This window comes from Parambassis ranga, chromosome 17, assembly GCF_900634625.1.
Source record: "Parambassis ranga chromosome 17, fParRan2.1, whole genome shotgun sequence".
NCBI classification, from domain to species: Eukaryota; Metazoa; Chordata; class Actinopteri; family Ambassidae; genus Parambassis; species Parambassis ranga.
Genome location: NC_041037.1, coordinates 1,591,525 through 1,650,029, shown reverse-complemented (window position 1 = coordinate 1,650,029; position 58,505 = coordinate 1,591,525). Strand labels below are relative to the sequence as shown.

The 58,505-nt window shown below is 44.7% G+C and overlaps 6 protein-coding genes and 4 non-coding genes across 10 annotated transcripts; 4 read left to right on the top strand and 6 right to left on the bottom strand.

Moving 5' to 3' along the window:
• The first annotated feature begins 3,158 nt into the window (after positions 1–3,158).
• On the top strand, positions 3,159–3,230 carry trnad-guc (transfer RNA aspartic acid (anticodon GUC)). The gene has a single exon. It is a non-coding gene; the product is annotated as a tRNA-Asp (tRNA).
• Positions 3,231–3,494: 264 nt separating this feature from the next.
• Positions 3,495–3,567, bottom strand: trnav-cac (transfer RNA valine (anticodon CAC)). Its single transcript has one exon. It is a non-coding gene; the product is annotated as a tRNA-Val (tRNA).
• A 2,374-nt stretch (positions 3,568–5,941) lies between these two features.
• trnav-aac (transfer RNA valine (anticodon AAC)) lies at positions 5,942–6,014 on the bottom strand. Its single transcript has one exon. It is a non-coding gene; the product is annotated as a tRNA-Val (tRNA).
• A 3,423-nt stretch (positions 6,015–9,437) lies between these two features.
• On the bottom strand, positions 9,438–23,862 carry pip4p1a (phosphatidylinositol-4,5-bisphosphate 4-phosphatase 1a). Its single transcript, XM_028427697.1, has 7 exons — positions 23,652–23,862; positions 22,463–22,656; positions 19,233–19,339; positions 16,771–16,876; positions 14,447–14,499; positions 13,280–13,370; positions 9,438–11,078 (listed from the first exon to the last, which is right to left on the bottom strand). The coding sequence occupies exons 1-7, from the start codon at positions 23,764–23,766 to the stop codon at positions 10,935–10,937; spliced, it is 810 nt and encodes a 269-aa protein (XP_028283498.1). The 5' UTR covers positions 23,767–23,862; the 3' UTR covers positions 9,438–10,934.
• Positions 23,863–25,164: 1,302 nt separating this feature from the next.
• dnaaf6 (dynein axonemal assembly factor 6) lies at positions 25,165–27,423 on the bottom strand. Its single transcript, XM_028427111.1, has 6 exons — positions 26,833–27,423; positions 26,676–26,742; positions 26,490–26,595; positions 26,313–26,409; positions 26,102–26,187; positions 25,165–25,914 (listed from the first exon to the last, which is right to left on the bottom strand). The coding sequence occupies exons 1-6, from the start codon at positions 26,926–26,928 to the stop codon at positions 25,785–25,787; spliced, it is 582 nt and encodes a 193-aa protein (XP_028282912.1). The 5' UTR covers positions 26,929–27,423; the 3' UTR covers positions 25,165–25,784.
• Positions 27,418–28,285, top strand: LOC114449433 (MICOS complex subunit MIC26-like). Its single transcript, XM_028427110.1, has one exon. It carries the CDS (start codon positions 27,452–27,454, stop codon positions 28,043–28,045), a length of 594 nt encoding a protein of 197 aa, XP_028282911.1. The 5' UTR covers positions 27,418–27,451; the 3' UTR covers positions 28,046–28,285.
• A 204-nt stretch (positions 28,286–28,489) lies between these two features.
• On the bottom strand, positions 28,490–30,767 carry eif3f (eukaryotic translation initiation factor 3, subunit F). The gene is made up of 8 exons (XM_028427109.1): positions 30,627–30,767; positions 30,131–30,201; positions 29,644–29,723; positions 29,412–29,549; positions 29,242–29,333; positions 29,023–29,159; positions 28,760–28,873; positions 28,490–28,649 (listed from the first exon to the last, which is right to left on the bottom strand). Exons 1-8 carry the CDS (start codon positions 30,736–30,738, stop codon positions 28,572–28,574), a joined length of 822 nt encoding a protein of 273 aa, XP_028282910.1. The 5' UTR covers positions 30,739–30,767; the 3' UTR covers positions 28,490–28,571.
• Positions 30,768–31,929: 1,162 nt separating this feature from the next.
• On the top strand, positions 31,930–41,422 carry kcnj9 (potassium inwardly rectifying channel subfamily J member 9). Its single transcript, XM_028427108.1, has 8 exons — positions 31,930–32,294; positions 33,009–33,440; positions 34,961–35,174; positions 36,343–36,544; positions 37,774–37,966; positions 38,070–38,267; positions 40,028–40,158; positions 40,537–41,422. Exons 2-8 carry the CDS (start codon positions 33,143–33,145, stop codon positions 40,801–40,803), a joined length of 1,503 nt encoding a protein of 500 aa, XP_028282909.1. The 5' UTR covers positions 31,930–32,294; positions 33,009–33,142; the 3' UTR covers positions 40,804–41,422.
• A 7,466-nt stretch (positions 41,423–48,888) lies between these two features.
• On the bottom strand, positions 48,889–48,999 carry trnal-caa (transfer RNA leucine (anticodon CAA)). The gene is made up of 2 exons: positions 48,962–48,999; positions 48,889–48,934 (listed from the first exon to the last, which is right to left on the bottom strand). It is a non-coding gene; the product is annotated as a tRNA-Leu (tRNA).
• A 1,580-nt stretch (positions 49,000–50,579) lies between these two features.
• On the top strand, positions 50,580–56,897 carry jcadb (junctional cadherin 5 associated b). The gene is made up of 5 exons (XM_028427429.1): positions 50,580–50,899; positions 52,642–54,864; positions 55,234–56,528; positions 56,684–56,715; positions 56,832–56,897. The coding sequence occupies exons 1-5, from the start codon at positions 50,580–50,582 to the stop codon at positions 56,895–56,897; spliced, it is 3,936 nt and encodes a 1,311-aa protein (XP_028283230.1).
• The last annotated feature ends 1,608 nt before the right edge of the window (positions 56,898–58,505 follow it).

The window sequence follows — 58,505 nt, the reverse complement described above, 5'->3', positions numbered from 1 at the left end:
ACAGTCACCAACCCACACACATGTAAATAACTGAGGTGAACACACACACACACACACAGGCTTACTTCTGCTCCAATAAGGTGATGAAAGGTGTCCGACTGAGGAACTACAGCTGCACTGCATCTGCCACAGAATGCAAACACATAACACTACTTAGCATCTTCGTCACTGTCTTCATCATCATCATCATCATCATCAGGGAGGAGAAAACTTCAACAAATGTCATTTCTGCTCTCATTATCACTTAAAAAAATTAATTCATCCTCATTCCGCCAGTTCATAATGTGCCTGAAATGTCACCTTAATTACACCAAATCAAAGTGAAAGCATCATTTTTTCCTGCACTGACTGTTACTGCGATATCTTCCTATAATTTCATCCTATAAACACACACACACACACACACAATGACCTTCCTGGGTGATTCGCAGCGGCAGATACACCCACCATCTCCCCTGGAAGGCTGGAAACTCATCTCTTTAAGAAATACTTCACATAACACTTCTCCCTCCGCTGAATGATGCCGCCTCTCATACGCCCTCCTCCACCAGCTGTAATATCCTCTTATCTTAGAGCAACAACAACAACAAAAATGTCTGCCCTTATACCTCTTATTTTATTTCCTTTCCCATGCAGCCCAGCCCTCACATACACACACATGTATTTTACTTTTAAATGTAAAAAGAAGCAGCCGAAAAAAAAAGATCTGCTTTCTAAAAACAAATAAACACGGGAGAAAGGCTGCAAACAAATCACAGTAATTTACTTTTCTCTGCAATTTCATCCAAACTTCGCCTCTTACATTTGTGTTCCTCCTTTTGTATTGGTGGCTAGCTGCTAATTAAAGCTTATTATTTTGAATAAGAGCATCAGCTAAGTGCCTGAACATGCAAATCTAATTTCACCATCAATCTGAGAGGAGGCAGAATTACAGAGACAGACAGACAGCAGCAAAGAAAAAAACTTCAATTAATCCCGTTCTTTACAAAGAACATGTTTTGAAATAATAATGCTAAATAATACCACAAGTCACCTTCTCGTTACCTTGGATGGGGCAGGACTGGAAAACTCTTTGTCACACGGTGCTCGCTTTCTGTCGTCTGCCGGCCCACTTGAGATCTGCCAGGACTGAAGGATGGATGGACCGAATCTTAAACCCTCTATCTCATCTCACCACCACCACCAGCCACACACACAAAACCAAACTCCCACCTCCCTCCTTACTCGTCTCCCTCCCCCATCACAGATTTAGGAGGACTAGGTCAAATCTAGAGGATTTTTTTCTGATTACAAAGGAAAGAAATGAAGCTTTCAATATGTCATTTAAACAAAAATACAACGAAATGTTTAGGCCCAAAATAGAAGCTTTAATTTCTTTAATCTGACTGCACTATATATATATATACACACACACACACACACATGTGTAATAATGTTTTACTTTTTCAACATTTTGTCTAACAAGTGAAAATGTAATTGAGAGATTTTGAGGTTAGAGTCCTCACTTCACAACCAGAGTGTAAAAGGGCAACAATAAAATGGGCTTAGATGACCGTCATTACTGGAGTGTGAGGGTCAGAGCTGAAGAGAAGCACCAGGAAAAGGAAAATAAGCTGAGAGGAAATAGGTCAAGGTACTTTTCTGCCAGGTAAGAGGAGAGACGACTGAGCCGAGTGAAGGTGACAGCGGGTTTTCTCTCCTCACTGAATCAAAGAGGTGAAGAACTCCACACCAGAGCCGCTCCGTACTCCACCCTGCAGCAGCTTTTCACTTGACATGGGCTGACTTTAGTCAAGGTCAACAGGCTGTTCAATACTCTGGAGGTGGAGGTGGAGGCAGCAGCGACATGCCTCTGCTCAGAGCTAAATGTCCTGCTAATGGTCCATCCCTTTACCCGAGCCTGGAGCTCCTCTCAGAAAGGTGAGGATGGATTCCTGCAAACACGCATACAGTTATCAACAGTTATCAATCAAACAATTCTTAAAAAATCCACTTTTAATGGTGATTTTATTGAACATTGTCTGAGATGATCTTTAAAATAATATTCATATAACTGATCATTTAATTTGAGTCCTTGTGTTTTTCTTTGTCCTGCTGTTTTAAAAGCTGCAGTACCTTTCACAGCCTCTAGGGGCTGACTGCAAAAGACAGTTAATCTCCGCAGACCTCCATTTTACAATGTCCAACCATAAAGTTCCATAAACCACAACCATAAAATTCACTTCCCTGTTGTCACCAAACGGAAAGTGAATTTTGACTCGGCCACCCTCAAGCGGCCATATGTGGAACTGCAGCTTGTGACATGCTAGCTTAGGTTTTCAGCCCTTCTTTGTTTTGGTAAAAATGACTTTTTTTGTAGTTTTATGTGCAGGATTAGTTGTCTGGAGGGCTGTGACTTCCTGGTACTTTGTCAGCTTGTTGTAGCCTCACCGTGACAAACTATGTCAGCTTTTTCAGTGTTACAGGTTATTGTACATGTTCCCACTTCTATTTAAACCGATAATATACATGTTAGGGTAATAAAACTCAGAGCAGTTTCAGTGAGAACTGGGTTACAACTTAATCCGTCTCTACTTAACCTAAACAAAGTGTTGTGCTGCTGTGTTTGTAGGTGGATTAGCTGCGATTTAGTTTTCTCTGCAGCAGAAAGGAGACATAAAGAGAAGCTCCCAGCAGCAATCCACTTAGTCTCATGATGAACACACATCCCATACACCCCACCCCTCACACACACACACACACACACTTGCCATCCCTCAGATGTGATAGGTGACACCGGAGGCTTTTAATTCCAGTGTAAATACAAATACTCTCCCAGACAGCTATCAATTATGCATGCCGCTAATTGAGTTGAATGTTGTGCTTTTAGCAGCCTGGGGACCATGGATCACACATGCAGAGAGCCTGAAACCAAACACACACACAGATTATTGCACATAGAAGCCTACAAGGACTCTTATCCACATGGATACATGGCCTCTTTAGAGTCAAGACACCATAGTAGTGACATATTTATTAGTGACATATAATTTAAAAACATGACCCCTTAAACCTGTACCTGATCTCACGCACACGGTAATCACATGATAAATTTACACGCATTATTTCTCTATCTAAAGCCACCCTCTGTCTACGTCACACCCCTCCCATACACACAGTCCTCGTTAGTATAGTGGACAGTATCTCCGCCTGTCACGCGGAAGACCGGGGTTCGATTCCCCGACGGGGAGTTCTTTTTCACACTTTTTAAGTAATTATTAGTATGATTAATTAAGTAATTAAAGTAATGATTTGATGATCTGATTTTTTTTTTTACATCAACATTTGATCATTTTACTCAACATCATAAAATAACAAATACAAAAATTATTTATTAGAGTTAAAAATCTTTCTTACAGAGTTGTTTCTTCGTGTTTGTTTAATTAATTATTTGCGTTGTTTGTACAGATTAGACTGATTGACTTTTTTAGTCTAATTAAAAAGTTCACTAACATTGTTTCTGCCCGGTTTCGAACCGGGGACCTTTCGCGTGTGAGGCGAACGTGATAACCACTACACTACAGAAACCGTTACGTCATCGTTTTACGTCACACCTCCTGGGCCGATAAAACACGTGAAACGTGTGTGTGTGTGTGTGTGTGGCCTTGTGTGGAAATAATATTTTCTTCTCTAGTGTTTCTACCCTTCAACAAAGACAGAACAACCAGAGGATGCACTGCTGCTCCTGTATTTTACAGTATATTTGTACACACACACACACACACAGCTAACAAAGGAAGAGGTCTCACAGTGAGTATAAAAGCTGACAGTTTGGAAATTGAGCCTTCAGACTGATGGAGCCGTCCAGGCAGCTTCCAGAACGGGCGGAATATGAAGGCGAGCGGCGGCGGCGTCAGGGGAATGTTACAGTAAAGATGGAATATAAACACAGAACTGTATGAAGCAAACCTACTCCTCTGCCTCTCTGCGCCAGATATTAACCCATTCTATCATCAATGGGAGTTATGTAGGGGGTGGGGGGTCCTTCAAATATAATGAAGGACTGTGTATAATAGGACTTCTTATTCCCTGAGGGGCAGTTGAGGGAGCAGCGCACAAAAAAAAAATGGGCCCTGAGACGGGAACTAGCTTTCCACTGAGATTCTCCTCGACTTGAGTGAGCAGCATTATCTCCTCTGTGATGATGCGTGTTTGTGTGTGGACAGAGGATGAGGAGGATGAGGAGGATGAGGGATGAGGAGGATGAGGGATGAGGGATGGGAGGAGGTTAAGTCTGGATTTTGATCCCCACTAAAAGGACTGTTTGTTTTACAGCTGACGACCCCGGAGTTTAATCTGGTGCTTAGCTGCCTGCTCAATCTCTCCTCTCCTTCATCCACCCTGCCTCTCTCTCTCCCTTCTTCTTCTTCTTCCTCTTCTTCTTTTTCTCACTCATTCAATCGTATCATCCTCTCACAGTGAGTTTACCCCCCCTCTCTCCATCCTCCTCCTCTCTCCATCCTCTTCATCTCCTTACTCCTCTTCTCATTCTCTGCACCGCCAGCAGCGCTTGTTTGCAATTTACATTTAACTGGATCCACCAGGTTGTGCATAGAATTAAGCAGAGTTGCATCAGTGTGTGTGTGTGTGTGTCTGCTGAAATGTGTGTCTCCATTCTGTGGCCTCTATGTGTGTGTGTGTGTGAGACAGTAGGACAATAGAGAGAGTGTATGTTAAACAGGATGATGGTATTGCAGCAGATGAGGGTCATGCTCCGAGTCTTAAGGGTCAAATCCTGTTAGAAGTAAGCGGGATCAGAGCTTTAGCGAGGGCCTCTTCTTTTTCTTTTTTTTTTGACTGCTGCAATATTCACAGACAGTGTGCAAGTGGAGCTGTGAGTGAGACATCCAGGGAGAGAGAGCGTCTGTCTGTAGAATACATTATGATTCAGGCTGATTTGGATGAGTTACACATCATAAATAAACTAGACGAACAAACATCAGCAGGTAAAGACTACACAGCTGTTTCCTCTTAATAGATATATCCTGTGTTTCCTGTACCTTTCCTGTTGCTTTATATAAAGATTCTGATTCTGATTGTGTGCAGAATTAAAATGTGGCGAAAAAAGCTATAATATAAAAGTCCCAATAATAAAGCAACAGCAGCAATAAAAGGTTGCTCATTGTGTATGAAATATCAGACAATGGTATTAAACCGGCTGCTGAAACGACTTCTACAGATAGCTATGAAGTTCCCCTCGTGTTAAGGAAGCTAACTGTGTTAGCAGCAAGTCCCTAGGCCCCGTTCACACTGGAGAAAGTCATTCCAGCTAGAGTAGGATTGAGCCCAGACAGCCTTTAAGCTGGATGCGTTCAGACCTATTTTTAAATCTAGCTAGCACACACTTGTGTCCGGCTTCATCCAGCGTGTTTTCTGTCCTCCAAACCACTAGGTGGCGCCTCGTAATATACAGAGTCCATTCAAGCCTGTGCGCATGCATCATGTTTTTTTTTGTCCCGTGTCATGCCCCGTGAACCGGAAGTAGCATGTCGATTGAAATCAAACTGGATACAGCCGGATTCGAGGTGTTCACACTCAGAAAAAAACACATCTGGATTGATCAGCCACATTTTTCCCCCAGTGTATGTTTAGCTTGGAGGCCGGCCGGTTGTGTAGGTAGCCGACAGGTAGAACAATGACGTCACCCCCCCCTCCATATCCGCCCCTCGCTGCGTCCCAGCTCCGCCCTCTAGTTCCAAATATGGTCACTTCTGGTTTCAAAATTTCAAGATGGCGACCAGGAAGTAAGAAAATCCAGGCAGGAGTTCACAAACCAAATGGGTGACGTCGTGATGAAAGCTAGCTAGCTTAAGGTAATACAACACACATACATATAAAAGTTATATACAAAATACTTCTATAATGTGCGCTCATGTGATCAGCTGATATGAAAAAATAACACTGTTTCTGCCCGGTCTCGAACCGGGGACCTTTCGCGTGTTAGGCGAACGTGATAACCACTACACTACAGAAACCTGCAGCACAGTTATTGTTAGTGGAAAAACACCGACGACAGGTAAGATTGAGTATATTTAGCATCAATAAGTATTCTAATAATCCAAACATTGCTCAGCTACGTGCATGAACAGATTTTATAGAGTGATGGTTGAAGCTAGCGAGCTAGCTAGAATCCGTACAGCTAGCTTAAAGTAAGCTAATAGCTTGGCTACATAAAGTAGCAGATATTTAGGATTAATTTGAGGAAATCTGCACTGAAATGTCTGCAAAATGCCAACAAGTATTTAAAGATTTGACGGCCTGAGCAGGGTTAATGTGGAGTCTGGAGTTTCGCAGTGTAATGAAGCAGTGAGCAAAGATTCTGTTTGATCTGCCATTGCAACCCAGCAGCTGTTAAGCTGTGTGATGAAATTTTACTTCTGATATATGTAAACTCTATTTGCACGGATCACTCCTCACTCATTCCTGACATGTTTAATTCAGGCAAATGTGATGGGGTAGTTCTGCTGTGTGACTGATCCCTGCATATAACTAACAATGGTGATGAGACCAAATGTTTGTGAGGAGGTTTCTTTCTCTTCACGTCTGAATTCTGGCCTGATTATCACACACAGCATCCAGCATTAAAGCGCCTGGTTTAAATGTGCACGATGCAAAAATCATTAGCACTAAAGCCGTGATATGATTCTGTTGGATCATGTCATGCTGTTAGAAAAATACCGTAAACATGCAAATGTTCTAATCATTCGATTTGCCAGACAGCACTGTCAGCAATAACAGAACATTTACAGTAGGTGCATTGGCTGTAGCATGAGACAGACTGAATGCATTGACAGTGACGAGCCTCATGATCCAACAGAGGAACAAATAAGAAGACAGTGATTTACATCATAACAGATTTCCTCTGTCTTTCCTGCCTTATGAGTCCCACATCAGCTGAATATTCCCTGGAGCTTCTCACAGGTTCTGGCAACAAAAGTGCAGAGACGGCAACGCTGTATAATTTTATGAATGAAAAACCAAGTCAATACATTTACAATAAGTCAGCCCTGAAGCATCGTGCATTCATGAGCTGTTGTGCTACAGGATGACAGTCGCCTAATGGCCTCTCTCCTCCCCAGAAGGTGAAGGTTGTCTTCTTCACCGCTGTTTTCCCCTTTCCCCCCTCTTTTTCTTTTTCCTCCCACTCTCTGCTCTCTCAGCCTCCTGGTCGGTGCCGCTCTCCGGGGAGCTGTGGTTTCTGAAAGGTTTCTCAGTGTCCTTAATCCCTCCATCTCTTTGTGTCCAGGCAAAAAATATATCCGCATGAAACTCAAGAGGCCGACAGGGGCCAAGTTGTGTGAGAAAAAGATTCTTCACAGCGTTTTGTGAGAGTATTAAAAAAAGAAAAGAAAAGAAAGGAGGTGATTAAAACTAACACAGGACAGCACAAAGCTCTATATGAGTGGATCTTTAAAAAAAAAAGTGACGGCTTTAATCACAGGTTTAAACCATCTCTAATCCCATTAACATTTCAAATAACATAAGGGTCTTTGCAAAGGTGGACAGTGAGTGTACATCTGTGATGGAAGATCATTTACATATTTCCATTATTCATGAATTACACAGGAAGCCAGTAAAAGAAGGTGGAAGTAACTATTGCTAATCTGTAGTGTTTACAGCACATGCAGCAGAATGATACCTGATTATACAGAGAGACACAAGAATAACATCAGGTCAAAGAGAAGAGGAACGATCATTAGCACGAGTCGTATCAGATGAGTAGCTAAGACAGTGGCTCAGTGCTAAACCAAAGAACAAATGCCTCAAACCATCGGCTAAGATAAATTATACTAAACAAGCTATACCTGTTAAATCGGCTAAAATGTTTGGATAAACCATGACACTAATAATGTTTAAATAGCTAGTTAAAGGTCGGGTAGGAGATTTCATTCTGATGCACTTTTTGTTAAATTAGTGTAACTTCTCTTTACAATCCGATAGCAACCAATTAGTTCGGCAGTTTCACGTTAAAACGAAGAATATGAATCATCTGAAGCTATAAAACACTAAAAACATCATCAATCCTCCGGGTGGACCCTGCACGGAGTATTGGCTGGTTGTCACTCTCTTCCTGCTCTGTGCACCAGAGAGGTACGTGCATGATGGCCGAAGTCACAGACCGCAGCTCGTCTTCAGGTGATGCGTCCATGTGATTGGGAGGCGTGGCTTCGGGGTGAGCTCCGAGAGAAAGGGGCGTGCGTTTACTTTCCAAATCTGGCTGACTCTCACTGAGTTTTCAAAATCTCCTACCCTACCAAAACGTCTTCAAGAAAACTCTACAAGTCCAGACGCCTTGCTTCAATCTTCTCTACATATGATGACCTGGGTGACTGAGAATCTTCATCAACACCTCCTCCCCTACCTTTAATTTACTAACCACAAAGGTTAAACTAGCTAGAACATAAATTGATGATCTATCATCGGAACCCGGTTTGTCCTGCTGCGCAGGATCACAAGTAAAAGCATAAATATTTAATAATAAACTTCTTAACAGTTGGTATACTTGGCTAAAAGCAACAGATAAGCAGCCAAGATGACTTTTTTAAATGAAATCAGAACGTGGTGCTGCTGGCACACAGAAAGAACTCAGGTGCTCTGTTTGTACATCATCATGTCTTTATTTGTGTAAACAAACTCTGAAAAGAGCATCAGCCAGGTTCTGGATTATTGGCGTTAACATGATTCATTTGTTTTGCAGTCATGGAGAAAACATGGTCACTTCACTGCAAAAAGGCTCCTCTGAAACAAGTCAGGGTCATCTCAAGCCTCATGTCCGATACAGCCATGAAAAAAAAAAAAAACATACACTGACCATAACCTGAAACTGGCAGATCATTGTAGGGGGAAATGCCCTTCCAGTGAGAAAATGAAATCATATTGATCTGTAACAGACTGCTCACATAATAAATAAAACTATAAAAACTGAATTGTTTCGATGATCCAGTTTTGCAGTGTGTAAAATAAATAACATCCACATGAACTGTCTGCGACCTCAGTCCAGTCTAGCAGTCATCTCCTCTCACTTGGTGTATACTCACTACTGTATAAGGTGCTGGGTGTGTGTGTGTGTGTGTGTGTGTGTGTGTGTGGGAATGCGAGTAATGTTTCTGTGTGTGTGTTTCAGGTTCAGACACGGCCGCGTGTCCAGAGGCTTGTTAGGTTAGTAGTTAATTAAATCATTAAATATGTAACAGGTGAAGAGTTGCAAAAATAACCTTCTTCTTAAAAACAACAACAAAACGACCTGCGGCCATCGCAGCAGTAGTGTTAGATCAGAGCGTAGCATCGTTTTAGTCACTTCCATTTAAACAACAAATGTATTTACAAAAAAAAAACAAACACATAAAATCATCAACAAAAAGAAATGCTACCACAGTCGGAACCACAGACGTAATGGGACTTACACTGAATGAATGAATGAACGAGTGTGTGTGTGTTACTGATATTAGCCTTCCTACTCATCCAGCCTCCATCTTCAGTGACAATGGAACCGACAGAACTTCAGCATAATGGTCCCAAACTGAAGCGACATGGAGCTTTGAGGGGTGCAGCGGTGTAACTCTTCTAAAACTCTCTCTCTATATATATATATATACATATACATATAGAGGGGGGGGGGGGTTCTGTGTGTATATATATAGGCAGATGTGTTTTGTGTTGCAGAGCCAGGCAGAACAAACAGCACAGTGGGCATCCCACAGAGCAGCGTGGCGAGATTTGCTGTTTTGCGATATGTTGACGGGAGATATGTGACAGAAGTCGGCACTTAGATATAGTGTGTGTGTGTGTGTGTGTGTCAGAGCGGGGGGGTGTTAATAAAAAGCATCTAAACCTGTTGGCTTCACTTGGGGTCAGAAGAAAGCAGCTATAGATGTGGTTCACGCGCTTATCGGACCACAACAAAGATCGGGCTTTCATGCAAAGTGGCGTGCACGTCACGTCTTCACTTGAGTGGAACGAGGACAACAGCGGGGGGGGGGGGGGGCGTGGGGGGGGGGCGGGGGATCTGTCTGCAGGTCTGTCTTTGAAGAGGGAGGCTGGGAAGCTGTTGCAACACTAAAAAAGCATCTTGCTTTTGTGTGTGTGACATTCATGTGGCTGTGTAAGTATGTATGTCTCTGTGGTTGTGTGTGTGTGTGTGTGTGTGTGTATTGAATCCTTCCATCACACCTCCTTTTTTTTAAGGCTTTCAAGCTGCTTTGGATCAAAGTCAGTCCCAGGGGATAATTCAGCATAAACACCCGGTTCAGAGACATCACAGCCTGCCGTCGCTTTCTGCTGAATTCAATTTCAGACACATTTCAACACCTACTTGATCTTTTGATTCACAAATAAAGGAGGCCGATGTCCCTCCAGCCGCTCATCATCATCTTCTGCTGCCATTGATTTATTTTTTTTTAGCTTCTTCTGACTTCTGTTTCTCCGTTTAAAGAAGCTAAAAGCCTGAAAGACTAAGCCTAATGTCAAATCAGGACTAGGAAGTCCCTCAAACGGAAACAGGGACAGGAGTCGCTCTTTTCAGACTGAACCTGAAGCCCTCGTCACGGATGTGCCACAGACTAAAGCCAGAATTCATAAACAGCGCAGGGGTGAAGGAAAGAGGGAAAGAAAGTGTTAAAAATGTTAAAATGAACCCCACACTGGCCACGAGATTAGAGTAGATAAATGGTACATTAGGCTATACGCGTCGTCATAATTACCGAGATAGATATATAGCAGTCGCAGCCGTCCAGTTTTAGAAACACTAAAAGAGAGGAGGGTGAGGAAGAGGAGGAGGAGGAGGAGAACGTTTTTCTTTGAATTGGATTTAAATAAATATGTTTTCTTTGAAGCCATCTTTCCTCCTGTCTTGACGAGTTGGGAAGAGAGGTGCGGCCGTGATGGAGAGCGGCCTTCTATGTGAAGTTCTGGAGGGGCTGGCTGACCCTCATGCAGGCCCAGTAGAAGGCCCGAGCCAGAGTGACGAGCACCAGCAGCAGCAGCACGGCCCACGAGGCGTAGATCCCCTGGTAGGTCTGAGCCTTCACCCACGTTCCAGCCTGAGGAGAGAGCACACGGCACAGGGCTGAGCGGGCTGAGCGGGCTGGGCTGCAGTCCAGTCAGGTTACATGTTAGAAAGCTGAGAGTCGTGATTAAGCTTGAACATGTATCATCCTGCTCATTTATGTCTCTGTATCTGCTGCGATCTGCACAGATTATTATAAAATATTAGTGTTTCCCCCTCAGTGCTGCCGAGGAGAGGAGCGGAGGAGGGCAGCAGCTCCTACTGATCTGTACAGAAACTAACTTCACATTACTTCACCCATCGTACCCTGGTCAGGGCTGAAATAAAGCCTTTATCTAAACACATGAGCACCGTGTTCTTCTCTGTAGAAGCAGGCTGTATGATGCTCAAAGTTCAGATTCTACTTTGATGGACAGGTGGATTGATCTGTCTCGTCAAGCTCCCGATCAGCATCTTGTGAGGAAGTCCTGGCAGTTATGAGGGAGTTTTAGGTTTGACGAGAGCCCGTGGGGACAACAGCAAGACCCCGAGCCAAAAACATGCTAACTGCTAGCTTGCTGCGTTTTCTCTTCTGCGATTCACTGATCACCTGAGACAGACGGTAAGTGGCAGTTCATCCAATCACCTCCCAGATGACACGTCAGGTTAGCACAGAAGGAATCATAAAATAACTGACATGTCGCTGGTTGCTGTGGGAGGTGAAGTGATCGATCTGAGTCACACACGGCCAGATCCAGCGGTTGTAAAGTAAATGTATCGAGATCATACTTTGTATATTATGATGCTCTTAAATCTAGTCATTTGTGAGCTTGACGAGACATATCCTGCTCATTACTGTGAACAAATGTGACAGCTCATATTCTCAGGGAACACACTCGATCCTTTTGAGTAATTAGAACTGTTAAAGATAGATGAACTACCTGCTGTGAGCCTGAAGTGACAGGGACGAACGTTTTGTCCAACAGTGGATGGAAAAACCCAAATATAATCACATAAGACACACACAAGTCAAACCACCGTGCATTGAAACATTTGGTTCAGTCAGTGATGAATCCACCTGCAGCAGACGGATGCAGCGACGCTGAGGGGGGGCCATGTTCAATAGTTTACAGTGACTGAGGGATAAGACGGAAAACAGCTTTCCCCACCGAGTATTAAGCGTGCAGCTGCTCAGAAGAACATTACTTAATGAAGATGGTAAAAGTGACTTTGAGGGAATCTACGGGGCTTTTCAGCGGAGGTCCCTGTGGGTTCCTTCTGTTTCACAGTCACAACAGCGGAGCAGAATATGAGGATCTAAAGACCGACACACCACAAACGGTTTCAGATGCATTCTATCCTGTCAGGAAAACACGTTTGTGTTTATCTCCCTCTGGTGTTGAGAGGCCAGGATTTGTGTGAAATGTAATTGTAACAAATAAACATTAGCAGAATGAAACTTTCTTCTTCTATAAATAATTTGTAGGATCTGCTCTCAGAGGTCTTTAACCGGCAGGCAGCCCTCAGCCTGTGTTGCTGAACCCTGCAGCCATAAATCAAACACTTTTTTAATCATAATTAGATGACCTGTTATATCCCCCCTTTCTGTTAAAGGATGCGGTGCACACCTCCTCTGATTAAACCGTCACCCCTCCCCTGCTTTTCAACCACTCACAGACTTAAAGCTGCCTTCAAATAAAAACACATCCTAAACTCCATGTTGACGTTAATTGCCTCTACAGCAGCTTTACATGAAGCTTTCACTACGACATATTGAACATCTGCACTTGTCTTACTGCTCCTCATGCAGCCGAGCACGTTCGGCTCTGGTAGCTTGACACCGTTTGATGCTCATGTTGCACCCTCTGCTGTCCATAAAGCAGAATGTAATTCCTGTGTATCAGCGTCAGGGTTTGACTTCCTAATCTTTAGAAAACCGCACAGTTCTGATAATGCTCTATGACAGGTGGAAAAAGTGTGAAAGGAGATAAAACAGAAGGTCAAATCTCTGCAGGAACGCTGCTCCGTGGCTGCTGGAGCCTGATGCAGAACCTCACTGACAAACAGAGGCCTGTCACATCAGCTAGCAGCGGCTGGGTGCACACAGAATAACTTCTATCTGTTTCCAAAGGATGAGACAACAGTTTTCTAAAACGCTGTCCTGACAGCTATTTATAATCTCTTCCTGTTCGTACTGTACGACAGCTCTCAGCCTCATCTGGATGATGATGATGATGCCTGGGTGCATCCACTCACCATCAGCCCGGCGGTGGAAATGCTGAATAGCAAGCAGAGTAGAAAACACCACAAGCTTCGCCTCCTGGGATACCTCTGACCAATGGAGGAGCTGCAGAGAACAAGAGCGCAGACAGTGATTTATTGTAGCTTCACAAGGAAGTGGAAAGGAACTCAACAATAAGGCCTCACAGCAGAGTCACAGTGTGAAGAGAAGATCACCGATAAGTTATGTGATCATCAGTCAATCGGCTGAGTGGAATCCAGCCGCCACTACTTGTATCATTTACACCTGACTCACATATAAATATATTCATGTTTTGTTGGCATCTTTTTAAAATCCCACAATTTAGTGTGCTTTTTCTAACATTGTGTATATATATTGTTGTTTTTCTTTCTGCACCCAAAGCAGGTAAACTCCCTGGAAGTGCAGAGCTGAGATAACAAATGAAGGATGATGACAGCACACCTGCAGAATTTCAAACTTGAACCAGCGCCTGTCCACATTCAGTCCAGGTTCTGGGGCTATTTTTGGATTTGTCAAACTTAAGCCTCACGACTAAAGCTGTTGATGAGGAGTGCAGTGTGTGGCACACCTGTTCTCAGCAGCAGTAACACAGCCAACACTCTGAAACGTCTCTTTTTTTGAGTACCTGGTGACGCTAATTGCTGAGGAGGAAGAAACCAGGCGACCTGTTGCTGCTGTGGCCTAAATATTCAGAAACGTGCACATATGATGCTGCATCATACGGAATCTGGTTACGCTTACTAACACCGGACAAAACATCTAGCTTCTGCAACAACAGGTATTGATGGGCAGGTGAATAAATCAGGTAAATCAATAAATCAAACATGACATCTGGCAGATTGTTCTAACTTTTTCAACGACTCTTTGCTCCTCAGTCACAAACCACCTTCAGGTGCTTATGACTGTGTACTACTGATGCTCCTGTGAACTAAGAAGCTGGTGCCAGAGGTACAGGAGTGTGTCTTCTAGCGGATCATACATGGATCAAAATGTCACAGATCAGAAATCCCATGATGTTTAGAGACACATGCAAATGCTTTGAGGCTGAAGGGGAATTCCACAGAAGCACAGTCTGTGACCCTGAACCTGCTCACTGTGTGTGTGTAGTACAGTGAGAATGGAGTGCAGCTGAAACAGATAATTCACTTCTAGATACTCACACTTTCCTGCAGTGCGGGCACCTGGCCAGCGTCCGATCCGTGAACTCTGTCCACTGAAGTTACAAAAAGAGAAACATGTAAGTTTTGCTTCAAAAACATTCAACAACATTCACAGCTTTGACCTCTACTGTAGTCTGAAATATCATCTATCAAAAGGCACAATAAATCCACACTAGAAACATACACACAGGGTTCAAATGTTCCAGGAAAAACAGAGAGAAACGGAGAGTCCTTCACTGCTCGTTTATATTGTGTTAATGGCATGGTCATTGAGGGTGATTATTTTACTGTGTCTGCTCTGGTTATTAGTGATCTGATCATTAGAGGTGGAGTAAAGGGCCCAGTGTAGTGTAGGATGTGTGACATCTTAGACAAACCTGTGCTTCTGTGTGGTAAAACACAGCCTGCTTCCAGAGCTCATCATCATTCCTCATATAGAAAATCATATAATTAGACGCCGTCACAGCCTAAGTGGTGCATTATGGGTGTTAAAGTGCTTCCACCCTTTTGACCCAAGTGTTTACAGTACTTATTTTTCCACCTTTCTGCTGTATAGACAAGCAGGAAGTCCATCTTTTTCATGGCAAAGCCTTAGTTTAAGTTAGCATTTAACCTCATTCAGCACTGCATGGAAGATGAAAGTGCACCAATCTGAGCGAGCTCATTGAATGTGTGTGTGTCAGGTACATGATCTGAGCTTGAAGATGAAAATCTCTATGAATCAAAGAAAGTCTGCTGCTACAATACGCCTACAGATAAGAAATAATACAACCCTCCGAATTCCTGGCACCAGCTGCTGTGGGCTGCATATAAACACCGAGAAAAATGGACTCTTCTCACAGCACAGAGGTATTTCCCCTCCCTAACATTGGGGCTGTGATACATTTGTAAACCCTGCAGAGCAGAATACACTGTGCATGCTGTACATTTATTTCTGTGAAAGAAACTCTGTATGGGAACATTATCACAGGATCTGTGACAGAAGATGCACTGAAACGCCACCCGGGGTGCAGGTTGTTTTTTATTTTCATTTTCATTCAGTCACCGTGTCTTTAAGCAGACAACAAAGGTTCCGCTGAATGCTAACAGCCTGTGCCATCCATCGCGCCTCGTTTTACACCTCTATTCTGCTCTTTTCTGTGAACGTGCTTCACAATGCGTCAGCATCAAAGCAGCAAGAAAGGTTTACTTCCCCCTCAGCACAAAATGATCATAATATATCGGCGCAGAGTGGATGGGGTTATTGATCTGCACCAATAAGTCAACGTTTGACTCGGCCAGGTGCTCTGATGTTTCGGCTTTTCAATAATTCACTTGCTACAGCACGTTTCACAAGAAAACCCTTGCAGGCCTACTCAAAGTGTCACAAGATTCTTCAGCGACTGACAAAAAAATGTGTCCAGAAAAAAGCCGTTTTACTATTCTGCTGTTCTACATAGCTGCTGTAAAACATTTGAGTGCGCCTTGGCTCTCCATGGATGTGACGATGTTTCAGGTTTATGTCAAACAGACAGCAGCAGAGGCAGGGACTTGTGCCAGAGGCTGAGTAAATGGAGGCTGTACTGACGCTGCAGTTCTTCCTGACTCGGTTAATAAAAGTAATCAAAGTGCATGTTTTGAAATAAAACATTATTGACTGCTGAAATCACAGCTAATGCTCCGAGTTTAAGGAATAAAACCATCTGGCATGAGGAGTTTGAGGAAAAAAAGAGAAAGTCTACTGAGTACTGGAAGCTTGGAGCTTGAGCTGGATCAGGTGTCAATACCTGAGCCTAAGGGCCGGGTTATGATCGCTCTGATCTAGATGTGCCGTCTGACCACGAAAGAAAGTGTTTTTCGGTGTACGGAACAACCGCACAGGTAGAAGCTGTCACAGAGACGAGGGGAGACGTGATAGAAACAGCTGCACATTTTCACACAGATTCTCCAGGGAGACACTGATAGTGTTGGAACACATGACGGAGAAGAACAGAGTACATGACTTCACATAAGAGGAAACACAGATATCTGACTACGTCATGTCAAATACCAGAAACATCGCTTTAAAATCTAACATAAATTCAGTCTGCTCCATTTTCTGAATGAAGACACAAAGCTAGGTTTGTTGTGTCCCCTCCTAGCATTTATGCTATGCTAAGCTAAGCAGCTGGTGGCTGCATCCACATATTGGACACATACATTCACAAATGATCAGTCAATCTCTCATCTACAGCTTCAAGAAAATCAGAAACTCCCCTGAAAGTGTTCCCTTACACACTGAGCCACATCAGTGCTTCTAATTCCTGCATGTATTTCCACAGTTCCTTTAAACATAGAGCTTTTACCAGGAAGGTGTTGCTGCAGTGTCCACAGGAGACGCGAGCTCCAGCAGGCTGGGGGTCAGGACTCGCCGGACCAGGATGAACCGGACCCAGATTTATTATCCTCTTACTGGAAGGAGACAGATAGACAGTCAGCATTCATGCCACCAGTTGATAGTATTCAGTGTAAGTGCAATTTAATATTCCTGCTGCTGTGAGAGCAGCCATCTGAAAGGCTGACTGCAGCTTTACTTTATGGAATTCATCAGCAGTCAATCCTCTCATTACCACACACACACACACACTGCTTTTCTACAGGCAGCTCCCTCAGACACATCCAGCAGCTCGGAGATGTGTCTGGGTTAGTCAGCATGTCTGGGTTGAATGCAAAACAGTCAAACTGAAGGGAACTCTTCAGAGCAATCTGAAGCTGGATCCATACTCCGCGAGACAAAGACATTTTTCCCCCCTGCAGACGTTACGCCCACAAAATGACGTCATTTTTTGTCTCTGACCGCCCGCTGTGCACAGGGTCCGGGCCGAACTTTGTCTTTCAAGGCTGTGCGGCAACCATGCTGTGATTGGTCGGAATTTATTGTGGGCGTGATGAAAGTGGAGAAGCGCAAGAGCCTCTCCAGGTATATAGGTAGGTGTATAAACAGCACTGATTCAACAGATTTAGATAAGACCATACCGGTTTTGCATGATGAGCAATAAAAGAAAGAAAGAAAGGCAAGTCAGGGTGATTTGTCACCAATAACTCCAGACAGCCATTCACACATACCAGATGGTGACTGTTACCATTCTATATACTCCTACATACCCGGGCATAATAGGCTCGTTAACAATGTCTGTATATCTTTGCTATTGTTACTTTTAATGTCGCATCTTCACAGCTCATCACCGGACAGTTTGAAGTATCGCAGGCACATTGGAACACAGTAGATGTGCAAATGTGGTCATAAAGGCACAAACACTGAATCTTTGCTGTTGTTACTTTTAATGTCGCATTTTCACAACTCATCGCCGGACATCTCACGCTGTTGCAGGCACCCTCTCTGTATAATGCCCTCTTGCCATGGCACAAGTCCTTGTGGTGTGTTAAAAAACTCAGTAAAGTCTTTCCTTATAGTTTAGTGGGCGGGCCGTATGAGGAGTTCTGCACACACGCGTCTCGCGGAGTATGGTACCTCAGTGCGGAAAAGACCTTTTTTTGTATCTCTTACCACCCGTGGAGCGCGTTCTCCGCTCTTTGTCTCGCGGAGTATGGAACAGCCTTAATGCAGGAGAAGTTGCTACATATAAAGCATTCTATCAACAGCAGAGGGGTAACCTCTGCTCTACTTTAACAAAGAAAAAGCAACGTGAACAGCCACACTAAACGATTAATAATGTCTGGTTGTAAACCTTTCAGCACATTTATTTACTTCTAATACAAGCCTTTAAATAAGCAGAAAATGTGAGTAAGTCTTTCAACGCAGAGTGTCTTCAGAATACGTTCATAGATTCAGGTCGTCATCTGAAAAAGTTTAGGACCCCCTGCTCGAGGCCATCTTCTCCACATTCAAACACAATCCAATTTAATCCAAAGCACCGATCACATTTGGCCTTACAAGAGCTGTTGTTGACGGAAATCCGTCATAGCGACGAAAAACTTTAATCCATGAGGAAAAAATATAAATATTTCCACAAGTCATCACAAAGTGCTATTTATTTTAAAAACGCAAACCCCCTCAGCCGTAATCCTAACCTTATGATCTGCCATTAGGCTGCCAGATGGATTCTGGGTTTTCAAATTATACGTGTTTACACTGCAGCAGAAATATAAAAACTAAAAACAAAAAAGAAAGATGGCTAAAAATGTCGCTGCTGCACACTTTAGGCCTCGGGCATAAACAGGGAATCTCTCTTGTATATCTCTCTTGCCAATTACATGAAGGCTGCAGCAGCACGATGTTCAGATGAGCTGCCAAAGCTGTGCAGTGTTACCATGAAAGAAAAATGAGATAAAAAGTATTACAATGATGTTTGTTGAGCACATTTTCTGACTGATAATCTACTCACCCAAACTGTATTTTGAGCAATATAATAATTTTTCTGCCCTAAAAGAAGTCATTACTCTGGTGGAATTCAGTGCATAATTAAAAGCAGTTGCATAAATCCTAATTTAACCACCATCTCTGAATAAAAGGAGCCAAACATACAGTATATAACCCACACAGACACACCTCTCATAATGCTGATGACACGCAGAAGTGAAGCCCATGATGCTGCTACTCTAATGAGCCTGTTATATCCTCATCCGGCTGGCTGAACACTGCATGTAAGCTGTGCTGGGAGCGCAGCCTTAATTGAGGGACTGCTGCTCCCACTGCACCTTGTTCCCTCTGCTTCACTTCCCTTCTCCCTCTCTCTCTGCAGTCTCACAGCAGTGCGTGCAGAACACACACACAGTCAAATACACACATATACAAACAATCTCTCACCAGTATGGTCGAGGACAGGCGATCCTCTGAGAAGTGACTTTGCAGATGAGCAGACAGTTGCAGGGGCAGCGGACGTACTTCTTCCCTGCTGGGGCATTCTTAATGGGCTGCAGAGGGAGACAGAGACACACAGGGAGAGACGATAAGAAAGCAGCAGAACAAGGGATTAGAACAGGAGAAGATAACAAGCCAATTATTCTTGATGGACGAGAATTAACCAATAGTACACGAGGGAGAGGGAGAGGGGGGGGGGGGGGGTGGTGTTAGGGGAGATATTGGAGGTTACTCCACAGAAATTGCAGTTCGTGCTGACTTTCTGTCCCCAAAAGTTTAAAGGACATAAAAGGCACCATTATACAGCGTATATACTGTTAATAAGACAAGTTACAACCTGAACTGAAATCTCCAGCATCATGCACTCACTGAGAATGTATGGTAGGGCTATGGGTCAATACAAAGTCCCAGAAGTATGCTCATAATTTCCCAGTGCAGTGCACATTTCTTACTGCTAACAGTACTCCCTCTAGCTCACCCAGGTGGAGGAACGCCTTCTGCCTCCATCTGACCTCTGTCTGTCCCCTAAGGGCCTGGGTTAGTGCTCATATATATATATAAAGACAAATATAATGACCTCGGATCCAATCATCTAAAACCTGTATATTATTGAACAATATGAGCGTAGTATTTTTAGCCAGCTAATGCTAATTGCTAATGTGGCATCACGGTTAGATTCACAGGTGGAATGGAAACTTCCATCTGTGTTTCACATGGAAACACCCCGATGTGTTTGTATCTGTGTGTGTGTGTCCTGCTGCTGGATCATTTCACTTTGACTAACCTGATCAAACTGTGTCCTGTCTGTTGTTTCTTTTTTTTTTTTTATTCCATTATCAATGTCATTCGCAAAGCCTGTGGGAGTCGAGATTATATCTGCACTAACAGGAGGGAGGGAGGCTAAAATTATGAGTTTATTATACTGCAAGTCGTCTCATTTTACTCACTACTAATTATTAAAGACTCCGTCTTTGCCATCAACATGTCATTTTCTAATTTGACAGCGTTATCCGTGTACATTTGAAACATTAATTTGTTGATGTTATTTGATTGCAAATAATCTTTTCCATACATACATTTTCATTCAAATCTGCCTCATTCGGACGTCTTTCAGTGTACATGCAGCTGCATGTTCTACAGAGCTGTACCTACACACACACGTAAATATTTCTGTGCAGCTACATATGTCGCCTCCATCTGTAAACCGCTTGCTTTGCCTATCGGTACATCTGGAGACATTTCATATCTCTTCCTCCATCTGCACGCTGATTTGCAAGGCCAGTGATGCACACTTGTGGAGTTCCATCAACCTGTGAATCCGGCGGTGATGCTTGTTGAAATTATTACAGGCTGTGCTGTCATCAGAACAACTGTCAAGCTGTCCCAATAATCAGGATCGTTTTCTGTGGTCAAAGACGTGATTTGAACTCAGTAATTAAAAGTGGAGCTGAGCATCTGTTTGATAAGTTTTGCCACACCTGACCAATAGTCAGAGCTAGTAAAATTCAGAACATCTGTGTCAGATGAGCCGTGCAGCATAATGAGTAAGGGATGGGCAGCACACAAATAAAGACCAAATCACATCAGTAACACTACCCGGGTGTGACAGAGAGAAAGTAAGGCGATTTGACCCATGCATCTAATTTAAATCCAACACCATCAATGAAACGACAGACAGCCCTCACTACAACACTGACAATGAAGAGTGCAGCGCTAACAAGAGGCACAATAAATCCAGCAAGTTTATCACGAGTCACAATGATGGAATAACAATAAAAGACAAAAATGCGTTTTTTAACAAAGCATTTAGTTAAACTGGTCTCCACAATTTGTGTCACATAATTTCTAACATTAGGCACATTCTCCTGTAAAGTTTGTTTGTTTGTATAAATCTAAACCAAGCGGCAACCTTCGGGGCTCAAAGTTGAAGCCCATGCGGAAGTGTCAAAACTTGTAATTCACGTCGCAACCACTGGGGGCTGGCTAATTTCCCATAGACTCCCATGTTAAAATGGCCGACTTCACAGCCGAAAAGAACATGTTTACAGCCTGGTACAAAAAAACCACTCTGGTCTCAGATGATAGGTTCTCTTCTAGTGTCAATTGTAGGGGGGGTGAATTTTTTTACAACCCACTCGTTTCAATGGTATTCGGACTTAAAATTACGCATAATTATGGGCGTTGCTGCTTGAGTGACAGACAGTTGACGTATCACAGCGTGAGTTTCCTGCTTCCACGATCACCCACCCCCCTAAACCCCGCTCGTGCTCCCCCTCTTTGTCCATATTTGGAGTTTTGGTGGACGTGACGCTGCCAACATGGCGGCGGTCATCACGTCCCGGAGCCTCCCACCGAGCCTCAAAGCGGCTCTTCAGAAACAAACGGGTGACATCACGGACGCTCTGTCCATAGTGTTTACTGTCAATGATCTAAACCTGTGAACAGACCCTGTACAATATAATGAATCTGCTGATGAGATGCTACTCATAAAAAAAGCTCAGAAGTCCCCTGCAGCTGCCACAACAACACAGAAACAGCACAATCATAGGCAGATATAAGGATGATTCAAACATGTCTGTCTCACTCTATACCACCTGCAGAAAACCTGCAGATCAGCTGCATGCTCACTACATTATTTAGGCTTAGATATGTTGTTATGTGTTCATTAAACAGTGAAGCTTATCATATATGCTGCATTCAAGGACCATCGGAATATATAGAGCCTTGATTTTTCAACAGTTTCTAGCAACGTTGAACAATTAACCTCAAACATGCTGCAGGTTTCAGAAGGTCAGCATCCTACATCCTGCTCAGCCCCTATCAATAAAACCTAAAAAATAAAAAGATGTCTCACTCTGATGAGTTTTGGATGAGATCATAAACCAGCTGATTTCACACAAACCCTACTCAAATTAAAGGGGGCTGTATCAGTTGCGGTTTATGATGTGATTTAAGGAGGCTTTCATGCTGCCCGAGTCATGGGGATTATAGAGACTATTAGTGACCTCTCTGCAAACTCTGTGGCATTATCCAAAGTAATGAGAGATGCTGGTAAATTCTCATTGCTTTGAGTACACAGCCCAAGTTAAATAACACCAACCATTTTGTGTGCTGTGTGAGTTTGTGCATGTGAGCTACAGCTACATCTGGGTCTACAGATTCCTCTGAAAACCTACCGTAGCTTCATTGCAAACCCCGCACTTCACCACATGCTGATGGACCTTGCCCTCCACGGAGATCAGGCTCTGACACACCCTGCAGTTGATCACAGGGGCGCTGCCGCTCTCCGGGGAGGTGAGAGGCGAGTAGGGCGGCGGGTCCTCCCCTAGCAGCACCGAGGGCTGAGCGGGGTTGGAGAACGGACCGAAACCTGAACAAGAGGGAGGGAGATAAGCGTGATGAGTTCACGCAACAATTAGTAAGAGCAGTGACAAGTAGAGGATTGTTGGAGGGACACGGAGTCACAAGAGCTGCACTGTGGAGTGGAAAAAAAAAGGGCCTCAATTCCCATGACAAGTAACCTCTGACGATAAACAAGATAATAAGATTTGGTCCCGAGTTGAACAGAAAGGAGCTTTGGAAGAAAAACTCTCCTGGAATGCTGAGCGGGGTTAGCTCCAACAAATGGTAGTACAGTTATAGAAAGAGTTCAATCAGTGTGTGTGAGTAACTGGATCACATGCTTTACTACCTGCTCCACTTTCTCTGCAAGTAGCCAGTTTATGGAGCAGGTTGTGGGACAAAAACATTACATTAAGGAGCTGCAGCTCATGCCTTTCCTATTAAAGCATATGGACACGTTAGACTCATCGTATGTGGGCGGCCATTGGTTGGAGCTCTTCTCCTTTAGCATCCCTCGCAGCCTCAGTAATGGCTTTCTTACATGTCAATCAAATCAGGTGTTTCTCGTATGCTATCTAGCTAAACGTTACCGTTATTCAGTTTGCTAACACAATGGGCAAAAAGCAGCTTTTGCAATATGTGCACCATTCGTGTCAGAACCCGCAAATAAGATATTGATTCGTAGAAATATTAGTATGAACCGAAGCAGATGGTTTGCCGGTGCTAAGTGGAGCTAGCTACCAGGCTAAACTAACCTTTGCTAGGTTAGCCGGATATCACAGGCTGATTCTGTACTTTATTGCCTTTAGTGTGGTGTTTAATCCGACAAGAGATGCTCAAAAGTGAACAGTCTGTAATCTTACTCCATATTGTGAACAAGTAAAATCACAGCAGACCAGCCCTTTGTCACTGTCACAGCTGAGCTAGCATGCTAACCTGGATGTCTTGTCAGTGGAGGCTAACGCAAGCTAGGCTAACTCGGAGCTGGAGTCGGGCGGAGGAGAGAGCACCATGGATACTCACTCTGTGGTTTGTTGGGCACACCGTAGGGCGCTGCACCGGGAGACACGCCGCCGTTACCGCCAAGAGCACCATCTCCCAGGTCTGATAGTAACGGGGACCGCTCGCCGTCCGCCATACCGAGAGCGAGCGAGGCGTGGAGGGGGGGTGAGAGCGGGAGATAGAGAGGCTGCAGACCGACGGTGTGGTATTGTTGTGTCGGAAATGCAGGCGTCACATGATCACACCACCACCACCACCACCACCACCGCTGCTGCTGCGGTAACGATGCCCGGGGGTGTGGCACTGCTACCCAGAGGATGCTCCACGAGATGCCCCTGACGGGAATTACTCCTGAATTATTTACCAGCAGTAGCTCTATGTAAGTTTTTATGATAGTATTTTTCCTACATTTACTTATAATAGTTTATTGCCTAATATTTTATACAACACTTAAGTATATGTCATTGAGACCTCCCCGGGCTCTTTATTATTATTGTAACGGTGTCCTCACAGGTCTTAGCAAAAAATCAGCCAGGCAGCTGCAGCTGGTCCAAAATGCTGCTGCTAGAGTTCTGAGTAACACCAGGAAAATGGACCACATCACACCGGTCCTCAAATCACTGCACTGGCTTCCTGTGAGTCAAAGGATCCATTTCAAAACTTTACTCCTAGTCTACAAAGCACTGAAAGGTCTTGGACCAAAATACATCCTGGACTTATTGGTTCCCTATGAACCATCCAGACGCCTGAGATCATCAGGGACAGGCCTACTGTGTGGACCCAGGGTCAGAACCAAACAGAGTGAAGCAGGATTTAGTTATTCTGCCCCTCACCTGTGGAACAGCCTTCCTGAACACCTGAGGTCTGCTCAGACAGTCACTCTATTTAAGTCAGGCCTGAAGACACATTTGTTTACTGCAGCGTTCTCCTAATTACTTGACTGCACTCTTCTCATTTAATCATCCTGATTCTATTTGATGTCTTTTATGATTTGATTCTTTTTATGATTTGAATTTCCTTCTTAATTTCATTCATCTTATGTAAAGCACTCTGAATTGCCTTGTGTACGAATGGTGCTGTATAAATAAAGCTTGCCTTGCCTTGCCTTGCCTTGCCTTGCCTTTAGAGTCTAGGACACCACTACATGAAGCTGGTCTGTGGTAACAAACAGGATTCAGTTGACTTTGGCCTGTTTAAAGCAGTTCAGTTGCACTAAACAGCCAAAAAAAGCAACAACAAACACAAAACACAATATCATTTTGGAGTAGATAAAAGAAAAACTACTTTTCATTGAATAGATCAACAAAATAATTCAAACCTTCGATAATGAAAATGGCTGCAACAGCTTAAAAAAAACTTCCAACAAACTTTATTTCACCTGAATGAATATTTACATTGATTGCTGATAATCTGCTCTGTACGCCTGTCAGGTTGATTGCTGTCTGAGAGTCTTTGTGTTTCTGGCACATGGAAAAATATGGTATTGATTTGAAAATGGTCCACCAGATGATCTGCTGTCCCTGTTTGTGCCACGTTGATGCTCACAGCAAACTGTAAACAACAGTTGTTGGGGATGAGCTACAGCGATGAAACCAACAACCATAGAAATACTTCACTTTTCAAGAAGACTTTTTCCAACTTCTTTATTTGAAAACTTCAGTAAGGGAAGTCTATACTTTAATACTTGATGGTGACACATGTTACAACCACACAGAAGCAGCTTCAGCAGCAGACTCCTGCCGCCCCGCTGCTCTAAGGAACGGTACAGGAAGTCATTCCTGCCGCCCGCCATCAGACTCTATCACTCCTCTGTGACCGTCAGAGCTGTGCTCACTAACTCGGACTAAAGCATCATCACAGGTGCATTTCAAACTACTCAGTTACATTAACTGTGCTTCTATCTATGCTTCTGTCTTCCCCTTGATCTGCTTTATGTGTGTATGTGCATATTCCTTCTCTGTTGCTGTCATGTGCGTGTGTGTGTATAAAAGAGTTTTTGCTGTGTTTATTTGTATGTATTTAAAATGCTGCTACTACAACTCAATTTCCCCACAGGGATTAATAAAGTTAATCTTAATACAAATTTGTGGATCTACGGAACGTAGATATTTATCCTGTTAACTCGTCTGTGTTAACTCTTTGCTGGTGTCCTCCTCACTGCAGGTTGATAAAGTCCATTGGTCGCTTCATCAGTAGAGTCACCTCCATTTCCTCCCTCTCACTGAAGAACTGAGCCCTGCCCTCCTGGCTGTGGACCGGATGAGGCAGATGGAGCCCGAGTTTACTGAAGGAGTGAGAGCAGGTAAAAAACACAGACATGTAGAGCTGGTGTGTGTGAAGTGTGTGACAGACGAGGATGTTAGGAGCCATGTGAAACTGCAAAGGAAAGCTCAGATTAAAGGGGAGCATGAGCGCCTCTGGTCTGAGCGGCTGCGGTTCAGTCCTGACAGGGAGTTCAAAGCATCACTTACTATTTCGGCGTCCGTAGATCAAGAAATTTTTCTTTCACATCCAGGACCACATCTGCTGCTTTGGTGTCAGGGAGTTTGATTTTCACCTAAGAGAGGGGAAAAGTCCTCATCTTTTCTAAAGCATACTTAAAAGAATACAAATCTCCCACATACAGGGCTGTTCAGTGGTGAAAAGCACTGACATTATCTTTCAAATAATTCAAATAATCACCAGCATGGCTTCACAGCACATGGAGGACGGGTCCTTTCGGCTCAAACCCAGAAACAGATCCTCCGTCCCGACGCTCTGCTTCAGGATGACTTCATACCTGCACACACAGAGTCTTCATAAATGTTGCACATCACTCATGTTCCATGTCCTTCATTTGTGCCCGCTCTGCAGTCTTACTCAGGCTGTGGCCGTGGGTCAGCCAGGTCCTCGTACTGGGCTCCTTCAGCCACCTCTTCCTCACTCCAGATATCTTTGCTGTTCTTCTTCATGTAGGCAGTTGAGACTAAATAAACACTGGAATCAGTTTGTATGTTTGTGTGTTTAATCTTCTTGTTGAATAAAACACAAAACATTTGGATTTACCTTCTTTATCTTTTTTAAGCAGAGGGCCGATGTGTCCAGGGCCCAGCTGTGCACCGGCTGTCACATGCTAATCAAAACAACAACAAAGGGCTTCTTTAATTTAAATTATGGACATTTATTTGGCTTATTGCACATACAGAGAAAAACTTAATCTTACTTTATAGTCTTCCTCTTCTTCCTCCTCCCGCTGAGAGGATAACAGAGCAGACAGAGCCTGCAGGTTCTGTAGTGATGATACTCCAACACAGTCCATTCATAAAACTACACTACAACCAACTGTACGTCTGAACTAATCAATAAAAAGCCAGAGCTACTCTGAAATTAGCAGCTGGAGCTAACTGCACGTCTGCGCTGTTGCTGTTGACGCTTTTCCTTGTTTCCTTGGAGACGGACAGACTTCCAGGCTGCCATAGCAACCGCTTACGTCGTTCAGACTGAATAAACAGCACGGAGGAGTGGCTCCAACGAGAAGCTCAGCGGTGTTTGTAAAAAAAACAACAACTTTGAAAACAAAATACTGTAGATCGATTCAAATGAATAATGAAAAAAATAATAATAAATAAATAAAGTAATTTCTTGGCCTCCGACATTATATCTACAGATTATTCGTTCTTATTATAAATAGATATATTTTAATGTGTAATACAGCCCTTTAGAGAAACTGCTTTTGCTTTCTACCGTAATAAACCAGTTTGGCAACAAAACCCACAGAAAGGCGGCGCCATGACTCTTGTCCCTCCGCGGACACCGTACTGTATGCATGGCCCTCAGAGATCATGCTGAAGGTGACAGGTAGCGCCATGCCGGGAGCGCTGAATCTGATGTCGTCCACCGTGCTCGCTGCTGCCGGTGACCCGGAAAAAGAGGTCCCGGCCCCGGTAAACCGGGACGAACTTTCTCTGTACACCGCTCCTCCGCCAAAGTCTCAGTATGTGGAAACTGAAGCGGGGCAGCTGGAGGAGAGTGTCGCCACCCTCAGGAAGTTAGTGGAGCCGTACGCGCTTTGGTGCCGGGACACCTACGGTCGAATTAAACCCAAAGTTCGGAGTGTTGTCCAGCTTGGAAACGACACCTACGCCTACGTGAAGGACCCTCCGAAGGACTTCTACCCCCGGGCAGGAATCATCGGCTTCACCGGGATCCTGGGATTGTTCGTCGCTAGAGGCTCCAGGATTAAGAAGCTCGTGTACCCGGCCGGCCTGATGACCGTCAGCGCCTCCCTGTACTACCCCGAGCGGGCTGCGGCCATCGCAAAGTCAAGCGGAGACTCCGTGTACGACTGCGCGGTGCAGAGCTACGCGGCGGTGGAGAAGATGCTGAACCCCTGGAGTGAACCCGACAAGGGGACCAAGTCAGACAGTGAACCCTGAGCAGCTCTGACTGCATCCAACCAGCAATAACAAACCATTCATCACTGACACGTCCTACCTGATCAGTGTGACTGCTTCATGCCCACTTCTTGCACTAAAGGCTTCACATGTAACTCAGGCTGGGCATGGCTCCTCACAGGGAATATGCAACTTGATTTCTTTACCTCTGCTTCCAATCTGAATGTATATTTATGTAGAGAATAATCAATGTCTTACATTAAAAACCAGGTTTTTACCTTATTCTGTGTGTCTGAAAGTGTTTAAAAATCAGATTTCACATTAAAAAAAGTTTCCTTCTCGGAGGTTTCATGCTGAGAAAGCAGCCGCCCTACGAGCAGTGATTGCATTAGCGACACAACCCTTCCTGTTCACTAGAAACCAAATTACATTATTCGTAATGACAGGAAAGTGGTGCTGGGAAACTAAAGGGGTGTGAATGCGCTGTGACTGTTTAACATTTTTATTCTTGACAGTCAAAAAAAAAAAAGTACAAAAATTAAATATGAACCACTTTAAAGAAATCCCCTCAGAGCAGCACCAGCTTCTCGTTTAGAGCGATCTGTGCTTGAGTGAGGTTGGACAGGTAGGTCACCATCAACAGGTCCTGCGACAACAACAAAAAGGCAGCGTTTAGATTTTATTCAAACATCATGAGTTAAATGTTCATCACACCAATGACAGGACGGTAAACCTAATCATATGAGGAGCTCTTACATTGATGTTGGAGTTGAGCATGTTCTCAAAGTCCTCAGGAGGGATGGTGGGAACCTTGTTGACTAGATCCATGAGGAAACGGCCCACGCTGTTATCAGCTGTCACCTTGCCAGACTGAGACAGATTGACCAGCTTTACAATGACAGCAGCAATCAGCTTTAAACTGAATTACGTCTTCACAGAGACGACAGACTGGGAGACGGCGAACTGTCAGAGGACGCTGCCTTATCATTAAGCCTGTAATGAACCAGTTTAATACTCACCAGCACATCCTCAATGTATGCGAGCACGGTGGCCAGCATGTCCTGTACCCTGGCTGCAGAGCAAGCCACCTGGGATAGGTCAGATGTCAGCCCCTTGGTGCGACTGGGGGTCACACGTGTCCTCTGCAGAAGGTCCACTGAAACACCCAAGATGGGAGTGGTTGAGTACAGGAAGGTTTTTTTCTTCCAAAATTATTTATTTATTTTCTTTATTCTTACCGCCTATTCTCTCGGTGTCATAGTAGATGTACTTGACAGACAGGGGCGTGAACATCACACCAACAGTCTTTCCGGGCACGCCCATCTGTGCGCTGTGTGGATGTTCAGAAAGGCTCTGTCAGTCTTTCATGGCTTATACAAACAAAAGAGTGACTGATAGATCAGCTGACCTGACGTAGGCGCGGATGTTCATCTTGCCGCTCTGCAGAGCCGAGTCCACGGTCAGGTGAATGGGGTTGGAGGCCTCACGGCTGTAGTACTCGTGGATGAGCACTGAGTGTTCTGTGATGTCGAATCCTGTGGCATACCTGTCAGCAGAGTGGTCACCGTATGTTAGTATGTTAGAGCAGCATTTCACTTTGTATGATCTGTTAAATGCCAAATAGGAAAAACCTGACGCACCATCCGATGATGACCTCTGTGGGTGACACCCTCTTGTGAAGCTCATACATGTTCTTGGCAAACTCCATGTCCACAGCGACCTGTTGGCAAACAGGATCCCTTTGACACATGTCCAAGTCTTTACAAATTAACCTTTCTTTACAAGTGTGGGAGCACACTTCTACATGTTTACTACTCATTTCTTGGTGAACTGCAGATTAATTATACCTGACAGCACAGCAAAACGTGCTGTCTAAGGTTCTGTTCGGTTCTGAAAAAAATGATTTCCTGTTAGCCCACTATTATTGTTCTGTGCCATTCAATAACCTAACATAGCATCAGAATAATGCACCCATGATTATGTAGAGAAATAATACTCAGCACAGCATATTTTTATTGCCTGATTTGATTGACAGGTTTCTAGTTGTGGTTTCTTATTGTCAATCATCTCCCACATACGTAAACATAATTAAATTAGCATGATAAATAAATACGTTTAACAGCATACCTCATCTTCAGACTCATTGTGAGGGACAGAGAAGCAGTTGGTCACTTCAATAGAGTGCTTGTCACAGGTACCTGAGAGGAGAAATAATATAATTTCATCATCTAGCAAGCTATCGTTACATTAGCTAGCTACAAAGAAGGTACACAAGAAGCTAAACAGCTGACGAGCCGCTACATTAACTAACATCTACGATAATAACACCCGCTTTCTGTCGCAATATATAAGAGGACAGACATTATAACACACGAACTTGACAGACCGTCCTAATTTTCAGCTATATTAACATTTTGTCGGATAAACAGCTGTTACAAAGTGATGCTGCTAGCTGTTTAGCTAGCTAGTCGCTGCTAATGCTTGCCAGATGTAGGTTAGCTACTGCATTGAACTGAGGCAGCATGCGTTAGCAGGCTAGCTAACATTAGCCAGTTATCCATCACCTGATTCCTTACTCATCGGTCCATTCCAGGAAGAACAAATATGTCAACTTCTTACTTACCCAAAAGGGTTCCAATCACACGGCTTGCTCCCTCATTTCTTCGCTCGTAAGAGTCGCAGATAGAAGCGAGAACGACGGGGTGAATTTTCACCACTGGCCCGTACACCGACATCTTGGAAAAGGAGGATAAGTTACCGGCTTCCGTCCACACGTTTACCGCCACCTAGAGGCTGGAGGCCGGATAGCGCTAATCGAATATGACGCTAATTACAGTGGCGTAGGAAGCATTAAAAATGTGTGTGTGTGTCTGCCACCTTCTCTCATTTACAGAGACAAAAACCTGGCAAATCTCCCTCATGTCCACCTGATAGAGTTTTCCCGTCATCACTCACCTCAGTAATAGAATGTCCTCCACTGTCTTTATTTTTATTTGCTAATAAAACTGCTGAATTCACAACAAACCTTGTGGATGTGTTTATAATGATGCGCTGCCTCATCTGCTACATCAGTGTTTCCCTGTTCATATAATGCACCACTGTGTCCTGACGATCCATTATATGTATTTTATTCTTGCTGATAAGAATAGGAGCAGGTGGCCATGTGCACTGGCTCGGCGAGGCTGAAGCTAGCAGGCTAACAGAAGCTAACCTGGCCTTATTACAATATGGGTTAATGCTGAAAACAACTTAACTCTCCGTGTCTTTGTTGGGAATCTCCTCATGTCAGTAGCTTCCTCCCAACGTTTCTAAGTTGATTTAACATCAACCTAACGTCACCTGGGGCCATGTCACAAAACAGTCAGGCTTTAGCATGAGCTGGACTTTGTGGGATGACACTGACCTTACCTCCTCCAGCTTCGACCAGCACCAACGGTTCTCTTTGCAGTGTTTTACGCTCGCTCGAAGAAAGCCACTGGGTTTGTTAGCTCCGTTACTATAGTAACGGTTTTGCAGAGCTGTGGTAACCAGGAAAAGTGGGTTTCAGCGGTGAGGTTATTCTCTTATGAACCAAGTGGAACGGAGTTTTTTCACGAGCAATAGAAACAGCGTTAGGTGGAGTTTCCTACTCAGTAAATGTGGGGGGGGGGGGGGGGGGGGGGGCACGTCCCCCTCTGATATAATGGTAGCTACGCCCTTGCGCTAATTACTGTGCATGATGTTATTGATGTGTGTAATTGCTGCTGTAAGAAGAAGTTGATAAATGAATGAATAAAAGGTCTGGCAGTCAGAGAGGAGGGACGCGACTGTCCCCTCTGTTGTTGGAAACGTGGAGCGTCTGAGGCGGGCAGGGTTGATGGGAGGGCTGGGCTGACGACAGCATCCTCCGCCGCTCACAGGCTCCACACCTGACTGACTCCATCAGACGCACAGAGGATGGAGCTCTCGGCGCTGCCGGGTTATCGTCCTGCTGCCACCATTTCGCACGTCCACATGTTTTCAGCGTGATCATCAGCTGTTTTTTTTTGCCTTGATTATTATTATTCAGCGGATCAGGGTGTTCTGTTATGTGTTTTCTTTTTAATCAGGCTAAACGCTGAGCGCTCGGATCGCTTTTGTTTTCCTGGATACACGGACTGGGTGCTGCGTCGCTGGTAAACACCAGAAATGGGTGTCATCGAACCAAGGCTGCTGTTCCCGGCTCTCTCCTGGACCAGACTGGCTTCTTTCTTATGATAAAACATCGGTCCGATCCACATCTGCCACATCTGTAAGCTGCCACACTGAGCAGGTAAGGATTCTGTCCTGACATGGATCCACAGCCCCTGCTGTCGGGTTGTGGAGCCTGCTGGCTGACTCACAGACCCCCCCTTTTTAATAGAGGCTATTTCTGATCCATCTATCAGGCGTAGTGCGTCATCTTGATTGTCACCATCAGACTCCTCTCTCTTGCGTCTCTCCACCAATTGTCCAAAATCGGCCCAGTCTACACAGAGGACTCCATTTTACTGTGCACGTCACATCAGAGACACAGCAGAGTCTCAGAGTCCACATACACATTTAACTCCGCTTCTAACATGGGACTTATGTAAGGAATCTGCAGGCCTGTGGTGTAAACCCACCACATTTAAAATAGCGCTTATACAACGCACACATGCATGGACCACACACACACACACACACACACACCACACACACGGCCTGAGGCGTTTTATGCAGATAAAAGTGGCACTAATGTGCATTTTCCACTCCACTCCAGACCTAAACAGATGTAGCTCAATCCTAAAAATCCACATTTTTGTTCTTTGTTTTTGTTTATTATCATTTTGTTTATTATCATTTTTAAAGTATCTTCAAAGAAATTAAATCAACGTAAGTGTCAGAGATGTTCCCGGAAGTAGGTGCATCTCTTTTAAAAATCATTAGTCGGAGTTATTGTGACAGCAAAGCAGATAATCAATGCTGTGATTTCATTTCATCGCTGTGTTCTTCACTTTTATTCCAGGCTTCAGTCAAGCAAACAAATGGTCCAATCAATAGCCGCTGGACAGTGTCTGCCATAGAGGGAGGATATCAATAACACACGAATACGCCTCACACACACACAGAGACACACAGACACACACATAAGAACAGGCCATGGCGCTGGAGAACTCCGTCTTCCCCTCACGTCCTGACTCCCTGTCTCTCCCCGTGGAGGAGAAGGGTGAAGGGGAAGAAGTGGAGGTGGCCACAGAAGCCACCGCCTCCACGCGGGTCTTCAACGTGTCAGAGGAGCTGGGTCACGTCGTCACCACGGAGACAACGCCATCCCCTCCCACCTCGGCTAAGGTCAACAGGTCGTTCCAGGACAAACTGGCCGAACGGGAGGCCAATGCCATCCAGCCCAGGAAGAAGACCCAGGGGACGGAGAAGGAGAGGGGACGCTTCGGCTGGGGTGAGTCACTGTCAACGCTGCAGACACAGCAGTACGGACCTCGTCACGTATCTGTTTAAAGAACAGAGGGTACTGACCGGCTCTGGTGTTCGAATCAACATTCTCTCTCTCCACATTCACAAACTGTATCCACTGCACCTCCACCACTCTCTTGAAGTTGTAGCAAACCTGCTCTAATTTGTGCTGCAGTGCTTCACCCCTCAGCCATTTCCACCCAGGCTGCTGACAAAGCAGGTCAATATGGCTGTATTTCAAAGAATTTGAAGGATTACAGTGCAAATCCTTCAAATTTGTACACAGTCCTCGTTAGTATAGTGGACAGTATCTCCGCCTGTCACGCGGAAGACCGGTTCCCGATGGGGAGTTCCTTTATGCAATTTCCCCATTGTGGGACTAATAATGGTTTCTTAATCTTAATCTTAAAAAAGAGAACAATCAACAACAAGGACGAACTCTATGTAACACTACTAGTTCAATATTTGCAGTTCCAACACTATATTCCATCGTTTAGAGTGTGTATCATAGCAATGTAGCTCTCCAACAAGGAAAAGCCACAATAAGCACGATGCTAGCGCCTCTTACTGCCCGTCCACAGGATCAGTTGTTTCCATGCCTCCCATTCATTGTAAGCAGTGAGTTCTGAAAAGACGGGGTGTCACCACCTCCAAGAACTTTAACAGTTACTGTTTGATCGCTCTGAACTGAAGCCAGCTGCCATGTTGTTTTCAATCCAGGAGCCTACAAACTGAGGTGTAGTCATTATTTCTTTGTTGACCGGTCGGCCATAAAGCATCACAATATATTCACAACACCGAACACAAGTCGTAGCTGTTATATTTGTTTATACACTGGAGTCTGAGCTACGTTAGCTTAGCATCTATCCCACTGAGCTACAGACAGTCCTGGTTTCACACTATTCTATGACCATATTAGGTGCAAGTTCACCTACATACTATGGTCATGAATGTTCTTTTTGTTTGTTGTGAAGTTCTTCTTTCTTGCATTATTGATATTATTGATACGGGGATACACTCTGATTAATTCATTCAGCTCTGGGGTACTAAACAAAAACAAAGTCACCGGCTGCCCTCGTTGTTGTCGTACAGCTACTGAAGTCCAGTGTTGTGGCTTTTATGCTGCGGGTGTTTGATGATGCCATCCTGTCGCTCTTCATCTGCTCTCTCTTCCTCACCTGTCTGATTTCATTTCAGCGTTTCCCTTCGTCTGCAGCCTGACGCTCCTCTGAGCACACGCTGCTTCTCTCCAAGTGTCTGTGTCCCCCGGCTCGTTCTGTCTCTGTGAGCCTTCAGTCAGAGCTTCAAACAGTGAAAACTTTCCAAGAATTCAAAAAGGCAGCCTTGCATGTGTTTGTTTCAAAAGGCTTCTTGGAGCTAAAGGGGTTAGGAGACACTCATAAAGCCGTCATGGTTGTTTCATGTGAACAGAAAGTCACTCATTGCCCATGTTTGTTTGTTGTCACCTCTCTGTTTTTGATCTGCTCCCTGTGATCCGTCCTCCAGCCCGGGCCCGCCGTAAGAGGCAGCGCTACGTGGAGAAGAACGGCCGCTGCAACGTCCAGCACGGCAACATGAGGGAGACTTACCGCTACCTGACTGACATCTTCACCACGCTGGTCGACCTCAACTGGCGCTGCTCGCTCTTCGTCTTTGTCATGGCCTACGCGGTCACATGGCTCTTCTTCGGGGCCATCTGGTACCTCATAGCCTACTGCAGGTAAGAATCAAAGAGAGAGCCTTCAGTGCTGAAGCAACAGGAGCCAGTTTCCATTTGACCTTTAACCAGAATTGTGCTCTGGAGCTTTTAGGGCTGCTTTAGGAGTACCTACCTCTCAAAAAGCATTTTTTTTATCATCTACTGGGGAAGATGCATCATGTTGAAGCACAACTGTCGCCCAAAATGGCAGAAAAAAAATCATTCAGGCACCGTGGCCACATTAGTATGAATCAAAAACCGGGTTTAGCTCAGCTCTGTGCTTCCTTCTACCCTCCTCTTCACCCTCCAGATAGTTTGATATTTTGGGAAATACTCTCACGTCTCATCTCTGTACTTTCCTGCAGTCAGAATAAAAGCGAGCTCACTCTCGTGTCTGTACAACAAACATGACTCTGAAGCAGTTTTGTGCTAAGCAAAGCTAACTGTCAGGCTGATATGAGGGTGGTATTGATCTTCTCATCAAACCTGTCATCACACTATTCCTCATCGTCCTCGTTTCTGCCACGACGCCTTAAAAAAAAAAAGCCCATTTATTCAGGCAGAATGCAGACAAAGCCGTAGTAATATCACAGCGTATTTCATCCTGATGTGTTACCTCCTCGCTTGATGTGTCTGCTGGATCCCGGCTCTAATTAGCTAACGTATTCGTCTCATAAAAACCGTGACCTTTTTTTTTTTATATCAATTACAGGACAACCTAAGGTGTGCCAGAAAGCTGTCAGTGTTGCTGCAGTCACCAACACAGGTCAATAAAAAGTCTTAGATTATAGAAATGACTTTACACCACTTTCATTAATTAGCTCTCCCTCTCTGGCTGGACTTGTGTTAACCAGGGACATTAGCCTGTGCAGCATGTGTTTCAGAGGCAGAGTATGTGATGATATATGAGGAAAAAAGTAGCAGCGTGGTGAAAAAGTGACGGTGTAATGTCGGCTTAATCGCTGCGCCTAAACCTGATGAGCAGGATTACTTCATTCCATTACAGGGATAAGCTGAAAGGTGATGAGAGAGATGAGTCATCATGTATATATTTCTGCACCTCTGATCTAAAAATATCAATCATCTCACTTTCTCTCTATTTTTCTCTCTTGACACCCAATTTGTCACCCCCCCTCCCCCTCTCTCTCTCCCTCACCTTCTCACACATTCTCCTCCTTTTCTTCTCAAGGGGTGATCTGGACCATCTGGAGGATGAGACGTGGACGCCGTGCGTCAACAATGTCAACGGTTTCATCTCGGCTTTCCTGTTCTCCATCGAGACGGAGACCACTATTGGCTACGGACACCGCGTCATCACTGACCAGTGTCCAGTGGGCACCATGCTGCTGCTGCTGCAGGCCATACTGGGATCAATGGTCAACGCCTTCATGGTGAGACTGGTAGAAAACTCAGACACAGGGGAACCTTTACAGCAGAAATAAAGGTGTTTACAGCCTGGTACAAAAAGCTTTTAGTCTCTATTGATAAGGTCCTGTTTAGTGACCAATGTATGGGGGATGAATGTTTATATATCTTACTCATTTAGTACTCATAACTATGAGTGTGACCTCTTGGGGTGACAGGTGGACAGCTCCACTGATGCTTCACCTCTTTGCCTGTATTTGGATTAACCTCGAGTTTAGGTGGACTATGACAGTCAGAGCCTCTAATAGGGACTCAGAACTGCTCTTCAGAAACCTATAGGTGACATCATTGACCATTGTAATATACAGTCTATGCTAACAACACCCGCAATTATGCAAAATGTTCAGCCTTCATATCATTTTGATGTAAAAAGGTCGTCCCACATACAGTTATCATGTATGGAGAAAGATACATTACAGTTTGTATCAGGCTGTAAACATATTTATTTCTGCTTTAAAGTGGCGTAACACAGAAATCTATGGGGATTGATTTGCCTGTTGAGCCACCCTCAACCTCAACCTCAGCTTGGTTTCATGAAAAGATGTATGAATCACTCCAGGTGAAAGTCTGCAGCATTGTGCCACCACCATCCCCAGCCTCACCAGACCATTTTTACAAGGCTAATCTGTGGCTAAATCATTCCACGACTGGGGTGATGGTGGTGCCATTGTTCTGTTTTGGCCAGAAACAGCATGAAATAACATACCAATAGCTTAAAATACAAGCACACGCCTGTAAAACTCAGTTTCCTTGAGCCCAAAGAATGAACAGCAAATGCTTCAGTGCTGTGCAGACGAAATGACACATATTATGTGCAGATGGTGTCTTCCTGTAAAAGAATATTTACATTGAAAATGCTGATGGAGCTCTTTTTTTTGCATGATGTAAGCACTCCTTTGATGAGGAGGAATTCACTCACACGGACCTCCAGGATGAATCATGTTTATGCATGTTTGCGAGCTGGAAACCTGCCATATTACCAACGGATGGGCATGTGGGATGTTTTACTATGCATAATAAAAAGCGGTTGAGTCTGAGGCTGCTCCCAGTGTCGCTGCTGTTTAATACACTGAAAATTAAAAAAAGCTCAGCATTAGTGAAAATGAAGACGTTCATTTATAAATCATCCTCTGCAAATATTTGAGGATCGAACACTTTCTGAGCGTCTCTCCTGTTTTTTCCCCTCTCCATCCAGGTTGGCTGCATGTTTGTAAAGATTTCGCAGCCCAACAAACGAGCTGAGACGTTGGTGTTCTCCAAACACGCCGTCATCTCCCTGAGAGACGACAAGCTCTGTCTCATGTTTAGGGTCGGCGACCTTCGCAGTTCCCACATCGTCGGGGCCAACATGAGAGCCAAACTCATCAAGTCCAAGCAGACTCAGGAGGGTAAGAAAGTGCAATCCTGCCACTGTGCTGCTAGCTGGAGACAGAGACAGAGCTGTCCTTTTGACATCTGAAATGCTTCCTCACCTCCACCTGTCTCCTCCAGGTGAGTTCATCCCTTTAGACCAGACAGACATCAGCGTGGGCTTTGAGACAGGCGATGATCGCCTCTTCCTGGTCTCGCCGTTGGTGATCTCTCATGAGATTGATGCCCGTTCGCCGTTCTGGGACATGTCCCAGGCCCAGCTGGAGAAGGAGGACTTCGAGATAGTCGTCATCCTGGAGGGGATGGTGGAGGCCACAGGTGGGTAAACTTTCAATTCTCTCATTATTATGAAAATTACCATGAAAATTGACTCACTTTTGGAGGAAGCCCTCTAGAGGCACCAAGAGGAACTGCGTGTCTACATTGATGTCATTTTTTTAGGTCAAACCAAGTGGCAACCTTCGGGGCTCAAAGTTGAAGCCCATGCGGAATGGTCAAAACGTGTAATTCACGCTGCAACCACTAGGGGCTGGCTCCAGAAGCGAGTCATTTCCCATAGACTTCTAGAAAAGAACATGTTTACAGCCTGGTACAAAAAAACACTCTGGTCTCAGATGACAGGTTCTCTTCTAGTGTCGATTGTACGGGTGTGTTGTTTTACAACTCACTCATTTTAATTGTATTCGGACTTAAAATTACACATAATTATGGGCGTTGCTGCTTGAGTGACAGGCGGTTGCCGTATCACAGTGAGTTTCCTGCTTCCACGATCGCCCGCCCCCCTAAACTCTGCTCATGCTCCCCCTCTTTGTCCATATTTAGAGTTTTTGGTGGACGTGACGCTGCCAACATGGCGGCGGTCATCACGTCCTGGAGCCTCCCACCGAGCCTCAAAACAGTTTTTACTGTCACTGGGTCAAACCTAGCTGAACAGCCTCCTTTGTCTGAGCTTGAGTTCACTTCCTCCCCCAAATATGTTTAAGTGTTCTCCTCTTCATGTGTTGCGTTATTAAAAAATAATGGTGCATTAAATCATTAAATTGCAGCTACATTACTCACCACAAACAATAAAAAAAAATCACATTTATAGAGCTGACTAAACAAATACCATTACTAGTCAATGTTTTCATAGTAAGAGGTTTTATGGTTTTTTAGTGATTTAAAAGGAAAAACATGTTGCACAGTAGAACTACTTAACAACATTACAATGTATGAGGAATAATGCCATGCAATTTAATTTGACTGTAAAGTTCCAGTAGCCTTTTTATACTGTAAATGGATGTTTGGCTGCAGCAGCTAGAAACAAGCATTAGTAAATTAATCTTGCAGATGCGTACAGGGGTCTGATAGGACGCTGTTTTTACTCGAAAAATGTCCATTAGAAAATGACATTTCTGAGATTTGATCGCCAATCTTTGTGTTGTGTTTTTTCGGGAAGCAGTGCTGTGATTATGAGGGGGATTATACTGTACATATATACACTGTGAAATATCAGTGAGCTCGTAAAACTGGAGATTCATCTCCCCTGGAGCACAGCACAGGGCCCTTCTGTGCTCACTGACTCTTGATAAATCATTGCTTAAAAGCATGAAATGTGAATTTGTTGTGTTGTGGGATTCAGACACTTGAAGCTCCCTCCAGTCTCAGGAGTGTTTTTAAACAAACCTTTTAGATTTACAGCACCCCGAGTGGGCCGATCGCTGCTCTCACAGCCTAAAAACTACAAAAACCAAACAGCAGTCGGGTAGGGAGAAGATTTGTTTATCTCCTTCTCTTCATCTCCTCCTCGTGTCAGCCTGAATCTGACATCAGGGTAACAGACTCCGTTGCTCCACGCTGCTTCCCTCACACCTATTCATGCTGTGTCTCCATGAGGCAGAGGTGGCTGCTCTGCCTGCTCCAGATATTGATTCCTTCAGTCAGAGTGCTGCTACAAACAGGCAGCTGACAGTCATAACTCTGCTGCACTCCACAGAGCGACAGCCTGCATATTAAACTGCTCCTACTGAACATTTCAGAAGTCCTGTAAGCTCTGTAAAAAACTTTTTGTAGTCATCAGTTCTTTTTTGTGCGCGCAGGGATGACATGCCAGGCCAGGAGCTCGTACCTGGCGGAGGAGGTGATGTGGGGTCACAGGTTCAGCCCGATGATGTGCCTGGCAGAGGGCTTCTTCGACATCGACTACGGGGCCTTTCACCACACATTTGAGGTAATAACACGGCTTAAACTAAAGGCCTGAATGATTTTTAATGGATGAAATGTAACCTTTTCTGACACAAGAACACACTATTTTATATAAAAACGAGAAAACATCTCGCTCACTAGCAGCAGGCTCAGCTGCTCTGTCACAAGGAAAAACAACTCTTCCTCTGTCATCCCTATTCCTGTCTCCACCTACATGTGAATGTAACAGCTGAATTCTCACATTCTCCTGGGGTTGTTGAAAGGCATGCTGGGAAATGTAGGAGCTCTAACTCAGGGACTAATCTTTGCATAGATGAGAGCTGTAGATTTCAAACCAAAGCTTTGAATGTAAGGAGATACAGATGATCGTTCCTGACACATGTTTCTACCTCCCCAAAAAAAGGTGGACACGCCCTCCTGCTCAGCACGAGAGCTCTCATTGGCCGCGGCCAGACTGGACGCTCACCTCTACTGGTCCATCTCTAGCAGACTGGACGAAGAGCCCACCCTGGCCAGCCCCGAGGCCAAGCAGCCGGACGGCGGCTCGGCCAACAGCAAAACAGGCGAGACGACCTTCATCGTCGGGGAGATGACCGACATCCAGGAGCAAACAGGACTGGGCGAGCTGAACGGCAGCGTCGCCACCGACCAATCGGAATCAGAGGCCTAGAACGGAGAATGTTTACAAAGACCTTCAGTATATCACCACCACCACCACCACCACCTACACATCACAGTTAACGTTAGCAGACCTTTTCTTTCAAGGCAAAAACAAGTAGTGTCATTAGGCTCAGTTCTGCAGTATCCGCCATGTTTTCAGTTTTCACGTGAAGGAGTTTATTTCTTGATATTTTGTCTTTTATTTGTTCGTTCGTCTTTGTTACAAGCGTACTGTATATGTGTACTATTTTTCAAATGGTTGTGTTAGCTCCAATCACCCTTGCCTATATCTACATTTAAATAACAATACTATGCTTTGGGTGGGGTCAGCTGCAGTAGGCCTACATGCTGCGGACCAAAGCAGAATGTTACAAAGACGAGCGGGTGGCCGTGCGTGCAGAGTAAACTGTGTGTTCACATTTAAAAAAATAGTGCATAGATGCTTCGATCTCACCTGCACTACTAGACTGGTAGAAGTAACCTCACATCTCTGTAGATGCAATGATTGTTCTAGGATGTCGTCAGGGTGGGAATGTAACACCAGCCCACAGCTGCTGGTAGATATTTCTCTGTGTAATTTGGTGCTAGTAAAAAAAAATCCTTTAATTATTTCGGCTCACAAATAGTGTTAAAGAAATACAACACACACACACACAGCTGTTTCCTGCTCTGAGCGTGAACACAAAGTCTAATGTTTGTTATTGATAATATGAACTTGCTGCATTGAGGTGAATGTGGTGAGAACAGAGAACATGTTGTGTTTTGTTGGTTGTGTAGCACAAGGGTCCTATCTATCGTTTGTCCCCGGCCAAATAGAAACTAAAAGCACAACAGTGTCCTGCTGGGTTCAGCTCAAACTCCTGCTTCTGCTGCTGTGTATATATATATAGATACGTATATATATATGTGGCCATTTTTACTTGGTGTTTTTAATATTTAATAGAACACATCAAATAGGATTAATAAACTACAGTATATTAACAGCAGCTGTCTATGAGTGTGTGTTTGTTTTGTCGTTGTTGACATGTTCCACTGAGTAGCTGGTACAGCTGTGAGCTCTGCAGCGTCTACCTGAGGGAAGGACCCTCATGCTCGATGGTTATCAGGGGTGAGGGATCAATTTAATGACATTAAATTAAATACAAATAAAAAAAAACGGGTCATAAAACAATTGAATGATTAAACTGATGTCTTGAATTTGGTTTTATTTCCATGAAGACTTTTATTTGGGTACTTATGTATTGTATTTATACATATGTCATGGTTGGTCCTCCATAAATCAGAGGTGTTAGTGCTCACATCATTTAGGAATATTTTGGTTACATGTACACACAATTTGCTACAACTGGACAACAAAATTTACAAAGAAACCATGACTTGAAAGTGTTCTTTACTCTATACAGCTTTTGATGAATATCCTCAATATTAGGCAAATAAATAAGTAAACCTGACATCAAAGGTAGTGATATTATGTAGTGGTGAAAAAATAGACAGTATAAATAAAAGCGCTGCCACTGGATAAACGTTATCTCTTTAAGAATCAGGGGATTCACTCTGTATAAAGTGATATTTACTCCTCCCCTGAAGCTGAAGTTGGCTCCAGTTTAGTGCAATAAATCACCGATTAGCCAGCGTGCTTCTATTTAACTAATGGTCCACATTAAACTTTTCATCTTTGTCTCCTATAAAGCCTCGCAGCACCATGTATCTCATTAGAAATTCAGAGCTGGCTGTCAGCACCAGGAGAAGTCAGCATATTGGGTTACTAGGCAGAATGTTGGCCTCAAGAAAAAAAAAAAGAGAAAAGTCTGTTGTTCACTTTTCTGGCAGCTAGATGGTGGTAAAGCTCCCACACGTCCTCCTTCAGCCAGTCACACAGCCCTATTGGCGTTTAATGAGATGGGGTCCCTGTCTCAGCTGTCTCCGAGGCAACCGGGGCTGGGGACAGGGAGAGGGCAGAGTGTGTGTGTTTGTTCAAACACATGCGAGTGTGTGTTAATGTTTGAACTGGACCTTGACAACTGGTAGGGGAGCTTATGAGGAGTGTCAGAGGTGGTGTGACGCTGGAGCTGAGAATTTGTGTAACGCTCAGCAGTGACCTTCAGGAGGGAAAGAACAGACGACCTTGACATTGAAGGCAAAGTCGTGAAGATATCGACTGTTTGAAACACAATACAAAGATACCCTATATGGCTGAAAGTATGTGGACGCTCATATATATTTACTGGCCTCAAATTAAGTAGTTTTACACCGAGGAGAGATACATTCTTCCAACACTGCAAATAAAGTGGGAAGATAAGAACTTACACACAAAGTTATCATCTAAATACTCATTATGGGCTCTGAAGCTACAACAATTAGTGGATAAATGGCCATAAAATGTCAAAATACATGGACTGATTCATCATGGTCAATCAATCAATAACGCTGCAGACCAAGGAGAACGCACTCTGAAGATGTCCCACCAAACAGACCAGAAGAACGCTCAGGTAGCACATGGTGTCCGTTTACTTTTGGTCACATGTGTGTTACTTTTTCATAGCTCCCCCCCAGACTTGAACCCCACATGTCATTTCCGAGTTCTAATTATGATTTTAATAAGAAGGCTGTTTTGCATGATCCCTGCTGAGCTGAAATCAATGTTCCTCTTGATGGAGGGAAGTCATGACAGTCTGCTTATAGTCCGGGCAGATGAAGAATGGAGCAGAGGAAATCACTCGATGTTTCAGCATCCTTTAACTAACGCCTCTGGTTCAAACAGCCTGTGACGTCACCGTTCAGGTTCTCATTTAATACACACACTTCACACTGTCTGAGCAGCAAATGAGCAACTGTTGTTTACTCGTAGTATTGACATCATGCAGAAGTCACACAGTGTCCAATTACTTTTGGTCACAGAGTGGTCCAAACCTTAGAAAAGCCCGATGACAAAAATAAAAAACTGATCATTCTTCCTGCTGCTTCTAATCATCTGTTTCCTAACTCCATGAATCATAAGGCTCCACTCTGAAGCCAACAACCTTCATCATCTTCTTCCTCCTGCTGTACCGCTGATGGGAGAAACATGCAGCGACACCTCCTGTACGTGTAATGACTTCAATCTGAAGTGAGATATTCACATCCTGGAAACAGCTGCTTGCAGCGTAAGGACAATTAAAGCTCAACAGTCAGTCAACGTATGGAATCACATGAAGGCTAAAAAGCTGGAGGGTGACGACATCTCAGTGTTTAAATGTCCCAGAGGTGTGAACGGAAGTCCACTGTTCAGCCATAAAGTTCACCTTCTCTCTTTTGTGGCGTTTTCTGGTCTGAAGTCAGAGAATTAGACATGAAGGTTTTCACTCAGTTGAAGTCAGGGTGCCATGTGAAGTAGAGCAGAGCTGATACAGGAGTTAGGCCACCCGCTGTAGCGTGCACTGGGCTCAGAGGACGGCTATGAAAATGGCAAAGTCGGTTTCCGTCTGCCAAATGACTCGATTATAAAAAAAGCATCTTGAAGAGAATATCGAGGTGCCACATCAAGTGAAGGTGGAGTCTGACGGACGAATCACAACTCTCACTTCCATGTAATTGTTTGGATGGTTTAACCCTTTCAATGGTCGGGAAAATGAGAATCTAGGCCCCAGAACGGGTCCTTTCACAGCGAGCTAAGTATGATGTAAACATACGATATTGGAATTATTGTCAGGAGCAGTTCTAAATATCCAACCAAAATCCAAACAAAGATGAGAAAAGTCCAACAAAGGGTTAACTTCAACAAACCACAGAAAAAAATCCAACAAACACAAAGAAGACAAAGAGCAAACAAAAGAGTCCAAAAAAAAACCTTACAACAAACCAACCCAAAGAAATAATCCAGTGAACAGACCACAGTAAACCACTAAAAAAATGGCTGGAACGCAGCAAGAAGGGGGGAGGGGGAGACGAGAAGACACAGGTGAGACACGTTAGGGCGGAGCAGGTAATCAACAAGGAACAAGCTGAAACACAAGAGGAAGCATAACTAACAAGGACACGAAGGAGAACGGCACTTTCAAAATAAAACAGGAAATAACCACGGAAAATACAAAAATAACCAAGGAACTGAGGATTCAGTCAGAAAACAGGAACACTGGCAACAAAACCCCAGAACCAACAGTCTGACACCTCAAACTATTATATATTACTTTAGGCACAGGATGGACCAAGGAGGCGAAGGCTCTGCAGACGGTTCTGTGACTCATGTAAAAGAAAAAGCTTCTTATCCATTTCGGTCGACCCCAGATCTTACATGCACTACACCGACACAGCCAGAAGAGGGCGCATAGCGACATAAGCACTGATTGTTTCAATTGCCTATGCTCTCTTTTAACACCTGGGATTACATGATAATGGTGCTGACTGGGTGAACCGTCTCAGTGGTGACAATCTAACTGTACTTTACACAGTAGTAGCATTTTAGGTTTTATGTGAGTAAGATTTATGTAAATTAATCAGCAAATACACGGTGATTTGAGAGGATTTTAACACACGTAAGTTGATATTACACTGATCATACTTCACACCTGCATGTGCACAGGCACATATTTCCAGTTTAAGGCTGTGTCAGGTGGTTTGTGCAGCAGCATGGAGGAGGCAGCCTGACGACGCGAAGGTCATGGGTTCCACAGACCAGGTGAAAAACTGCAATGGGAAGCTGAAGTAAAAGAAGAAGAAGAAGCTCCATACTCTGTTGGTCTCCACGTTAAATCATGGTGAAACATATACGGCTGGATGTACTCTGTGTGTGTGTGTGTGTGTTTGATGCATGAACATAGTGTGAAAGCACAGTGTGGCTGGTTTTAGCAGAGTGTCAGCTGACTTGGACGTGTCTTGGCACTGAAGGACCAAATATAAGCTAACCATGTGCAGCTTCCACATTCAAGTGTGTGTGTTTAAGATGTGGTCCGGACAAATCTGGGATGAATATCGGCCGCAGTAACAGAAGCACTCAGCTTAGCTTTGAGCCAGTGTCAGCCAGGTGCATCATTTATCATCAGTCTGACAACCAGGTGTCCTAGAATACAGCCCGTATTGGGTCAAGGCATTTTGGCTACTCAGGATCACTTGACTGGCTCTTGATGTTCTAATATTTTCCATTGAGCCGGGAGCCAGTGGGGCCCCTTGGCCCCTAAAGCTTCCGTGCAGTGACACCTGTGCATCGCCGCCGGATGAGGGATCCCTCAGAGTGCAGAATGTCACAGTTGGCACAGGAAGGCCTGAGCCCAGCACTTTTAATAAGCCAAGCTGTCTTGGCATTGGATGGGAGGAGGTGGGGGGACACACACACAGTGACGAGTCATCAACATCACCAAGGGTGCGGCGCTGCTCGCCACCATACCGCACATCTGAAACTTGTAAAAAAAAAAAAAAAAAGAGGGGGGGGGGTACAAAGAGGATTTCATGGAAGACCTGGGAGTTGTTTTTTTTTATTTAAAGGAAACATGGCTTCCTGTTGAATATATATACATGTTACATGATGCTGTGTGTGTGTGGTTATCATTCAGGTCCATATGCAAAACTGAATGTAAAAAAAAATGACTGTTGCTATGAAAAGGGGAAAGTTGGGAGAAAGAGTTTGGAAGAAACCATTCTGACATCCCTGTCTGTAGCTGCCTGCATGTGAGGAGCCCACCCCACCTCAGCTGTAGTGAGGAGAGCCCAGTCCAGGCAGCCAGCAACCAGCGCGTCTCTGCCTACCAATAGGCATGCTCGGCTCAGGCTCGGGCTCTGTGCAGTGCTCTCAGTCTCAGCAGCTGAAGCTGCGCGCAGGGGAACTGCGACGGCCGCGCCAAGCATCTTCCAGGTATGCGCCTCTCTCTCCCTCTCTCTCTCTCCCTCTCTCAGCCGCTACGCCCTTATTTTCCATGTTATTTTTTAGCATTTATTCGCAGGTGTTACGGCACCTTTGCTGCATGCTGTGTCTCTCTCTCTGTGCAAACGCTGGCTGATTTCTAGGGAGTGGTTGCTGTGTCTTTTTTGGGTTTTTTTTTTTTTAGTTGGTGTGTGCTCACGCAGCCTCCATGGTAGCGCAGGGCAGCGGGTCTTGGTAAACAGTCAGTGAAGGCGCATCTGCAAAACCGTGCGCGTCAACTTGCACACACCTCAAAATGTTCGCCCTTCGACAGATCAGCGCCGCCGCGCTGCTGCTGAGGCGGGGATGTGCGCTCACTGCTGTACTGCTGCGTGCATTTCTCCCGGATAAAAAAATAAAAAATGCAGCGGGGTTATGATTTGGCCAAAGCGGCTTTCGTCAAAACATGACCGCTGACTACATTTTCAACTTAAAGAGTGCGTGCAGGTGGAGGTTTCTGGTATATAGGCGCTGGACTTGCGGCACTGGGTGAAGCAGGTATTTGGGGAGGAGGAGGAGGAGGAGGGGGGTGGGGGGTGTGATTTTTTAAAAATCATTTCATAGCAGTCAATTTCATGTAGGCTGTGCCATATAAGACTGCAGCAAGCAGCAGGGCTGCACAGATAGGCTGGAACAGGTCATGCTGTATCTATAATGCATACTGTTTCCATCTGTCTTCACTGGGATGTATTTTATTGATAACTATGTGTTATGATACCTCGGATCTATTTCAAATCATGATTCATTCATACAGTCAGTGATCCAGGGAATCTTGGCACAAAACGTGCTGAACTTTGTGATTTGAATGATCATTCAATGATCAGCCTGATCTGTGGCGCTCTGTTTTCCCTGTCACTAGGTAAGATGTAGGTACACTCCCTTAGCAGTTAGGGTGGTGCTGCCTGCCTGCTAGTGCTGATGTGTTACAGTGGCCACTACCTGTGCATGCAGTCTTCCAGGCCTGGATGTATACTCTTTTAGGGGGTGGTGTGGGGGTGAGGGGGCTCCCACCAAAGGGGGAGAGGGGGGTGGTGTGTACAGAGTGGTGGTAAATAAAAGTAAATAAAAAGTAAAAAAAAAAAAATTCACTTAGCTTATTTGAAACTTCTGTTTTTGGAGGCTGCAACAAGAAAGTTTGTCCATACAAGCAAAAAAAAAATCCCTTCATTCATCATGTGATAAATGACCCGAGCAGCAGAGGGACCACGTCTCTCAGCGCATCAGTAACATGTAATAATTTGCCTGTGATGTGATTATTAGTGATAGTTTTGTTGTTGCTATGCAAAGAAAAGGAGGGGCCCATGTGCCATATTTCCACTGCAATCATTTTGAAGCTGTGACCTTGTCAAAAAAAAAGAGTCACTGTATGTCTGGTGCACTCTGATAAAACTCGGAGGTAAAGGAAGCTACTTTTCTACACCAGTCTTCTGGCTTTGGCTAATTCAAGAAGCCCTGAGTTGATTTTTTTTGCTGCATTCACCACCCTTAACTGTTCACTCCACTTGAAGAGCCAGGAATAGTTGGAGGACTTAAACATCAGAGGTTCTGATGTTCCATTCTTTTTTTTTTAAATGTTATTTTGGGCTCCAGCTTTGGCTTGTCTCTGTAAAGTTAACGCAAAGACATGAATCAATTCTATTTTCACATGTGTTGTCCTTGAAAATGTGGTCACTCACTCACAGCGTGCTCCTTAAAGTGGAGATTTTCTGCTGAGCTTTACATCTGGACGGTCTTAATTATCTCCGTGCTACAGGCCGGATCTGAAGAGTGATTTATACACTGTAAAAAAATCAGCTCACACACCACGGGCGACTTTTAACTGCAAAGTGGACAAAGTTATGGAGTGAGAAACGTTAAGGTCACCTTGAGGTCAAGAGGAGAGGAGGGAGGTTTAGGAACCGTCTGAGCGCAACAATCCGCTATATAATAACAGATGTGTTGAAACATGGACTAATCAATCAGCTAATAGTCTGACAGATCGCTTGGTTTGCGCAGAACAGTTATCAGCTTATAGAAAAACTGACTACTGTGATCATGTATTGATAATCTCAGTCATTTTAAAGCTAACATCTGTCTCACTGTGATATTGTTGATAAAGAAAATAGTCAAATCAAATGGCAAATAATTAGTTAGTTCACCAAAAACATAACATTACATGACCTTTTCAAGGTTTTATTAGAATTTAAATTCCTTTCCAAGAGGGGAAAATTCTTTAAAGTTATGTGTCAGAAGTGGGATTTGAACCCACGCCTCCATTCGGAGACCAGAAGTCCCGCATCTGCAGAAGGAGGTTATCCTTGAGTCTGGCGCCTTAGACCACTCGGCCATCCTGACACTGCAAACAACAGCAGTATGTTGCATAGAAAAGAGCAGTGAACTCAATAAATGCCTACAAAAGACTACAAAACAGTGACTTTAAGAAGTTAAGTTGTCACATGACGTATCTGTTCCACAATTTATTGTGATTCTGGCAAAGTATCACCCCGAGTGGTGGTATGTGAGTCTATTCTACCTTTAGCGTCCGTGCTTGTCCTTTAAGTGACTCCTTCATAGTGGAAAAATGAAGAGCAAGCCGCCGCTATTCAGGTCCAAACATGATTAGCCAAAATGCTAATGTGCACCAAACCTTTGATCACTGCGTTACTGCTTTATAAGCCATCGACTGTCATCTCCAGGCAGGACAGACCGTTACAGCCACTCATTAATAGGTCCGACAGGCAGGCCTGGTTGTGCATTCACATGGAAACACTAACAGTGCAGCAAATGAAACATAACAATGTTCTGTTCAAGCATTCAGAAAACATCATTTTTGTCCGACTTGTTAAGGTTTATAGACGACTAGAGCAAACAGGTAATGTGATGGATCACCAGTGGGGTCACTGAACAACTTTCAGGAACAAATCTCTTTGTTTTTACTCATCGATCACAAGGATTTGATGTTTTTCTTTGTCTTGCATCCTGACATAAGACCTCACAAACAACGTGATGACTCTTAGTGAGAGACTCTGTGAGGGCCACAGACTATTTCCTACCATTTCACAATCAATTTCCAGTTTCAGATTCAATTTATATAAAATCCGAAACACCTGCTTGGTGAAGTTTTGGTTTGTTCCAAAATACGATGTGAAAATGAAACGTTTACATGACGTCATGTTCACATTCACTGCACATTTTAGTTAATTCTTTAACACCGTTTGAAGTCTATGCACATTTCCACAAACTGGCAACTCACACAAATGAAGGTGAGGTGTTTAATTGCTAAGGTTTATCCTAGTAGAAGATTCTTGTGTTAGTACTATTGGCTGTTGCATGCATAGATCTGTGCATGTGTGAGAAATGCTGCTGCGAGTGCCTGCAGAGCAATATGTGATTGTCATGACTGATGATTCTAACTAGCACCTGCTTGTGCTGAGGTCAAATCTCACCTTCCAGCGAGAGGCGAATCATTACGGAGGCAGTGGTTTAGTAGGACCAGAACAATACTAACATTGGGTTTAAAGTGTCTTTGTGAGGAACAAAGGGTGTGGCTGCACACACACACAGCTTACGAAACTAAGGGAAGTTCTGGACTAAAGACTTCGCTTCTTCAGTGTGCCCCTTTAAAACTTTCCTTTGCACCCAGTGATGCCATAATGAGTGCACAAATGTTATCTTAAGGACGTGGTCATGTTTAATTTAGCACTGATGGAGCTGTCAGTGTAGCATCTGCTGAAAAAATATCTTAAAAGGGGAAGACAAACATTTGTTTTGGTGAGACGCCTGCAGAAATAATCTGTTCCATGTCACCTCCTCTGTCCTCTCCCTTAGTGATGGCCTCTGCTGAGCAACCGTGCTCCAGCTTCCACCAGCAGCACTGCGCATAAGGCAACACACCCACCTTTGCCCTCCTGCCCAAAAGTGCAAGAGACACCACCATGTACAGTGTGGAGGACCTACTCATTTCGCACGGATATAAATTGCCCAAGAGCGGCCCTCCGTCTGCCACGCCTTATGACAAGCGCCCTGCTGATTGCCAGCGTGAACTTGTGGACAACAGGGCTGGCCGGGGGACGCTGAACGGGAATGAGGCCGACCGGGGGGCGTCTATCACGGGCATCTACAGCAGCAGGCAGGCGCTGGTGAAGGGCTACCCCGCCATAGACAACGAGAGCGGGATCCAAAGGAGAAAAGAAGTCAGCATCGGTATCCTAGGTGACGCTCAGCCCTTGGGTGATTCTCTCGCCACAGATAGCGGGTGAGTGTTTTTTTTTTTTCCTTTTCCCTCTCTTTTGTGACCACCCCCCCACCCCTAACACCCCTTACCTTCCCTTTTTTGCCTCCCCCCTCTTCTCACTGGGGCCCTTCAGTATTGCATGCAAAACTGAGTCTGCACTGCGCAGGGTTTTTTTTCCCTTCTCTTCCCTTCCCCTCCTTCCAGAGCTGCAGAACACTGGCTGCAGCAGCTCCACTGACACATCTTATGCTGGGATATGAGGAATTATGAAAGGTGCCTTTGCATTGGATTTTTTTTTTAGCCGTTTACATGCCTGTGCAGAGACACGGCTTGTGTGTGTGTGTGTGTGTGTGTGCGTCTCTGTGGAGCCCGCCCATGCGCTGGTATCGTCTCCACGGCTCCGACCAGGCAGGCAGATGTAAACAGCAGCACTAGACAGTGAGCAAACTGAGGAGGACTGAACATGCCTCAAGACAGGCGCGTAATCACTCCACTGTAAACACTGGCACACAGAATCACGCCCAGCACGTGCTCTGTGATGTAAGCATGTTGCTGGGCAAGTGTGCACAGCGCGGCTCCCCTCAGCCATACAGTAGCATATGCTGCTGAGGATGATCCATTGACTTTGCAGCTCAAATGAATGAGCACAATGACTAACAGTGATTTAGTGCAGTGCAGATATTAGATGGAGCTCTTAAATAGGGTGAATCTAATACACCAATTTTTCTTTAGTTCTCTTTTATCATCCATTTGACTATATATATACACATTTTAATATGCATTTCTCATTTTTGAGGTTGGATATTTTTATGACTGCTCTCTGCATATAAAATCTATAAGGAAAAGACATAATCTATTCATTTTATCCAAAAGATTTGCTTGCAGATGAATGACAACTAGGGCATATTCCTCATCTATACCAGGCCTGCTGTTATTAAAATGACAGTGTAATTGTACAAAAGGCCCCCTTGTGAAGCTTTATGTTTTTAGATCTTAAATAATTGTTCTGGCAGTGCAACACGCTCTACAGCATTACATTACATCTTGAAGCGAAGTGGTAAATATGGAGCCATAACTAAAATTATCTCCAGGCAGCACTGCTTTATCACACTGTAGTGGAACCGCTGTTGTGAGCCTGCCAACAGTCACTCGTCACACAGTTGCCATTTTATATTAGTTTCATCAAGCATTTAAAATAAAAAAATAAAAAAATGTTAAGGCTTTAGATGTTATATATTTTACAGGCTGCTTCTTCTGATGGTATATTATTATTATAATTGTATGTATTGATTAGATCGTGTTGGTTTCCCTACTGTACATAAAAGCATATAAATGTCTGTGAGTCCCGTCAGATCAGGTAATGGGATGCTTTTGCTTAGACCCTCTTTAAGATCCACAGTGGCTGTCCAGATGACCAGTTTCCAAGATAAGGTCAGCACAATTTAATATGCAGATCATATTGCAGTGGCATCACAATTTCATGGTGTCTTCAAGGGACTTTGGAGCCGCTGACTTCAGCACTTCTGTCTCATATGTGCTGGCTCTTCTTGATTAAGTTGTGTTGGAAAGCCAATACTGCCAAAGCCAAAACACATGCTTAGGACTGGCACAGACATGTTAATTTTTTTACAGTGATCTAGAATATCATATCATCATAGTCGAGTTTTTTGTTTTTGGAAACTGTGTGTCAGGCGGTCTTTGTTTGTAAGAGTCAACCTAGATTTGGTCCACTTCACTCACTCTGAACTTTTGCGTCTTTTTAGGTTCTACGACGTTCCCAGTTTGACGTATTCGGAGCCGCTGAGCCATGATGAGAGGGATGTTTCCTACTGGCGGAGGCGAGGCCAGGACTTCAGCATTCTTCTGGACTATGCTGATGGCAGAGAGCTGAGGGCCTCTGCTGGAGCATGGAGGCCACAGGCTTTGCTATCAGCAGAGGAATACAGGGCAGAGAGGCAAGCGCAGCAGCTATGGGAGGACATTTCTTGGTTAAGGGACCCGGATGCAGGCCCAGGTCAGCTACGGGTGACTGGGGAGAGGAAGTGCCAGAGCCTTGGTACGGAGGAGTGGAGGCCTGCTGTGGGCCTGGGTAGGCAGCTGTCGGACGGGGACGGGGAAAGGTGGGCTCAGGGCCATTACCGCCTGAGGACGCCTGAGGGTTTTTTTCACCCTAGAACTAAAGCAAAGTCTCAGTCTCTCCCAAGAGTCTTATCACCTGATGGAACTGACTGCAGAGAGCTGATTCCATCAAGGCCAAGCCTACCTGATAGACAGAGGTTAAACAGCACTCTCTTCTCTGGACCATATAGTAGGTACATCTATGGTGGTGGCAGGGACCGGTGGGGTAGGAATGTTGGGCCAAGCAGCCATGTTGCACTTTTACCAAAGCCCAGGTTCAGCAGGCCTTTAAAGCCTCCGTCATATGAGATTCACCAGCAGACTAGGGGTAGCGCAGAAATGCTTGCTATAGAGCAGGGTGCCAAACAGAAAGACAGGTCAATCTATTATCAAAGGGTCGGGGAGCTGAGACATGACTATTTCGCACAACATTCTGCCATCTCTGGAATGGAGCCTCCTGGCTACATCCCGCCCCCATCTTATAAAAGAGCCCTGCCCCCAAGATCACTTTCAATGAACCGCAATGAAATGGCAAACTTAAGATGGAGGGCTGAAGCTTTGCAAATGCCCAGCTCAGATCCTGGAAGGTGGCTCACCAGACAGACAAGTTCAAGCTCGTGGCTAGAACACTACCAAGATCGTGCTGCATCCTATAGAAAGCAGGTACAGTCTGGACACGAGGAACAACCAAGTCATGGCCGTCAAATACCCACTGAAGACCTAAGGGTGAAGCAAATCTCAGGAGGGCCCGGCGGAAATTCTCTCACTGACTTAGACAAGATCCGTAACATCAACAAAGAGGTTCCGTCCGCTAAGATTTTAGGACAATCTACACATGATAGTGCCTTTCCTCCCCAGCAGGGGCCAGCTCTCACTACTGAAACCCGCAAAACAGCTCTTAGTGACAATGACAGCAGTAATCGATGGTGTAACAGGGGAATTAAAAAGAGTGACAGTGTAGCTCCAGAACAAAGCCGTAGTCAGTTTTTTCCTTCATCTATTCTGGGTAAACCACCACCACCCCCATGCAAGCCGGCTGACCAGGGTGTCTCTGAAACTGTGACTGAAGTCAAAAAGGTGGAACAAACTCCTGAACCACCAGAAAAAGACAAATCCAAAAACCTAAAAAAGAGACTTAGTGAAACAATTTTTTGTTTGGTGTCAGTCCCTGTAACTCCACAGCTCACTGGAACAATCCGAGATCAGAATAATAACAATGAGAAATCACCGGACCCAGCGGACAGTCCTAGTGACAACAAAACCGGCCACTTAACAAACCAAAGTCTCCAAAGCACATCTTCAGCTGAAGCTGAGCTGCAAGCACTAACTGGTAGCATAGCGAGCAGCAAAACAAGCAGTAGAGCGAGCAGCAAAATATTTAAAAAGTTACCCTGTAGACCCCCTAAGATAAATCACTACAAGGAGCTGAAGCTGTCGGGATCCTGGCCTGCAAACCAGTATCGAGACCAGGAGACACAAACTAGCCCAGAGGCCCAAAAACCTGACCCTGAAAACAAGGAAGCACAACAAGACCCTGTTCCTCCTGGCACTGAAGTTGCTCCTGATGGTGGCAGTGTAGTCGGCACTGCCTTCAGTTTTCCTATAAAGGGAGTGAAGAGCCTAAAACTGTCAAGCAACAGCGCCTTCTCCTTGACCTCCACCTTCTCCAACCAGCTGAACAAGAGCACAGCTCAGCAGCCAGCAGTACCACTCTCAGGAAATGTGGAGGAGACCAAACCAGCAGCAAACAGCGGGCAAGAGGCGTTTGAACAGTTCCTCCTGAAACCAGCTAGCCAGCGAACATGGGATGCTGTCAAAGAGCTGGAGAACATCAAAAAAGAGGTCCAGGATCAGCAGCAGCAGCAGCAGCAACAACAGCAGCAGCAGCAGAACAGCAAACAGCCCAGTGTTGACAAGTGCATAGAGGACCTTAATGAGGCCTACAAGGACATCTTGGAGCTAGGCACTGCCAGCAATAAAGTCCCAAATGGTTCTGTTCAAATCCCTGAACGTATCAAAATCCGACTGACATCAGAACCTCTCAACAAGCCAAGCAGCCTTAGGCGCAGTGCAGTAAGCTGGTCTGTTGACCCAGAATACAGGGAAGTGAAGAGCGCTTTCTCCAGGCCTGCAACAAAGTCAGTAACCTTTAGCAAGCAGCTGAGAGAGGAGCTCCCAGTCCCACCTCGGGAGACAGGATTCAGAGAATACAGGGTTGTCGCGCATCTTTCGCGCAGGAGGAGCAACGATGGCAGGACGATAAAACTGGACCTGCCAGACGAGCCTATAGAGACACCACTTTGTGACTTCAGTCCAACAGCGCAAACCACAACAGCAGCGGAGGTGCCGTGGGCAGACAGACAGCCCATGCAGGATGCCTCTACACTCACTAGTCCTCCTGATTACGAGGACATATGCCAGGCTTTGCGTCAGTCTAGAGACTCAACGGATGTCAACAAAGCGTCCACTGGCCATTCTAGACCTAATGACGGAGACCCCCTTCGAGATCTCAGTGCTGACTCAGAGGAGGAGTGCCCCATATGTAAAAGAGAGCTTGAGAATCAGATGAGACAGGGTCCACTGCCTCCACTTCACGAGGAGAACAGCTCAGACAGCTCGGCCAATCAAAATGGCAGTCCACCACAACATGCTGCATTAGAAAGTCCGGCAGATGATACAAAAAGAGAGGAGCAGAACGACTCTAGTGTAAATCAGTCAGGGTCTGGTACAAGTGCTGAAACAATGGAGCAGCATTCGTTGACACAGGACAGTGTGGGAGAGGAGGACAAAGTAGACAGTGCTCAGGCAGAAAACTCGAGGACAGATAATCCTGCTGAGAGCTTACAGGCAAACGGAGACACTGAGGACATCTCCTCTGACTCCACAACATCAGCAACACATCTGCCTACCGACCCCCAAGACACAGAGGAAGAGCGTGTTAATGAAAACGTAACTAAGGAAGTAGAACTAGAAGAGAAGGAGGAGGTGGAAACAGGTGTTGGCATTAGTGAGGGACAGGACAACACTTCGACTGACGACAAGCAGGAAAAAGACAAGAAGCCATTTGCTGTCCCAGAGCATAGAGTTGGTCTACGGACTCATCTGGGGCGAGACCATCCAGTGTTACCGGAGTTTCCGCCAGACAGACTGCCACTTTCAGTTCCCCCAAACCTTGACCGCAGACTATCTCTTAGCTTGGAGGGGGAGAGGAGGAGCAGAGGCCCCTCCAACCGAATGGAAGCGTTGCAGAACAAGCTGGCTATTTCTCCAGGTCGGGTAGCGGTCGAGCACCTGGCCCGGATGAGAGACGTGGACGTTATGTATCGCATGAGGCGTCTGAGCATCAGGAGTACTGACTCTGGGGAGGGGGAGGCGGAGGCAGAGGCAGAGGGGGAGGGCAAGGAAGAACAAGCAGAGGAGCTCCAACCTGATCCTCAAAATGACAACGAGAACAATCAAGAGGTCACCCATTCACAGCAGGTCTCTGAGGAGACAGTGTTGCAAACCAAGGAGGAGGAGTCATCTCTCTCAGGTAAGATGAGACAATAGGAGGATGTGTGTGCTATATTAAAAAAAATCCTTGTGGGTTCTGACCAAAGTGTATGTAGTCTGGTGTAAATAAGGGTGCGCACGAGAGCATAAACACTCCTAAATGGGCCTTGATGTAAAAATCTCCATCTCCACAAGGTGGTGTCAGTGCCCAAAGAAGGAGGAAGAGGGTCAGAATATCTATTATAAGCATCACTGAAATGAACAGGTCTAAATGTTACCTGAACACTGTGATCACCTCACCACTTCAAATTCTGATTGAATATTTGTCTCCTTCACATCCCAGAATCCCCGTGACCCCAGCCGAGGGGGAGACAGTGTAGAAAGAACTGCGTCCATCATCTCCATCTGAGGTTATTAGCTCCAACACTGTGACCTGGCTGCCTACTAGAATGCCTTCATCTCATCTTGACACTGAAATGGCCTTCTTGTCCGACAAGAGCATTGTGTACACCCTCACCCTCGGCGCTGCGTTGACTACTAAGAGTGCTGTTCCACTGCCAAAGGGAGGTGCCCCTTTAACTTGTAGGGGGGGGGGCAACTTTCCACCCCGATTCCCTCCCCAGCCTTTCCAAACTGACTTCCCACTGACCCCCCCCACCCCCACCCCACCCTCACCCATCCTGGTCCTCCATCCCCAAGTCCATCCTTCTTCTAGGATTTCTACTAGTTAGTCTTCTTGTAGCGGCTTCTCCTTTCCAGTCTATCCTCCCTATGCTTTTTTCTCATTGGCAGACATTATGCAATCCTTTCGTGCATACTAGAACTCCTCTCCACAGCGAATTCTTGAACGAATCTGCTTGTTTACGGGCGAGCTGTTGAGGATATGAATGTAAGTGTTTTAGCCTAACGTAGTCGTAGAGGGGTTATCGTCACAAGCCTGTTCTGTTGCGTTTAAACTACACCAAAACAAACTGCGTATCTGATAGTGCTGAGGCGACAGCTGTTTTTAGAACTGGGCATCACTGTCTTTGGCTAAAGAACTGTTTTGATTTTCAGATGAGATAAATTCAGCCTTTCTTCTTTTCTTTATTTTTAAATTTAATGACGTTGTGCCCTCTGTCATCGCTTTTGTACACTCCGCAATCATCAAATCCTGTAAAGCTCTTCAATGAAGAGTGACTCTATACCACATGACATGATAGTTCAGTGACCTATTACAAGTATAATACATTACATTATTGGTTCTACACTGGAGAGGGAGAGTTGCCTTTCCTTTCTTAAAGTCTTTGATTAGTCCCCCCTGGATCAGTCCAATGTATAGCTCCCATTTCCAGGTAATTTCAGGAAGCAATAAAGGCACAGACTGAGTTGAAGAGTTCAGCTAATTTGATAAACATTGATGATGGATATAGGGATTTAGAACTTTAAAAAAATGAAATAAAATAAAATAATTAAAAAAAAAAAGCTATGTAGAGCAATATTGTTGTACAAACAGCTCAGTGGTGTAGTGGAACTACCTGTAGGAACCATTGTCAGGAGTCTTAATGTGAACATTCAGATCATGTTACAGGGAAATGGAGTCACGTCAGGGTATGTGGGCGCTTAACAGGGTGGGTTTTGGGGGGTTGGCTGGGTGGGGGTGGTGCTTTTACTTCATGATATATAGTACCTATGTTGATACATCTGTACCGCAAAGAGACGACATTTCATGGAATATTTATTTTTGTTATCATCGAATTGTTAATCAGTTTGCATAATGTACAAAATAAAAGTATATTTTAAATATTTTAAGAGAAATTTTGTATTTAACCATGAAATTTTTATTTCTCCACACTTATATCAAGCTGAAAGTATCATATGTGTGTATAGTATCATATTGAGAGTATACATAATTTTCTAGTGCTTTAAAAAAAAAAACGAATCTAACAGAGTGATATAAGACGGGATGGCCCTGCGGTGTGCCTTGATCACACGGCCCGGTGTCAGTGAGCGATAGGGTTCATCACTGCGAGAGCGA

Coding starts and splice junctions, on each gene's coding strand:
- pip4p1a (XM_028427697.1), bottom strand. CDS start 23,766: ATGGCGGACGGCGAGCGGTCCCCGTTACTATCAGACCTGGGAGATGGT. Junction 16,877..19,232: donor GCCTGTCCTCGACCATACTG/GTGAGAGATTGT, acceptor GTCTCCTTCCAG/TAAGAGGATAATAAATCTGG. Junction 11,079..13,279: donor TTTCCACCGCCGGGCTGATG/GTGAGTGGATGC, acceptor CTCTCTCCTCAG/GCTGGAACGTGGGTGAAGGC.
- dnaaf6 (XM_028427111.1), bottom strand. CDS start 26,928: ATGGACTGTGTTGGAGTATCATCACTACAGAACCTGCAGGCTCTGTCT. Junction 26,596..26,675: donor GCTTAAAAAAGATAAAGAAG/GTAAATCCAAAT, acceptor GTGTTTATTTAG/TCTCAACTGCCTACATGAAG. Junction 25,915..26,101: donor GATCTACGGACGCCGAAATA/GTAAGTGATGCT, acceptor TCACTCCTTCAG/TAAACTCGGGCTCCATCTGC.
- LOC114449433 (XM_028427110.1), top strand. CDS start 27,452: ATGCTGAAGGTGACAGGTAGCGCCATGCCGGGAGCGCTGAATCTGATG.
- eif3f (XM_028427109.1), bottom strand. CDS start 30,738: ATGTCGGTGTACGGGCCAGTGGTGAAAATTCACCCCGTCGTTCTCGCT. Junction 29,724..30,130: donor ACAATGAGTCTGAAGATGAG/GTATGCTGTTAA, acceptor GTTTGCCAACAG/GTCGCTGTGGACATGGAGTT. Junction 28,874..29,022: donor CATACATTGAGGATGTGCTG/GTGAGTATTAAA, acceptor AATCTGTCTCAG/TCTGGCAAGGTGACAGCTGA.
- kcnj9 (XM_028427108.1), top strand. CDS start 33,143: ATGGCGCTGGAGAACTCCGTCTTCCCCTCACGTCCTGACTCCCTGTCT. Junction 33,441..34,960: donor GAGGGGACGCTTCGGCTGGG/GTGAGTCACTGT, acceptor TCCGTCCTCCAG/CCCGGGCCCGCCGTAAGAGG. Junction 40,159..40,536: donor CCTTTCACCACACATTTGAG/GTAATAACACGG, acceptor CCCCAAAAAAAG/GTGGACACGCCCTCCTGCTC.
- jcadb (XM_028427429.1), top strand. CDS start 50,580: ATGTACAGTGTGGAGGACCTACTCATTTCGCACGGATATAAATTGCCC. Junction 50,900..52,641: donor TCTCTCGCCACAGATAGCGG/GTGAGTGTTTTT, acceptor GCGTCTTTTTAG/GTTCTACGACGTTCCCAGTT. Junction 56,716..56,831: donor CCCAAAGAAGGAGGAAGAGG/GTCAGAATATCT, acceptor TTCACATCCCAG/AATCCCCGTGACCCCAGCCG.